This window comes from Pistacia vera, unplaced genomic scaffold (assembly GCF_008641045.1).
Source record: "Pistacia vera cultivar Batoury unplaced genomic scaffold, PisVer_v2 Contig347, whole genome shotgun sequence".
Lineage (NCBI taxonomy): Eukaryota > Viridiplantae > Streptophyta > Magnoliopsida > Sapindales > Anacardiaceae > Pistacia > Pistacia vera.
In genome coordinates, this window is record NW_022196165.1 from 1,562,093 (window position 1) to 1,634,181 (window position 72,089).

Sequence of the window (72,089 nt, forward strand, 5' to 3'; positions counted from 1 at the left end):
TAGTGACGTGAAGTCAATTTAAATAAGGAAAATGATAGAGTTATCAAAAATACACACCAAATTCGTGCACCGAATGACGTGACAAAATCCTGACCGTCAGTTAATATTAACTTATAATGAATCAATAGTCAGGATTGCGCCATGTCATTCAGTGTACGAATTCGATGCACATCCTTCGGTAACTGTAGCATTACTCTTTAAATAAATGGTAAATTTTATTCACCCCCATTTTTGGTTGATTAAGTAATTTTTTTTCTTCCTAAAATGATCTTGCTTTACATTATTTTCCAAGTTAATTGCTTTTATCTTCCAGAAAAATAAAGGAAAAGTGTGTGCCGCTCCTCAATCATTCACAAGTACAGTCAGATTGTGAATCTTGATAAGAATTGAAGAAAATTTAGGTAAATTGAAGAGCAGATTTGTTGGTTCAATAACAGTGTAAAACAGTTACTGTTTCTCAACTCACTTTACTCTTTTATAAGTGAAAGAGAAAGAGTGAGTTGAGGTTTACAATCACGTTTAAACTGAAACAGGTGTAGTTAAAACTACACCGTTTCTGTACAATTTCACACAGGCACGTACACATGGCTGTTCCCAAAATACTTGAAATTTGACTCTTCTCATAGGCACCTACACATGGCTAATGAGCATTGTTTCTATTTTTTTCAAATATCGGCACCCACATGGCCAAAGACCATTGTTTTCCATTTTTCAAAAATTGTGGCACTCAACAGAGGTTCTAGTTCCAAAATGGTTTGCCAAAAAAAGTTCAAGGGGTTCCTAGATTATAAAAAATAATAATAATAATAATAATAATAAACTAGCTCCTTCATTCTCTTTTTGTCCTTAAGTCTATCATTTTATAAAACTTGATTCAATTTCTTTTAAGAACATTTTGGCATGTCTTTAGCTTTGTTCAATCATTCAATAGAATCCTTTGTTGTTGGTCAGGTTATTATGAGGAGAATTAATGAACTATACTGTAAGTGTGAAGACCAAAACGGTGCCGTGTCATTTAACCAACACGTTGTCGTTTCAAGCATGAATCTGGACCATCAGTTTTGAGAAGATCCAACGGCTGTGCTAAGTCCATCTTGGTCAACGATATATAAGTGAACTTTCTCTCTTTAGTAGTAAGGCTGAAGTTTTCGATTGAAACAGGTTTAGGTTTTTGCTCTGCTAGGGTTAACCATTTGTTCTAAAATCTTGGGTCTGTGTAACTGGTTGAGTGATTGATTTGTCATTCTGTTAGAGGGGTTTGTCTCTCGGTTGGCTGGGATTACAAGTGTATAGTTTCCAGGGCTATTAGTTACCAGATAGGGTGATTTCGGGTTTGATTGAATGTTTCAATCTTGCGTCTATAATCTGTAAAATACTTTTCTAATAGTGCAGTGGGCTTCGACGTTTCCGGAGCTCAACGTGGACGTAGCCTTCCCAATCTTGGAAAGGTGAACCACGGTAAAATTGTGGTGTTGTTGATCTCCTGTGGTTGTGTCTTATTTGGTTATAATCAGTGGTTTGTGAGTATGTTATTCTAACAATGGTATTAGAGCGGTTTGCCTTAGAGCCTAGAGCGAGTCTTGAGATCCGTTTTTGAGAAAATTAATTTATAGGGTTTCACAGAAATTAGGGGTTTTAAAAATTTTCAAGTCCTAGGGTTCTAAGGAGTCTTTAGTATTTCTCCAAACTAGTAATAACCTAGAATCAACAATGATTTCTGACTATGAGCACTACTAGTTCCACCCGCATGGAAATTGCACAGTACAACGGAAAAATTGACTTTAGTTCTTCGAAGAAGAAAATGAAGGCCCTACTTTCGCACAATAAAGTAGGGATTGCACTAGAAAATGATGCTGAAAAGTGGTCAGCAGACAAGTTAAAAAGAAAGGCAGAAATAGACGAGAAGGCATACAACTTGATTGTGATGAACCTGGCAGACAATGTGCTGAGGAAAGTGGACGGATTGGAGGCGCCAATCGCACTCTGGGGTAAACTCGAAACTCTGTATGCTTTACAATCTGCACCAAATCTTGCTTTTTTGAAGGGTGCACTTTTTTCATATAGAATGGACAGTAGTAAATCAATAGAGGATAATATTGATGAATTCTTGAAAATGACCATAGTCCTAAAGGGTACTGACCAAGAATTAGGTGAAACAAGTTTAGCAATGATCCTGCTAAACTCCCTGACCGAAGACTATCAAGTTGTTAAGAACGCTTTACAGTATTCTGGCACGGTCCCTAGTGTAGATCTCATAGTATCAGGACTAAAAGCTAGGGAATTGGAATTAAAGGTTCAGAAAAGAAGTGGCAACAATCTGTTTGTAAAAGGTAAAACTGATATAGGTAGTTTCTCTAATGGCATGCCAAGAAACAATTGGTCTAAGGCTAAAAAGAAAGGAAAAGGGGCTAACAAGAAAGGAGAGACTAGAAAATGCTTTCACTGTAATAGGCCTGGTCATCTAAAAAAGAATTGCTATGATTGGATTAGGAAACAAAAATCAATGAACACTGAAAGCAATGTTGCTTGTACTGATAAAAACATAACTGACCCAGAAGTTCTAACTGTGTCTAGAACAGATCAGACTCATGACTGGGTATTAGACTCTGGATGCTCCTTCCATATGAGCCCTAATAGAGAGTGGTTTCAGGATTTTAGGGGTGGTGAATATGAATCTGTCTATATGGGTAACAATAACACTTGCAGAGTGTTAGGATTAGGTAACATTACCCTAAGACTAGATGATGGAAAAATCATTGTGTTATCAAGGGTTAGGTACATTCCTGAACTTAAGAGGAACCTAATATCCTTAGGTACCCTAGATGAGTCAGGATGTAGCTATAAGGCTGAAAGGGGTTGTATAAATGTGTCTAAGAATAACCACATTGTTCTAAAGGGGTTGAAGAAGAATTGGCTATACATNAAAATTTTAATTAAAAAGGGTAAAATTGAAATAGGATATTAATGTAAATTTGTTTTAAAGTAGGGGTATTTTTGTCCAAAATTTTTATTAATAAGGGATAAAATTGTAACAAAAAAAGATAACCCTGGTAATCTTAGAAAACCTAAGAAAATGGAGGTAATCAGATTACCTCTTATATTACCAATAGTAAACACTATTGGTATTTGAAGATTACTAGTATCTTATATTACTTGACAACCAAACGTGGTAATCAAGTAATATAAGATGACATTACCCTAGTAATGCCACTTAACCCCGAACCAAACTGCCCCCTAAGGGTTTAGAATCCCACTAAAACCCTTATACACCTACTTTTTATTTAGGTTTTATCCTAATTCACTTAAAAATCCTGCATCTAAGGTGAATTAGGGCTCTCACTCCTACAAAGGCAAGTAAGTCAAGGTCTTTCTATTTACTATAACTTTATATTATGGACTAAGAGTTCTACTAGGATTTGAAGATCCTATTACCTGTAAAACCCCTCCCTAGTCGGGTATTTCCTAAGTATCCCTTGGCTATTGAGAATCTAGAAAATGCACGCCTAGGAAAGAAGTTTATTTTAAAATCCTATTTAAAGAATAAACTTGTAGTTTAAAAAAATATATATGTATATTTATATTTATTAATTTAATTTCTAAAATAAAATAAGTTCATTGTATAAATATAGTTTACTTTCTTGGAGTAAATTATGAAATCCATAGTAATACTTACTAGAACATACACACTTTTACAAAATTTACTAGCAATTTGATTTCCTTTATTAATACAACATATTTACTTCATTATAGAATATGGACATATTTACTACATTATGAAATATGATCATAATTACTACACTAAATATTAGCAAAACCATTCAATAGTCATCATTAAAACATCCCTTCATGCTCATAGCGTCCCTCGAAATCCTCTCCCAGCTTCATGCCTTAATCCTTACCTGCAAAACGTTTTAAAACATTTTGTGGGGTGAGCGCTAATCGCTCAGTAAGGAATATGACCATTTATAAACTATTAAGATTCATTATATAAGTATATTACTTAGGACCTTACCTACCTACAAAACATGACCTTCATTCTTTGACATAGCAAGTTCATAAAACATATCATACACTTTGGACTTTTCTCATAAACATAAGTCATAATATAACCATACATACTATAATGTAGAACATATATGACTTATGAAATATTCATGTACTTGTCATGCTTATTTCTTTTGTCTTTATACTTGATGGTTTCATTAGTCTTTGTTATCCGATCGGATTCATTTGAACCATTACCTTGTTCTTGGTCGTCACCTCAAAGGACTCATGGTTTCCATAAGAATTCCATTCCTCTGATCTTGGTTTATACCTCAAGAGACTCATGGAATTCATTCTTTAACATTTCATAAATTTTTCATAAGACAACTAAATAAGCTATATGCATTACCATTATGAATGCAAACATATGGACTAACATATTCCATGCTCAATCATACTATATTCTCCTACTAAACTTCTTAACTTAATTCATTCAATTTCTCATACAATACAAAGAATTTCAGTAGTAAGATTATTCAGGGGTTTATTAGAATTAGAAACAAATGGGAATTTCCATTAAGAAGGTGGATGCCATACAGTTCGTTACTTTCAAGAATTTTTCCATTATCTTCTAATTCGAATTTATTTTTGGCTAAAACATAAAAGTTTTAGGTCTGTTTCTCAACTTTTTAACACTTCAAGAATCAACTCAATCGGACTTCTATAACTTCAGTTATGACTGATTCAGTGAAGCATGTACAGTATAAGTCTCAAAAAGCCAAATCCGAATTCTATTCATTTTAACCATGTCACCTTCATTTGCACATTCATATCATTTGCCATATCATTCTTAGTATAAAAGGCCATAAAAACCTCCCTTTTTACAGAACCAAAAAGTGCCAAAACATCGTCCAACTACAAATCTCTTAATTGGCATAATCATCCTCCACATGCACACATACACCAATCAACACACCCATTTAAACAATCCATAACCAAAACATAGCATCACACTCATATTAACATAAATAAATGTAAGTTTCATAAACCCTAGGTGTTATCAATTGTAGTCATAAGGGAGATTTTTTTCCTTACTTTAGTATTCAAAGCACAAAGACACTCCTCCTTAGCTCCAAAGGTTCACCCTTTCTACCTTATACACATAATCACTTATGAATTTCTCTTTTACCTAAAAGATCAGAACAACCAGGGTTTTAAAACTCATCTTAAACTCTGAAATTGAAGTTCTTTAAGTGTGGATGGTGATCTCCTTTGAAAATTTGAGAATAAAATGCTTGGATTAGTGGCTTTTATGGTGGATTTGAGAGATGAAGAAGAAGATGATATGTTTGGGGTGAACAAGGCCGACTCCTCTCTCTTTAAACCTTGTAAATATTTATTCCATTGTTTCTCTAATGTGATTGGTCAATAAAAGTTAGATATAAGGGTCATTTGGCATAAATTTTTCATATAAGGGCGTTTTGGTCATTTCTACCACAACATAAAGATTAGCACTCATTTAATTCCATTTGACTTCTTTAAAACACTTAACAATTAAGAAATCCCATTAGGTAAATGACTAACTTACCCTTGGTGCACTTTTATGGATACTTATTACATATGGCTTTGTATGAAAAGACCATTATACCCTTGGTTACCGTTTATGCCATTTAAATATCAATCAACTTTATGACCATTCTACCCTTATTTCTCTTCAATGACATCACCCCTTACACTTTACAATGGCCACATCTCGAAATACATGTAAATTGACCATTTTACCCTTCCATTAAAAAAAAAGAAAATTACTTGAAAGGTAAATTTCATACCTTAGGGCATTTGAATAATAACGCGGGGTTTACATTACCACTATATAAAGAGAGGTCTTGCCTCCCATTAAGAATCCATTATTTAATATCATCTACTTATAATTAAGGTTCGTGCTCTTGAGAACTGGCACCTTCACCGTAGCTCTATTCTCCTATGAGACTTTGGTAAACCTTTCCTTCCCCTAGCTTTCACTAAATAGGTTCATTCAGTCTTACTGACTTGAGCGTCAGAGTGCCTATGACAGACACTACACTGGTGTTTTACTTAAGCTTTGCACTTGTTTTCTTTATGTTTAGGTTCAACGGATTGTCAGTGACCTCAATCTCACAAGATCATACCTCATTCCGTAACCATAGATTTTACTGTCTACAAAAATGAATTGTAGAAATAAATTAAAATATTTGCAAAAAAGGTTTTAGGTTATAATCCTTATAATGAATATAAAATAATTAAATGATTAAAAGTCGTTTTAACAAATTTTTGATATTTTTAATCTAATAACAATTTTGAATATTCATATGGAGAATGTAATAGATGCTCTCAAAGTTTCTAAATTTATTATTCGGATGACAACTTTCATATTTTTAAAGTCAATGATGAAAATGTATCTATGATATCGTATTGCGTTATCTAATGGATCCTCAAAATTTTTAAAAAAAAAAAAAAAAATTATCATAGATAATCGTTTGTCTTAACTCTGTTATATTGTGGTTAAGTTTACAGAACATTTCTTTTTTTAAATAAAAACAAAGTTACCATTTGACCCTAATACTTTCTTATAAGACTTAAGTTACCTTTTCTCTCATCTTCCACTAATGACAACCTAATAGATTCAGCGCAAAGGTGTATCCATGATAAAGTTTTCAAACTTAAAGAACCTATTTTAAAAAAAGAGCGAAAGTTGTCATCTGAATGATAAATTTGAAAACTTAAGGATAGATAATATTCTTTCAATATTCATATCAAGCACATTTTGAAATATTAAAAATATTAAAGGCATTTACTAATTAGAAAAAAAATAACTTTTTTTTTTTTTTTTTTTTTTTTACTAGTATAGAAATTTCTTTTAAAATTCTATCAAGTTTCAAAACTTCCTATTACTTTACCTTTCATGCTTTTCAATAAATTTGTTTATATATGCCAGGCATTTCCTGGATCTCCGTCCAGCAAATTTTGTATTCTTTGAGCTATGTTAGAAGTATTTATGAATATCAATCTAATAAATTAATTGGAGTAGTTGAGAGTCATATGGGGGTTTGTAATGTAATATAGGTTTTTATAGGGTCTAAAGATGTCAAAGGCAGTAAAATTTCCTTGTAGAACTCTGGTTTTACCAAATTTAATTTGAGGATAAACTAAAGCAAGATGAGATAACTAATTAGTTCTTTTATCTATGCAATCTGATTAGATAAGGAGTGAAACTAGAGGTAAAAAGAAAAATTAAGAAAAAAAAGTTAAAGACTTAAACAGAAATCAGATATAGCAATAGCCATATACACATAAAAAATAATCTGATTGTGCAAACCTGTTAGACGAAAGCAGCCTCAGAACTTGTGAGCCAGAAGGCAAAAACGTCAGAAAAAGTTGACAATAAAATATTGTTTCAAACAAAACAGAATAGTCAAATAATGGCAGCTTAAAGACATTTTTAAAGAGCAATCAACATCATTTCAAAGCCCAGAAAACCAAACACCAGCCAAATTAACATTGCAGTAACCTTCATCTGACACATATCATTAACTAGTTGTCCAATTCTTGAATAGATTAGAGAACCACAGATTACAGGGCCTGGATATAAATTGCTGAAGGCAACATAAAGTAAGCATTATCCACGAAGCATTGAGCTACTTTACAAAATACCATATACAAAGTTCAGATAAGATTTGTATTGAACTCAAATATAATTATTAGGTCTTAACCTATGTGATATTTTGAGTAAAAACAGAGGGAAAACCGAAAGAAAATTCTGGAAAATACTTGTATTTTATTAAAGTTGAGTAAGTGTACAATGATGAACTCTTTTATAGAGTTTTAAGTTAAGAGTAACAGTGAATATAGCAGTAGATAAACGGCCACAAACAACCACTTTACTAACATCCCCTCTTAAACCAAGCTTGGAATTCTTGACAACTTCTCATTTTACTTAACATCCCCTCTTAAACTAAACCATCTACTCTGCAAAAATCTGCTCATTAACTTGATTAAGTACCATTTTACTCTCAGTCAAGACAGATTATGAGGGAGCAGAATACCAGCACAACAGTACTAAACAAGCACTTCAGTCCAATTACCAAGCAGGCATTTCAGTCAAGGCAGAGTATAAGAGAGCAGAACACCAGCATAACAGCACCAAGTACTTCAGTTAAGACAAATCAGCAGAGATCAAAAAACAAATCAGTTGACCATACCTCAGATGCAAGAAAATCTCAGCACCAAAACTGAAAATTTCTTCTGTAAAACTTCTCAGCAATAGAACACAGCAGTACCAAGACTGAAAATCTCAGCATCAAAACTGAAATTTTCTTCTGTTAAACTTCTCAGCAGTAGAACCCAGCAGTACCAAAGCTGAAAATCTCAGCACCAAAACTGAAAATTTCTTCTGTAAAACTTCTCAGCAATAGAACACAGCAGTACCAACTGAAGTACACTTTCTGTAAGACTCTCAGCATGAAGAAAAAAAGAAAAAGAAGAGTACTAAAACTGACTATAATCCAGCACCACTTTCTGTAAAATTCTCAGCATTAAAACACAGCAGTACCAAGACTGACTGTAATTCAGCACCAATACTGAAGATTAAACTCATCAGAACCTATTGATCAGCTATAACTCTGGAAGTCTGGATTGAATGCTGATCCCTTAATGTTTCAAACCTTGCTGGTGGGAGGGCTTTAGTAAAAATGTCAGCTTTTTGGTGTTCACCAGGCACATATTGAACTTTCAACTTATTGGATGAAATTTGTTCTCTTACATAATGAGCATTTAGCTCAATGTGTTTCTTGCATGAAAAAAAGGATTGGAGGCAAGAGAGCCTACACTTTGATTGTCACACCAGATAATGGGAATGGCTGCAAGAGATAATCCAATTTCAGAGAATAAGGATTGAAACCATGCAATTTCAGTAGACTTGCTCTGCTTCAGTGGAGGAAAGAGCTATTACTTTCTGTTTTACGGAGCTCTACTGAACCAGATTTGGACCTAGGAAGAGACAACATCCACTGGTGGATCTTCGGTCCTGAATGTTGCTGGCCCAATCAGCATCCGTAAAGCCCTCTAGAGTCAGTCTTTGTGCTTTAGTGAACTATATGCCATGAGTTAGAGTACCTTTAATGTACCTCAGAAGTCTTTTGCATGCCTGCTAATGGAGGTGAGTGGGAGCTTTCAAAAACTGGCTTAGTTTGTTGACTGAATAGGAGATATCAGGTCTTGATAGTGTTAAGCACTATAGAGCTCCAATTGTACTCCTATACAAGGCTGGCTTATCAAATGCTTCACTATCTTCAAATGAAAGTTTGGCACCTACTGCCATGGGAGTGGAGAAAGGTTTAGAGTTCATCATTCATGTTTTTACTAAGAGATCCTTTGCATATTTCTCTTGACTCATATGCAATCCTAGGTCAGTTCGGAGCACCTGAAAACCCAAAAAATATTTTAGAGAGCCAAGAGTTTTGAGTGCAGACTGTTTGTTTAGTTTGTGAACTACATCCATTACCATTTCACCAGTACTTCCAGTAAGAAGAATATCATCTACATACACCACAATGTAGATAACTTGCTCTTGTTTTCGATAGATGAAGAGGCTTGAATCTGCAATAGAGTTAACAAATCCCCAACCTAGTAATGCAGTTTTTAGCTTCTCAAACCAGGCCCTAGGGGCTTGTCTCAAACCATATAGAGCCTGTGAGCTTAAACTTTTATGTAGAGTGACAACTTAACAAAATAATAAAACCAAATGTTTCAAGTTCAAATCCTCACATTTCAAGTGGATAAGAAAAAAATGAGTATCAAAGTCGAAATTTAAAAGTTCGAAATTTCATGTGAAAGATCTGTCGGAGTAAGATGCCTTGATTTTGCTGTGGAGGGTTTCTTACCGAAGCAACAAGCTACTACACTGAATTTGCACATTCTGCAAATTGCTATTGACAATTACAAGCAACTGCTAGATTTCACCTACAGTTGTATTTGATATCCTTTTGCAGACCTAAGTAGAGTCTGTTCATCAAGAATATTTTTTCTTTATCATGCCATTAATGCCTCCATGTCAAGGATTTCTTAAATATTAAAAATTGTGGTGACGTGGCTCCTGATTTGCCACGGGGGAAGTCAGCATAAGTGTCCAAGTCAAACTTCATTATGCGACNATGTTAAACGTCAGCATGGAATCTTCAACGAAGTCTCGGTAGCTTTCATCTACTTTTTCCTCTCACTCTCACCCAGAATATATAATTATATATTTGTATCCCTAATATCTATGTTTCTTTATTGACTCAGACTAATCTGTTTGTCATTTACTTTTCCTCTGTCACCAATAATATATATTTATTTATTTTGCTGCTTTTTTTTTTTTTTGTTCTTTTTTCTTTCTAAAAAGAAGCGTTTGTAGGCCAAGGTATTTTAATATTAACAGCCTCACGTTCTGCAAAAGGAGCCGACCATGAGCACTATCGTTTTTTAGCTTATCTTATTGTTTATTTGATATAAAATTTATGTATATATTTTTTAAAAAAAAGAAATACAAAAGTCTTATAAAAATTATATGGGCTAAAAATCGTCTTGAATTTTATTAGACAAACAGGTAAACATCTATTATGTTTGCCCTAGGTCGTGACCCAATTCTTATTAGGCATACGTCAAAGTTCATATCATAGGCCAGATTTGTGGCCTAAACTCAACCTCTCTCCAGATTGGGTATCATCATTAGCCCACCTATGGCTAGGCGTTTTGACCCATGATATCCTCTTAAGTGTTTAAAATCCCACTAAGACCCTTATATACCTACTTCCTATTTAGGTTTTATTCTAATTCATTTAAGATCCTGTATCTAGATGAATTAGAGCTCTCACTTCTACAAAGGCAAGTAAGTCAGGACCTTTCTATTTACTATAACTTTTTATTATTGACTTAGAGTTCTATTAAGATTCGAAGATCTTATGACCACTATATAAAGAGAGGTCTTGCCTCTAATTAAGGATCCATTTTTCACTATCATCTACTTATAATCAAAGTTCTTGTTCTTGAGAACTAGCACCTTCACCATAGCTCTATTCTCCGATTAGACTTTGGTGAACCCTTCCTTCCTCTAGCCCTCACTAAATAGTCTCATTCAGTCTTACCAACTTAAGCCTCAGAGTGCCTACGATAGGAACCACACCGGTGTTTTACTTAAGTTTCGCACTTGTTTTCTTTATATGTAGGTTCAACGGATAGTCAGTGGCCTCAACCTCACAAGATCATACCTCATTCTGTAACCATAGATTTTACTGTCTACAAAAATGAATGGTAGAAATAAATTAAAATATTTTCGAAAAAGGTTTTAGGTTATAATCCTTATAATGAATATAAAATAACTAAATGATTAAAAGTCGTTTTAACAAATGTTCGCTATTTTTAATCTAATAACAATTTTGAATATTCATATGGAGAATGTCATAGATGCTCTCAAAGTTTCTAAATTTATCATTCGGATAACAACTTTCACATTTTTAAAGTCAGTGATGAAAAATGTATCGCTAATATTGTACTGCGTTATCTAATGGATCCTCAAAATTGAAAAAAAAGAAAAGAAAAATTATCATAGATACTCATTCGTCTTAATTCTGTTATATTGTTATATTGTGGTTAGGTTTACAAAACTTTTTTTTCTTAAATAAAAACTAAGTTATCATTTAACCCTAATACTTTCTTATAAGACTCAAGTTACCTTTTCTCTCATCTTCTACTAACGACAACATAATAGATTTAGGGCAAAGGTGTATCCATGATAAAGTTTTCAAACTTGAAGAACCTATTTGATAAAAAGTGTGAAAGTTGTCATCTGAATGATAAATTTGAAAACTTAAGGATATATAATATTCTTTCAATATTCATATCAAACACATTTTTAAATATTAAAAATATTAAAGGCATTGATTAATTAGAAAAAAAAAAAACTTTTTTTTACTTGTATTTAAAATTCTATCAAGTTTCAAAACTTCCTATTACTTTACCTTTCATGCTTTTCAATAAATTTGTTTATATATGCCAGGCATTTCCTGGATCTCCGTCCAGCAAATTTTGTATTCTTTGAGCTATGTTAGAAGTATTTATGAATATCAATCTAATAAATTAATTGGAGTAGTTGAGAGTCATATGGGGGTTTGTAATGTAATATAGGTTTTTATAGGGTCTAAAGATGTCAAAGGCAGTAAAATTTCCTTGTAGAACTCTGGTTTTACCAAATTTAATTTGAGGATAAACTAAAGCAAGNCGACTCAGAAGCACATCCCAAGTCTACTTCAGCGAGGGGAATGGAGTACCTCTCTGTATCACCTCTACTCCGGCCCAAAGAATGCTGGTCCTCAGGTTTGACTCTGCTAGCACTACTTGCCAGTCCCTCTATTCCAATGGGATGGCTAACACTTTCTGGGTCGCTACGTCCAAGCCGTCTCCGCTTTGCCCAGCCCGATTGAACTCAAGCTCTACAAACAAAAAACACAATCAAGATTTAGTAATCAAAAGTACAAAAGAAACAACTAAGTTCTCACTGGTAGCTCGCCAGTCGATCGGAATCTCGCCCTGACCCCTATCTCCAAAAACAGCCTGACCTCTCAGGTAGAAGTATCGGTTCTTCCAATTCTTATCACTAGATCGTAAGTCCGTTACCAAGTGAGACCGATCATGCCTTAAGTTTAATAAATATCGACCCTTCTTTTTATCGTTCTCCTTCAAGAAGTATGAATACAGTAGCTCGTGCAGCCCGAACCTCCTTTGGTTCCGAACACAGAGGTCTTCCAAAGCCATCAGCAATCTCCAAGCATTCGGCATAAGCTGAGATGGGGCAATCACGAAGTGGTTCAATACTTTCCACACGAGGCGAGGGACGGGTAGCCTCAACCCATCATGAAACCATTTCTTGTAAACACTAATCCAGCCCTTTGCCTCCCAGTCGACCTGCTCGAACGACCGTGGCGTCCGGATATCAACCGAATTCAGAATGTGATACAAGGTTCGGATGCACCACACATCACTATCCTTCAGTACAGGCGGATAATCCCTGGTCAGAATCCCACTACCCTGTTGGCTCGGCTCTTCCTCAGAGCTACTACCAGAAGAAGATAGACTATCGGCCCCTTCGGAGTCTTCCCCACTTCCCCCATGCCTGCCCGAGCCACTCGGACCAACTTTACTTGTACCTAGGACAGCTACACTAACTCCAGTCGGTACCCCAATCGAAACGCCCTCTTCGGGCATCATCATTATGGTGGGGGCAGGCTCATAATCATCCCCAGTGTTCACCACAATTTCACTCGAGCTAGCCGATTCAGTACTTGACATAGTGGCCCAATCACCGAACCTGAGCGATCGACTCGGTTCTACCTTCAGAATTCCAAAAAACTAAGTCAAAGGACCACTCGTCCTGGGCAACCGATCGAATGAAGGTACTACACCTAGCCGTCGCTCGCCTCCCAGCACCGGTCAACCTACTCGATAACTAGTCAACTCCTAAACCTCGGTCGACCCTCTCTATCGATCGACAAGCGCAATCAAAACTTTGAAACTCCAAAGTATCAAAGTGTCTGCTCGCCCCCCAACACCGGTCGATCGATCACCATCCACTACCTGCCAACTCTTCTAAAGCCCAAGATCCGGTCGACCCCTACAGCCGACTGAACTTTCCAACCGTCTCCACTCGTTTGCCCTATGCGACCGACTAGTGTTCAGCCCTCAACCCTATTTAGTTTACTCATCCTTGCTCACCAATTCACCAGCTTAAAACACCTACACTGTCGAAACACCCACTCGGTCTGGACGACCGATGATCTTCCTAGTCAACTTCGAATGCCCCTTACCACTCAGTCGGATGGACCGAAGGACTCACCTACCAATTTAACTACAATCTAACCTGCCATTCGATCCGGTCAGGTCGACCTACCGAGCCAAATCGAGGCGCGTTTAAATGGTTTTGTCTTCTCAATTCCGTCCAAAACGCCCAAACAAAACACCAAAAATCCAGCCAACTTGCCAAAAATTTACCAAAAATCCAAAAATTCACGCCTATCCTAGAAAATCAGAACTCCAACACTTCTAAACTTCAAAACAAATCAAAACCATTCAAATTTTCATAAACTTCATCCTATTTTGCGAAACTTCAACAAACAACCAAACAAAAGAAAGACGTCATGAAAGAAGAGGTTTACCGTGAGAAAGCTGCCTCCCCCCGGCAAAATCCACTGCTATTGAAGAGAAACTGGAACGAAGATGGAGAAAAAAAAAAAAAAAAAAAAAAACAAAGTCTACCTTAGTTTTTCTGCAGAAGGAGCGAAAAAAGTATGAATGGGAGACGAACAATCTGCCCATTTGTTTTTAAAAGGCAAGTCTGACATACTAGGACACGTGGCGGCTTACGATTGGATGGGAGTCAGTGTGTCCTTTCGTTTTCCCGCCTCGAAAACCAGAAGCATATAACCACCGTACACGTGGTAGGGATCCAGGCAACCTGGGAAACCGCAGCAAAAGCCATTCCCGTCGTCCTGCCTTCCTGGTCGAGCCACCACGCAGCTGGCAGAATGGGCCCAAGTGGCCCCATGATTCACAAACCTGTGCGAACCTCCCGACTGGTTGACCAGTTTGGAACGATCTGGCCCAAGCTCTCTGTAGGTTAAAAAGGTCGAAGGCTTCGCCCATTCGTCCCCCCAAAACAGCCGAACGAACAGTCAAAGATGAACTTCCCACATTTCTCCCAATCCATCGCCCAATCCTCCCGACCGACTCAACCCTAGACTTCCAAAGGCATTCAACATGTCTTGCGCTTCGCCGGATAGGATGGTTGGGCGGATCGGTCGATCAGCTTGGAACAGCCCGACACAAGCCCTTTTCGGAAGAACCGAGGCAGGAAACCTCGATCATTCGCCCTTCCGTGGAGGACGAATGAAAAGCTGATCGAGGTCCACTATCTCGTCCGATCACCCGTGTACTTTGACCGAGCGAGCCCCAATCTCAATCTTTAATCCAGTCAACCCGGCATGACGAGCGAACATTCCGACTATAATATTATAGCTCACCTCTCTAGTCGGCCGAACATACCGAACGATCTCATAAGTCCCGGGCCTGGTTCCCTTTTCCCTTCTGCCCGTCGCACCGATCAAACACACTATGCAACGACGACACACTCTGGGTCAGTAATGAATGTCGAACGATGTCCAACCAAGATTCATCTGCAACAGTGATCGTCCATACCGACGATCGTTCACCCACGAAGGAAGACCAAGCTTTCCTCGAGCGCTACCTACTCTCCGACTTAAGAAACTCTTAACTCAGAGAGTGGGGGACAAACTGTTAGGGCCAAAAATCATCCTTGGCCCAAATAGGAAAACAGGACCACCAACGAAGAGAGGGTCAGGCCCAGTCCTAGAGGCCCAAGCCAAATTAATCCCATTTGATACGAGATAAGGTCGGCCCCAAAGCATCTGGGCACGGGCCTCCCAATTCTAGCTCACTTCATGGGCCTATAAGAGAGCTCAAAGCCCACGACCCCCACTAATCATTTTCCTGTTCCTGTTCAATCTCCTATTTGAAGTCACTTTCCTGTTCCTGGTCAATTTCCTACTTAAAGTGACTTTCCTGTTCAGATCACCTGGCTATTCGGACGCAGGTAAGACAGCTCACCACCGCCCTAACTTTTCTAGGGTTTGCATCAGAGTTACACTCGGACTCCTACTCCTTCTAAGATTGGGAGACCAAGCAGTCACTATATAAACAGAAGCCAGCCCTCTCACCGAGGGGCAAATATTACACCTTCACACCCGAAGTTCTTATTGGAGAGCTTTATATCACTGCCGTAGTCACAGTCTCCGACTAGACTTCCAGTAACCCCTCTACTCCCTAGCCCTCACTATATTAACCTCTTTCACCCTTGCTGACTTGAGCGTCGAAGTGCCTACGGCAAACACCACCCCGGTGTTTTCTGTCGCTTCACGCGTGTTTCTCTAAGTGTGCAGGTACAACAGATTACTAGTGGCCTCAACCTCACAAGATCAATCCTTCCTTCCGTACCAGTACATTTTTATGTCTACACTAATTATTGGTCATAGATCAGTAATTCGATGAACTTGAGAGAGAAGTTGAAATAAAATTATCTCTTATGTCATCTCATCACTTTCTAAATCATTGTTGCAATGAGTTGATAACTAAACTTGTGTTATAAATTTAAGCCAAATATTTAAATTACCACAATATAATCCATTAAAAAACTTTATTTGGTCTATAAAATAATATTTTTGTCATCAAATTAGAAAGTGATCATTAGTGAAGTGAAGTCAATTTAAATAAATGATAAATTTTATTCACCTCCATTTTTGGTCAATTAAGTAATTTTCTTTTCTTAAAATGATCTAGCTTTATATTATTTTCCAAGTTAACTGCTTTCCATCTTCCAGAAAAATCATGGAAAGGTGTGTGCTGCTCCCTCAGTCATTCACAAGTAACAATCGGATAAGTCAAACCCGTGGTTTGTTCCAAAAATATTTGAAATTCGATTCTCCTCATACACACCTACAGGTGGCTAACGAGTATTGTTTCTCTTTTTTTTTCAAATATTGGCACCCATATGGCTAAAGTCTATTGTTTTTTCAAAGATTATAGGTTCGACAGAGATTCTAGTTTCAAATTCAGGTTTGCGAAAAAAGTTCCAGGGGTTTCTAGATTACTCAAAAGAAAAAAAATTAATTAAATTAAATAAATAACAAACTAGCGCCCTCATTCTCCTTTTTTCCTTAAGTCTATCGTTTTAGCATGTCTTTAGCTTTGTTCAATCATTCAATAGAATCCTTTGTTGTTGGTCAGGTTTTTATGAGTAGAATTAATGAACTATACATTTAACCTGTAAAATTTTAGTTTAAAGACAAGATTTACACTAATCTCAAAAAGTTCTCTTCTAGATTTTGCATTTTGGAACTAATGAAGAACCGTGTGATAATAGGATTAGGCTTTATGTCTCCACCATCAAACTGATTGATATAAGCATTCAAATCATTCTCTTACCAACTTTAGAAAAGGGGTTTAATTTGTGTTTACTTGTTAAAGAAAGCCATCCTAATACAAATCTATAAACTAAGTTATCATAATTGAGTCTTTCCATCAATTTTTAAAGAAAGCCATCCTAATATAAAACATTTCTAGTTTTCTACTTTATCTTTTTTCCCAGAAGATGTCTTGGCTTGTTTCTTTTTTTACTAGACTTAAAATTGCTTCCCCAACAAGCAACGAATAAACCATTCGCATTTGGTGTGATTCTGTTACACAGATTCATTAATTCACACACAAGAAATTCCTCAATAAGGGTTCACATTTTTGACACATAATTTTGAGGCAACAAATAATGATCAAATAATACACCCTCCCCTTACACCCAAAAGTTTTCAAATTAAAAGAGTGACGTCCCCAAGACTATTCAAGAAAATTTAACTTATTTTGTGAAATTCCTAAAATACCCTTCTATATTGCCCCTGAAAAAATCGAAAATTCTTGATGTACTCCTACTTTTTTAAAATCCGAATCTTCATTCCTAACGGTAATTTTGTACTATGAGAAAAAATTTCAATCATATTTCATATGAAAGAATCTGAATTTGTTTTCTTTTCTAATGAAGAATAGTCGGTAGGAATGCAATCAAAAGAGATGGAGAAATTTGATCTCCTCAAATAAAGTTCATCTTAATGAATGAAAATCATACAAATCATACAATTGAGTTTTTCTATTAATCTCTAAACATTTCAACTTTATCTTCTTTCCTAGAAGATGCCTTGCCTTTTCTACTTTAATCTTTGTTTTCCCGGAAGAATAGCCAGTGAACATTGGATGTAATTGAGACACTGATTATATAATTACTTCTACCTGAATTCCTAAAATTTTAAAAACTCTAAATCATAAGGGTTAGGTGAGAGCAACTTAAATCTTTTACTCAAACTATTCACACAAATTCATTCATTGATTTATCTATGTGGGTTTGAAAAAATGGGTCGAACTGAGTTAAATTAGATACTAAAAATTGAGAATTTTTTTTTTTTAAAAAAGATCAATCAAAACAACAAACTAAATCAAGAATTGATTGAATGCAAATGCAATGACAGTGAAATGGGTTTTAAATTCTGGGCCTTCACTTGGGCTTTTGATCAAAGTCAAGGGTGTAAAGAAATAGAACAGTGCCTCCGCCCTATTTCCTTGCCGTTTCATTGCATCTCCCACTACTAAAGGGGAAGGCCATGCCATTGGACTAATAATACTACACGGAAACTAATAATTTCGCCCAAGGTTTGGGTAAAGTAACACTTCAGTCGTATAGAAATTTTTAGTAATATTTTGGTAGGGCTTGCTAATGACAAGGAATAAATTGTTACTAACAAAGACCAAAACGTTATTAAAAAATTATTTAAGATAGAAAATACTTAACTCAAACCTTAGACACGAAATTATTACTATCCCTAATATTGGTATGAGGAAAAATTGTAATATTTAGAAAAACTCAGAGAGCGAATTGTATTCAATAAAACCCCAAGGTCTAATGAACCCTAAAATTGAATTTGACTTTTCACTATCACCCAATATTTGCATTAGATTTTCCACATTTCAACTCTTGTTTTTTTCCTGGAAGATCCAATCAGTGTTTTAAAAACTAGCCCAACGTAGCCGGTTGAACTAGTTCAACCGGGACCAGAGGCCTTCACTAAGTCAGGTTACAAATTTTCCTATTAATTAAAAACCCTAAAAATTAGGACACTAATCCGTGAATAATTAAAAGCTAGAATGTTAGGGTTTTTTAAGAGGAATGGATAGTGAGTGCAATGGTGGTGATGGCGATGATTTTCGGTGAGTGAATCGACTAGAAATCGCATAACTATGTCGCTAGAAGAAACCCATTGTTATCGGCGATTGGGAAGGTGAACGGGGGAGTGATGAGATGAGTTTTGGTCAGAAGGTGAGGGGAGTGTTTTTGTGGTGATGGAGAGTGTTGTCATCACCAAAAATAGGCTCTATTTGCCAATGCCGATGGTGGTGTTTGGGGTATTTTTGCAAGATTTTAATCCTATATGGACTTACAGAATTTTTAAAGGTATTTTTGTTAGATTTCAAACTTTGGACATTGATTTGACCTACTGGTCAAATTAGTTAAACCGATTGACCCAAGACCCAGCCACTTTGTCGAGTTTCATCTTAGGTTGGGTTTTAAAACACTAGATGGAATGTCTTTCCTTTCTCTTTCTTTTCTCTTTCTTTGTCTCCAATGATGGTCTCAAACAGGTTTAAGCTAATGGGCCAATGGACTCTTTTTGTCTGATGGACCAACTTCAATAACTAATGGGTTAATGGGCTCTTATTATTTGATATACCAATTTTAACTTTCCGTTGAACAGTGTTATTTAAACTTCTACTTAAACTCTTTCTATATTTTAGTTTTAATTTTTTTCAAAAATGAAAATGGATATAAGAATAAATTTAATTAAGATTCAATCATTTGAAAGGTTTTGGAGGGCTCAAATAATACCACTTTTTTTTATTCTAATAAATGTTGAGTTTCATTATATATGAAAATAAAAATAGAAATTCAAAATGAGTTTTAAGTTCTAATTTTATATTCAAAGGGGTTTAAAAAATAGATTAATTTTTTTATTATTATTATTATCTACACATAATCATTTAACAAGAGCGATTGGTTCAAGTTGTAAACAAATTTATGTTCTTTTCAGATCATAAGATATTCATTCTCCCACTAATCACAATGACTGGATCTTTATTGACTTCTATGGTTAACTCCAGAAAAAGGATGTCTTCTTACTTGAAGAACTTGAAGACCTACTAAGTAATAAAATAGTTAAAGAAAAAGTAAAACAATACTAAGTAATAAAGATAGAAATGACAAACAAAGAGTGGAGATTTTATTATCCCAAATACTTAAAATAGTTATATTGCAAATACAAATGAAAAGTTCAACTGATAAACAAGCTAACTTAATTCTTAAACACGCACAAACCCAGAAGACTTATACGTCACACTCAAACACTAAGAGTGATGTTATTTGGGTAAAAATCTCAAAGCCGCTTCAAAATCCTCTAATTTGATCGTAAGCAATTCATCACTCTCTACACAATCATCAGTAATCCTAAAATCCAAATTCTCCTTGCCATTATTTAGCATTATATCCACTAAACCTCCATTCATTTTCATACGTTGCACTTTTGTTGTCTCTTTCTCTATTAGCTCTGCAATGGCATTTTCACTACAAGAAGAATGTAATTTGAACCCATATAACAAGTTATCCTCCGCTTGATTACTCATCTTGATATGGAGAAGATTAGCTAATTCTTCACAGCTCAAATCTTTAAACTTAAAAATGTTAGTAACCCTTCTGCTGAAACCTTCATTAGAAGATATTACACGTTGCATTGGTTCATTGTACCCAGCAAATATGACTAAAACATTTCCACTGTCCATACAAGACATGATCTCTTCTAAGGCTTCTAACCCAAAGTCACGGCCACATCTCTCCCAAGGGATTAGTCGATAAGCTTCATCCACAAAAAGAATACCTCCCTCGGCTTGTTTGATCTGTGCATGAATTTTTATTTTATTTTTGTTAAAATAAACCATACAACATAAAATATGTTTCTAAGATATTATGCATTTTGAAATATAAAAGGTAAAAGAGATGATATATGATCCATCGAATGACTATTAAAGAGTTTAGCCACATTTGTATATTAATTACCAGGAATTCATCAAACATGTGATATGAAAAGCAAAGCAGTGTACCTTTTCCCTAGTCTTTGGTCCAGTCTGGCCAATATATTCACCAACTAAATCTGTCCTTTGAACTTCTTTTACAATAGGGGTACGCAAAATTCCCGCACTATGGAGTAGTCTTCCAAGGGTTCGAGCCACCATTGTCTTACCTAATATCCAATATGAACAAAAGAAAAATTTAATTGATTTGGTATTTAAGAAAACAATATATTATGTTAGGAGTAATATTAATTTGGATAACTTTTTTTTTTTTTTTTTGAAAATTATTAAGATAGTACACAAGTTCTATTTAAAACAAACAGAAAGGGCAAATCCATTTAAAGAATGTTAGATTTAACTCAAGGAAAGCTAAAGTGAGCAGCAATTTTACCTGTTCCAGGATTTCCTAGGAATGCCATGTGAGGAAGTCTTCTGGTGCCAACTTTCGGCAATGGCGGAGGCAGTGCAAGCCCAGGGTGAGGCAGTGCCCTCCCTGGTATTTTAAAATGAACGAGGAACAATACAAACTATTGCCTTAGGCCATTAATACTTTATAAAATTACTAATTACCCCCAAAATAGTTAATCCCGAAAACAAGTTAAATGAAAATTTACCGAATCCAATATTTAAACCTATAAAAAAAATTAAATGAAATGTTAGATTATATTTAAGTCCACCATATACAAATTTAGTTGCCCAATAAAATAATCAATCCAAAAAATAAACTAAATAAGATTTTAGATTATATATTAAATAAAAAACATTTATACAAACTTCATAAATTAAGGCTTTGATATAGGACAAATTCTTCATTAATTTATGAATCCTATTCTACTTAGTTTCTTTAATTTACTAGAAAATAATGATTTTTTTATATGTTTCCTTATGCTAGTATCATCTCTTTTATTTGCTTCACCATATATTAGAAAAATTATAATTGTATTAAGCAAAATTTTTTAATTATCATAATAAAAAAATTTAAAATATATATTTTTTAAATTTTGGCCCTCTTACTTAAAATCCTAGTTCTACCACTGAATTTCAGTTTAAGGGCCCTGTGCCTCTCATGCAAAAGAATGCCCTTTGCCCATTTTATTTGGATTATAGAGTCTAATGATATTTTGTTTTAATTTGGATGAGAGTGTAATAGTTTTTATAAACAATAGTCCCTCAAATCTAAAAGTCCAGATGCACCGGTACCCTCAAGGAAAGATAAAGTAAGCAACAATTTTACCTGTTCCCGGATTTCCTGGAAATGCCATAGGAGGAAGTTTTCCGCTGCCAACATTCATCTTTGACAAAGGTTTCGCCAGTGGAGGCCTACCGTGGGGAAGCACCCTTCCTGGGATTTAAACCCCAATAAAAAAAGCTATAAATTATTACTCTTAGACCCTCAATACTCTATAAAATTATTAATTACCACCAAAATAATTAAACCAAAGAACATGCTAAATGAAAATTTTACCAAATCCAGTTTTTAAGCCTAAAAACAAATTAAATGATATGTTAGATAATAATTAAATCCATCATATAGAAATTTAACTACCCAATCCAAAAGAATGCCCTTTGCCCATTTAGTTTTGATTATATAGTTTATGGATATTTGTTTCAATTTGAATGATGGACTCTATAAGTTTTTATAAACAATAGTACCCTCAAGGAAAGATCTATCAAATTAAGCAGCAATGATTTTTACCTGTTCCAGGATATCCTTGAAATGGGATGTGAGGAGGTCTTTCAGTGCCAACTATCAGTCCAAGGGCCTTGCGCCTCTCATCCACAAGAAAGCTCTTTGCCCATTTCCGAAGTTGCATCTTGAGTTCATCCAGACCCACGATATATGATAGCTCTTTATCAAGGGCATCCATCGTTTCTTTTTCCTTGCTGCATGCTTCAAGTGCCTTTTTTTTTCGTTGCTCTTCTTGATGAGAGAGAAGTACATCACGCAACTTCCCACTTTCTTGGATTTTTGAAAGATGATCTAGAACAGTCATGCCCTCCTGCATTTTGAGTTACTTAAATTACTGATATATATATATATATATTATTTTAGAATATATATCAAAATCCATACATCATCTTTAGCATTATAATCAGCATTATTCTCGAGCAAAGTCTTGACAATTGAACAGTCTTCAGTTCGAATTGAGTGCAAAACCGAAAGTTTTAGTGGTGTTGCTCCATACTGCATGTAAAAAAGGGAAATAAATTGAATAAAAATATATCACTATCACATTATTCGGGAAAAGTTGTTCAGAATTAAAAAACACCTCAGTTTCAGCTTCAACAAGAGCACCATGACCAAGAAGTAATCGTGCAGCTTCACTGCACCCATGCTTGGCTGCTAAATGCAATGCGGTTTCTCCACACTGCAAAACTCAACAGATCAATATATAACACATGGTTTTTCAAGTAAGATAAGTTTTTTTAGTTTTCCTCTCTTTGCTAAAGCAGTCATATTTTTAAGCATATCTTTTGGCTTTATAGTGCTTAGATTTCTCTCCGGAAAATTAATGAAATATAAAACAGATGAATTTCACTTACAATATTTTCAGCTTCAACATGAGCACCATGAGCAAGAAGTAACCGTGCAGCTTCATTGCATCCATTCTTGGCTGCTAAATGCAATGGAGTTTCTCCACACTGCAAAACTCAACAGATCAATATATATAACACATGGTTTTTCAAGGAAGATGGTTTCTCTCTCTCTCTCTCTTTTTTTTTTTTTTTTTTTTTTTCTTAGCAGTCATTACTAGCATATTTTTTGGCTTTATAGTGATTAGGGCTCCGTTTATTTCACTCTTCCAAATGTTATTCTTGATTTTTCCAATAAAGTTAAACAGTAAAATTAGCTTATTCTCAAAATATTATTCTATATTATTTAATTTTTTTTAAATCCCCTAAATTTGTTAATTTAACTAAACACCCTTAAATTTTTTTTAAAAAATTACAAAAACACCCAAGCAATCCACATTTACCAGATTCTGGCCACCACTGTCGGAAGCTAACCAGAATCTAGTGTAATGGTGCACTACCGGCTGAATTTGGCCGATAATGCGCTGATCTAACCTTTTCTAGCCAGATCCACTAGAAAAAGCCAGATCTACTGCCAAAGATCTAGCCGTCAACGACCAGATCTTTGACCGTAAACAGTCATCAACAACGGCTAAGATATGGTTGTCGTTGACCATCAACGACGGTCGTATCTTTGGCCGTCGTTGACGACCAAATACGGCCAGATCTGGCCGTCAATGGCCAGATCTAGTAGTAGATTTGGCCTTTTCCGGTAAGATCTACCGTGGATTTGACAGGAAAAAGCCATATCGGCGTACGACCAGGCAAGATCCAGCTGGTCATAAGCCGATACGCGACTCTGGCCACCCTCTGGCAGTGGTGGTCGGTTGTCCGTATTTAATGGGTGGATGATGGGTGTTTTTGTTGACTTTTAATATTTTATTATAGGGGTATTTAGTAAATAAATAAACATATAGAGTATTTTTGTTAATTTTCAAATTCTACATCATAATATCCGTCCAATTTAACTTTTTTCAAAATATTATTCTAAAAAGTGTTAAAGTAATGAACCAAACAGGCCCTAGATTTCTCTCCGGAAAATTAATAAAACATAAAACAAATAAATTTCACTTACCATATTTTTCGCTTCCAAGTCAACTTTGTCATCTCCTTTCCATTCAAGCAGAAATTTCACTATTTCTGTCTTGTTGTTACCAGCAGAAAGATGAAGGGGTGTCTCCAACATCTGCAGTTAAACCAAAATGAATACATAAAATGGAAGATATACACACTCAGATTAGTTGTACTTAAATTAATTAATTTACAAAGAAACTTAATTTTTGTTTTGCTTCTTAATTTGTCCAAAACCCTTTAAAGAACCAGCTGATAAAATCTAATTCTTTCAAGTGTATATATGTATTAATACTAAAAGAAAAAAAAAAAAAATCTTACAATTGCATTTCTTTCGTTGAGAAGAGATGGATTCTCCTGAAGTAGCTTATGAAACCCATCAACATCCCCCGACTGAGCAGAGTCATGAATGGTAATACGTTTCTTAGATCTTGATGATTGTTTACCCTGATCCTGACCATTCTCCATGTCTATTTTGTAAAACTAGCTTAAGGTTTGCGAACAAAACTGAAAAACAGAGAGAAATGTGTTTGATTTTCTTTACTTGATGACTGAATTCGTAAAGCTACAGTAAACAATAACTTTACTGTTTTATACAAAGACAAAGACGAAGAGTAAAGTAGTAAAGTGCACTGTACAACTGACTTTACTGAAATCAAAAACGACACCGTCTTGTAGAATTATTGCTCCTCCTGCTACTTGAATTTTTTTCATTTTCGTCCTTTGACCAACATATTTGTCTTCTCTCTCGTGAAGATTAAGGAGATTAAAGAGAGATTTGGAATGTTCACTGAATTAATGAAACAAAGTTTCGTTTTTCCCTTTTTATAAGCATTTATGCTCAGTTATTTTGCTTTATTAATGACATAACATGTTAAACGTCAGCATGGAATCTTCAATGATGTCTCGTTAGCTTTCATTTACTTTTTCCTCTCACTCTCACCAAGAATATATAATTATATATTTGTATCCCTAATGTCTATAGGCGCGTTTAGTTTATTATTTTGGATAGGATTTTGAGAATAATATTAGATAATTGGATAGGGGAGTATTACAAGGTAAAATTTAAAAATTTATGAAAAAACCCCTATGTTTGCTAATTTAATTAAACACCCTAATGTATAAAATGACAAAAACACTCCCACTACCTGCAGTGCCAGATTCCGACCACCACCGCTGAAATCTAGCCAGAAAATCGCGTTACGACACAGACCAGTCGGATCTGTGTCGTAACGCGTCATTATGACCTTTTCCGGTCAGATCTATAACGAATCTAGCCAGAAAATGTCAGATCCATGGCCTGTCGTGGCCGCGACAGTCGGAAAAGGCCAAAACGACGGCCATCTTTGGCCATAACGACGACCAAAGATATGGCCGTCGTTAACAGTCAATTTCTAATCAAGAATATTAAGAGACACAGGAGAGCTCTGTATGAACATAAGAAAAATTATTTATATCCAATCAATTGATTCAATATCCTTAGGTAATAAAAAATGATCAAATAATTTAGCCTCTCCTTACACCCAAAAGTTTTCAAATTAAAACAGTGACCTCCCCAAGTTTGTTCAAGAAAATTTACCCATTATTGAGAAATTCCTGACATGCCCTTTTCTAGATTGCCCCCCAACAAATTGAAATTTCTTGATGTAGTCCTCCATTTTCTTTAAAATCCAAATCTCCATTCCTGACGGTAATTTTACACTATAGGGAAAAAATTCCAATCAAAATTTCTTGCATAAGAACTGAAATTTTTTCTTTCCTAGTGTAAAAGTACTGTCAGCAGGAATGCAGTCAAAAGAGATGGAGAAATTTGATCTCTTCTAATAAGTTAATCTTCATTAATGAAAGTCTCAATCATTTTCTGACATAAGGCTTCATAACGATGGCTAGTAAAATTGTCATGGGGTCCTCAACTCTGAAACTAAGAAAAAGACGATACTTTAGTCTAGCAATAGTGGAAGAAGACAAAGAAGACATTAACTTTCCACAAATGACAGTCAGTTCACATGGGCAAAAACATAGGGAGCTAAACCAAGACATCATCATATAATTGAGTATTTGCATCAATCTCTAAGCATTTCAACTTTATCTCTTTTCCTAGAAGATGCATTGCCTCTTTCTTTTCTTTTTTTTTTGCTTTTTTCGACTAGACATATAATTGCATCCGCAACTAGGAACTCATAAACCATTCACATTTGGTGTGCTTGTGTTACACTGATTTATTAATTCACACACAAGAGACTCCTCATCAAGGGTTTACATTACAATTTCGAGAAATTCATAATATATCCTTCTACATTGCCCACTATTTGCTCTGTTACCAAATTCAGATGGGTCTCAACACTTTCATACTGAAACATGCAACCAGAAAATTCGAAACTGGGTTTTCACAAGAAGTTAATTAACTAAGTGGAAGTGGGTTTCGGAAATTGGTGAAATTAGGGATTCAAAATTAACCGACAATAAAATTAGGGAAAAGCAGATTTACATACCAAGTCCTCAGGCTCTTTCTCACTAGTGTGATAAACCCCACATTTGGTGCGAATCAACGGTGTCTCCACCCCCATTTCCAGCGCTTTTCATTGTCTCTTTGTGTACTAAGAGACACGGGAATTTTTATAGTAGATATGCATTTTCTAGAAAAGTTACGATACAATTTTTAAACCTTAGATTATTTTTTTTTTTTTAAATGTGCTAATAGTAAAAATTGTATTAAATTTCACTATCCAAAATATTTTAATATAATAGATTAACATAATTTGCGTAATATAAATAAATAAACAACAAAGCTACGGACACCGAATATTTTGCACCGAAAATTTGTACCGGCCTATGTGTACCCCTGACTCACACCACGCCTGATTTTTCTATAATTATTTTTCTAGTAAATATGGACAGTCGTTCACTCACATGGACTCCCGTCCATATTATATGGACGAGCGTCCCCCTTTAAAGGACGCCGGTCCATAAGTAAAATACGATAAAAAAATTTTATAAACATTAGGGACGATCGTCCATCCATTATGGACGGTCGTCTATTACTTTTGGACGGGCGCCCACAAATAATAGACGCCCGTCCTTGACCCAAAAATGAAAATTAAAAAAAAAAAACTTTCTGGACGCCCATCCACCAATTGTGGATGGTCGTCCCTTACGTTTGGACGGGGCGTCCGTAAGAAATAGACGCCCGTCCATTATTTTGGTTTTACAAATCAAAAAAGAAAATCTTTGGACGGCCGTCCTTTCGCTGTGGACGGGCGTCCGTAAGTAATGGACGTCTGTCCATTCTTTTGTTGTTTCAAATTAAAATGAAAACTATGGACGGCTGTCCACAAATTGTGGACGGTCGTCTGTAAGTAATGGACGCCCGTCCATTCTTTTGCTTTTAAAAAATAAAAATAAAATAATGGACGGACGTCCATAGATAGTGGACGGTTGTCCGTAAGAGTTGGACGGTCGTCCATAAGAGTTGGACGGCCGTCCCTTAAGTAAAGGACGGCCGTCCCACCCTGTAAAGGATGGCCGTCCCACCCTTATGGACGCCCGTCCACTACTGTAATAAAAAAAAAAAAAAAAAGTCACGTATTAGGTTAAAAATTTTGGGGAAGTTTCAAAAATTAAAACACACAGCCAGCCATTACCATCTTCTTCGTCTTCCATCTGCGTCTTCTTCGTCTTCGTGCTCTTGTTCTTCTGGATTCCTGTTCGGCGCTTGTTCTTCGTCTTCCTCATCTGCCATTGGTAATTAAACACTTTCCTTTTTCAATTTTTTTTTTTTTTTTTTTTGGTTGGATGAATGTGTTGAATGGAGTTGAGTTGATGAAATGAAATCCAGTCAATTTGGTGGGACTGGTTTGTGTGATTGATAAATAGAAGTGTTCTGCCATTGATAAAGAGAAATGTAGTTTATTTTACGTGCTGGTTTTTGTGAACTACCGTGAAAGGAAAATTGATTTTAGGCATATTTTAGGTGCAGCAGTAGGTAATTTGATTGATATCAAGAATCATAGTCTTAAACCCTTGTTTGCTCGAGAAAGATTCTCCTCTCAAGCTATTTCGAAATGAACTGTTATTTCAATTTTTTGGTGGGTTTTTTCTTTCATTTGGGTTTTCTGATATGAACTGTTATGCCTAACTTTGATTAACTTTATGCTCATTCTTGCTTGTTTCTTCATGTCTTGGTGTCTGTCCTTGTCTATGAGGTTAAAAATAGTTTTAAAAGTTTAAAGTTGATGCCTTTTGAGTTTGCTTTTGGTATCTGCATCGATTGGTGTCTGTCCTTGCTCTATGAGGTTACAAATAGTTTTAAAAGTTTAAAGTTGATGCCTTTTGGGTTTGCTTTTGGTATCTGCATCGACTACTGTAACTTTGGTTTATCTGCCTCTCTTCAGTGCTTTCATTTTTGTAGCAATGCAATGTTTTGTAACATTTACAAGCCATATTTTATTTGCAATTGCATGTAACATCTCAGGTTTTAAGTGTTACAGTTTAGCTTTCTGGCTAAGGTGTTTGTGTTCTTGCTATCTTCGAAATATAATTTGTTTTAGAGATTTTGTTCTTCCGAATTTTTGATATGTTCACTTGTTCAGGATATTAGCTTTTATTTTAGAAACTTGAGATATTAATAATGTTGAATGCAATTTTATTTTATTTTTTTGGTGGTATGAAGTGAACATTTTTATACATTAAGAGTAGATTGTTGGTTGCAATTTTGTTCATGAGGAACAGTCTTTTTTCTTCTTCTCTTCCCGTCTTAACCTTCACATTAGCTGTTTGTCTGTAGGAGCCCACCAATACTCTTAGCTTCTAGGCTTTTGCACAGCCATCATTTAACCAAAGTATGTCTAACGTTTTTTTTGGGTTCAATCGTGTTGCTTAATTTAATCAATTTATTTTTTTTGGAATTTCTTTTGCTTTTCTCTTTTTGTAATTTGATTTTTGGTGATTGGTTGGTTTAGGTTATTGGAATTAAGGACTGGTAACTGCTATTACAAATTCACCTGAATATACTTTCTTGACTTCATTTTTGCTTTCATTTCCGTAAGGTTTAGTTAGAATTGATATGGGGCTGTCTAAAAGTTAAATTCTCTTCTATGTTTCAAAGATCTGTTGGGCGGTTGGCTCCCCTACTTACATCCATGGTGTTTTTCAGTTCAAATTAGTATTTTCGATAAAGTTTGATGAATTGTGTTATAATTTAAAAAGGCTTAGAGAAGAACATAAATGTGTCTTTGATTGTTTGAAAAACGAATGAGACTTTATATGTTTATGAAAAGTTCCGAACAAGCCGATATTTGTATGGTTTAGGTTTGGCAGATTATGATGACGACTTTTTATGTATACAGGTTTTAGAAGAAAGCGAAAATGGTGAGGGAAAAAAATACAACAATTCCTCATGAAGGCACGTCGTCATCTGCAATTCAATTTGAGACTTGCGACATAAAAAACAATGCGAGGACGTGTCGAAAAGAGATATTTGCCTGGAAGAGTTTGGATTTAGGATTTCTAACAAGTTATGTTTAGGTGATGAAATCAACTGGATTAATATTTGAAATGGACAGTTTGGTCAGTATGAGATATGATGGATATAAGCATTTGATATATGAGTTTTTTGGTAGTTTGGAAGTTGTGGAGACAGATAGTGATGAGTTTTCGGCGTATACACTGTTTTTTAAATTAAATAATTAGAACTTGTAGTCAGACCAAAGATTTAGCAACCTGGATGGGATTTGATTTTAAAGGTTTGGAAAACGTATCTAGAACCTGGGATTCCAAACAAGCTTGGATTGATGTTTCCGGGATAGGGATTTACCATCCACATAGGTGTAAATCTACAAAGTTAAGGAATCCTGCTATGAGAGTATTCATAGATACCTGACTTTCACATTTAATGGTAGGAAAGAGACAAGGAAATGTGACGGTAATGATTAATGTTCATGGAAGCAACAGTAGCAAGGAGGCAAGTTAATTCAGCGAAGTTATTGATTAAGAAGTTGGTGAGAGATTCAAGCAGACAAATGAGAAATATATTGGGGATGTTGTTACGTTAATATGTGAGAAGTTGAATATTGAGATCACCTCTGATGATGCAACAAATAAGATTAAGTTTTCTACAAATAATGTGTTGGGGGATGTGGACATTGAATAAAATGGGTTTGATTAAAAAGAATAGGCAGGACAATGGATTCTGATTAGGGATGAAATGGAGGGAGATGCAACGGTTCAGGAAGGTGTCAGTGTTTCAGAAGGGGGTTAGAAGGATAAGTGTATGTGCGCAAAAGAAGAAGAACAGAGTACTGAACCTGAATCATTGAGAATGTAGAAGATATGCCTTCTCATACTTTAGAGGAAATAGAAAGCGGATTTGAGTGGATGGAAAAGTTTCAAGAGGAGCGTTTTTCACGTATTGAGAGGCAAATGCAAGAACAACATGATCAATTGCAAAGTGATTTTAAACATCTGCATCAAGAATAGAAGAAACAATTGACATCATTAGGGAACGCATGCAGAGATTTCAGATGATGAGAGAACTCTCAACAGCCTCCTCCTCCTCCAGTCAAACTCCACCCCCTGCACCATGATTCTGGGGACACACTATGATGTTAATTATAATTATGTGTACTTCAAATAGTTAGCTTTATGTACGAAGATTATTTTTGCCTTTTGTTATAGTGATTGATTTCAGCGGATGTTCTTAATAAAAATTGTCTTTTGTTTAAAAATAGATATATTTTTGTTTATACATATGTGAACTACTCTATGATCATATGTATATGTAATACATCCAAATTCCATGTACAACCAGAGTTGCAATGTGACGATAATTATACTGAAAACATTCATAATAAGTTACATTAATGTTCATACATGAATTCACTATCCTACACAACCAATGACGAAAATACTAAAATAAAACACGAATAAGCATACAACTCAACTGCATTCAGTAGAATTAACCAAAACATAAAAAATTTCTACCAAATACAATTCTATAGCTCAACCTGGCAACAACATCAAACACTTCCAATGAGACATGTTATCATTTACAAACTCTGTCTAGTATGAAAATTACTTTGTCCTGCGATATTCGAACCGGACCAATGGACATCTGTCATATTTAACAACCACAATTTAGCACACGTAAGAAAACTAAGGCAATTACAATTATACAAAATAAATAACACATACCTGGGTAGTAAAACAATATTCGACAACACTTGAGTTTCCGCATCGGCCACGAAAGTACATGAAAGAAACTGTTCCTTTTGTCGCCATACCGATGATCCTTTTCCTAAAAAGTATCATAAAACATTATAATCAAGTCGTATTATTCTAAACTTCAAATAAGTAAGTAATGTTTCAAAAAAAATACTCAAATAATGTATAACTCATACCATCTTTGTTTTTGTAATTTTTCTTTTTAACCTACGTACAATTTCTTCAATCTTCGATTGCTTTCTTTTACATAGAGGATGACCTTATCTACGAGCTGCCTGTGACTAATAATTAGATTATTCCCCTCTTTCGGAGACTGTTCCATCTTGGCTAGTCAAACCGGTTGTAGAAGAGATGTTCATTTTTGTACCAAGCTCTCTCTCACTTTCCTTTTGCTCCAATTGTTCCTCATGTCAATCATAAATTGTCATCATCTTATAATCTTCCTCATTGTTGATGTCAATCCGCTAATGTCAACATTAAATTAGACAACTTATTAAAACGTTGTCCTTCAATGTTGGGCTCCACCTATTATAACTGACCTTAATTTTCGTATGACATCTATTCACATTCATCCCTAAAAACCTATATCAATCAGACCCTAAATAAAACCTACTCTAACAAACTTTACTTGGAAAATAACAGAACAGAACAACCATATAGTGGCAGGTTACAACAGTAGTACAGAACAACCAACATCATTTAACTACCCAAAAAACCAAACATCACCAAATTAAACATTAAAAAGCGGTAGCCTTCATGCCACATATATAATTAAATTGTATTCCGGAAACGTAATCCAATAGCTGGAAGAAAATCTAAGAGAAATTACAAAATGGCAGCCATCGGACTGTAACAACTCCATTGAGTATTATGAAATTAAATAAAACATGCAAGGAACTTACTGGTTTCGAAATATGGGTAGAATTTTCAGTGATATAGGCATTAAAATTAACAGTTTTACTGCTTGAAATCAAGAATAGTGAATGGGTTTTATATACCAAGTCTTTTGTCTGGTCTTTCTCACTAATCAAGAATATTAAGAGACACAGGAGAGCTCCGTATGAAATAAGAAAAATTATTATATCCAATCATTGATTCAATATCTTAGGTAATAAAAAAGATCAAATAGTTTAGCCTCTCCTTACACCCAAAAGTTTTCAAATTAAAACAGTGACCTCCCCAAGTCTGTTCAAGAAAATTAACCATTATGGAAATTCCTAACATACACTTTTCTAGATTGCCCCCCAACAAATTGAAATTTCTGATGTAGTCCTCCATTTTCTTAAATCCAAATCTCCATTCTGACGGTAATTTACACTATAGGAAAAAAAAAAATTCTTTTCCGGTGTAAAGTACTGTCGGCAGGGACTGCAGGCAAAAGAGATGGAGAAATTCGATCTCTTCTAATAAGTTAATCTTCATTAATGAAAGTCTCAATCATTTTCTGACATAAGGCTTCATAACGATGGCTAGTAAAATTGTCATGGGGTCCTCAACTCTGAAACTAAGAAAAAGACGATACTTTAGCAGTAGTGGAAGAAGACAAAGAAGCCATTAACTTTCCACAAGTGACAGACAGTTCACATGGGCAAAAACATAGGGAGCTAAACCAAGACATCATCATATAATTGAGTATTTGCATCAATCTCTAAGCATTTCAACTTTATCTCTTTTCCTAGAAGATGCATTGCCTCTTTCTTTTCTTTTTTTTTTGCTTTTTTCGACTAGACATATAATTGCATCCGCAACTAGGAACTCATAAACCATTCACATTTGGTGTGATTGTGTTACACTGATTCATCAATTCACACACAAGAGACTCCTCATCAAGGGTTCACATTACAATTTCGAGAAATTCATAATATATCCTTCTACATTGCCCACTATTTGCTCTGTTACCAAACTCAGATGGGGCTCAACACTTTCATTCTGAAACATGCAAACAAAAAATTCGAAACTGGGTTTTCACAAGAAGTGAATTAACTAAGTGGAAGTGGGTTTCAGAAATTGATGAAATTAGGGATTCAAAATTAACCGACAATGAAATTAGGGAAAATGAGATTTACATACCAAGTCCTCAGGCTCTTTCTGACTAGTGTGATAAACCCTACATTTGGTGCGAATCAACGGTGTCTTCACCCCCATTTCCAACGCTTTTCATTGTCTCTGTCTACTAAGAGACACGGGAATTTTTATAGTAGATATACATTTTCTAAAAAAGTTATGATACAATTTTTAAGCCTTAGATTAATGTTTTTTTTTTCTAAAATGTGCTAATTGTAAAAACTGTATTAAATTTCACCATCCAAAATATTTTAATCTAATAGATTAACATAATTTGCGTAATATAAATAAATAAATGGTGCCCTTAAACATGACCTGTATGTTAACTTAAATCGAATATTTAAGCTCTAGTAATCTAATCCATTAAAAACCCCATTCGTCCATACAAGAATATTTTGGTTGCTTTTAGAATTGGACTTGTCTAAACGGTTAACCACACCTACCCTAATTTTTGGTTGATTAAGATGATTATCTTTGAAATTATCTTGCTTTTATCATGTTCTCTTCACAGGAAAGTAATGGGAAAGTGTATGCCAACTAGCTCTCTCGTTCACTAGTGAGAGATTAGCTGGATGAATTAGGCCTATGGTTTGAGCCCATGTTTTAACAAGACAATCAAGGGCTAAACTAAAACATAAGATAATTGAGTGATTGACTTCCTGATAATGTTTTTAATCACATTGTTTTGTTATGGAAATGCAGATATATTCTTGTTGATGCTCTGGGTTGTGCAATGTCAAATAAAACATTATTATTCTGATAATTGATTCACTTTTTTACTTGACTTTAGAAACGAACCCTGTGTAATTAATGTGCCATGAACCCTAAAATCGAATTTTACGTTTCACTGTCACTTACTATTTGCATTAAATTTTCTACTCTTCTGCTCTTGTTTTTTTCCTGGAAGATGCTAATGCCTTTCATCCCCCTCTCTTTTATCTTTCATTCTTTCTCTCCAGTGATGGTCTTAAACGGGTTTAAGCTAATGGGCCAATGGGCTCTCACTATCTGATGGCAACTTCAATAACTAATGGGCCAATGAGCTCTCATTATTTGATTTACCAACTTTAATTTTCCGTTAAACCGTGTTTTTTAAACTCCTATTTAAACTCTTTTTAAATTTAAATTTTAGTTTTAATTTTTTTAAATATAAAAATGCATATAAGAATAAACTTAATTAAGATTCAATTATTTAAAAGAGTTTTGGAGGGCTCCAATAATACCACGCTTTTTTATTTTAATACATATTGAGTTTCATTATTAAAAATTCAAATTGAGTTTTAATTTCTAATTTTATATTCAAAGGGGTTTAAAAAATAGATTAACTTTTTTTTTATTATTATTATTATTTTCTACACACAATCATTTAACAAGAGCTATTGGCTCAATTTGTAAACAAATTTATGTTCTTTTCATATCATAGGGCATTCATTCTTCTACCAATCACAATGACTAAATCTTTATTAACTTCCATGGTTACTTACAAAATAAGGATCTCTTCTCACTTGAAGAACTTGAAGGCCTGCATAGAGTCTGCTCGTCAAAAATATTTTTTTCCATATTCATGCCATAACCGTTAATGCCTCCAACATCAAGGATTTCTTATATATTAAGAAAAAAAAAAAAAAAAGTTAAAATAGCCAAAGAAAAAGTAAAATAGTACTAGACCAAAAAAGAGTTGAGATTTTTATCATCCCTAATACATAAAATTGTTACTGCAAATAAAAATTAAAAGTTCAACGCATAAACCCAAAAAACTTATACATCACATTCAAACGCTAATAGTGATGCTATTTGGGTAACAATCTCAAAGCTGCTTCAAAATCCTCTAATTTGATCGTAAACAATTCATCACTCTCTACACAATCATCAGTTATCCTAAAATCCAAATTCCCCTTAGCATTATTTAGCATTATATCCACTAGACCTCCATTCATTTTCCTACGCTGCACTTCTGTTGTCTCTTTCTGTATTAGCTCTGCAATGGCATTTTCACTACAAGAAGAATGTAATTTGAACCCATATAACAAGTCATCCTCTGCTTGATTACTCATCTTGATATGGAGAAGATTAGCTAATTCTTCACAGCTCAAATCTTTAAACTTAAAAATGTTGGTAGCCCTTCTGCTAAAACCTTCATTAGAAGATATTACACGTTGCATTGGTTCATTGTAGCCAGCAAATATGACTAAAACTTTTCCACTTTCCATACAAGACATGATCTCTTCTAAGGCCTCTAACCCAAAGTCACGATCACATCTCTGCCCCGGGATTAGTCGATATGCTTCATCCACAAAAAGAATACCTCCCTCAGCTTCTTTGATCTGTTTATGAAATTATTTTTCTGGTTAAAATAAAATTTGTTTCTAAGATATTATGCATTTTGAAATATAAAAGGTAAAAGAGTGGATACAGGATCCATTAAATGACTATAAAAGAATTGTGTCACATCAGTTTGAAGAATTGCGTCACATAAGTTTTTATATAAGAATTTGTATATTTAGTTTGTACATTTAACATGAATTAGTCAAACACATGACATGAAAAACAAAGTGATGTACCTTTTCCCTGGTCTTTGGTCCAGTGTGACCAATATGTTCACCAACTAAATCTGCCCTTTGAACTTCTTTTACATTAGAGGTATGCAAAATTCCCACGCTATGGAGAAGTCTTCCAAGGATTCGAGCCACCATTGTCTTACCTAATATTAAAAATAAACAAATAAATAAATTGATATTTAAGAAAACAAAATATTATGTTAGGAGTAATATTAATTTGCATACACTTTTTTGTAGAAAATAATTGAGAAAGTACACAAGTTCTATTTAAAACAAACAAAAAGGACAAATCCATTTAAAGAATGTTAGACTTAACTCGAGGAAAGCTGAAGTGAGCATCAATTTTACCTGTTCCAGGATTTCCTAGAAATATCATGTGAGGAAGTCTTCTGGTGCCAACTTTCAGCAATGGCGGAGGCAGTGCAAGCCCAGGGTGAGCCACTGCCCTCCCTGGTATTTAAAAAAGAACAAGGAAAAATACAAACTATTACCTTAGGCCCTTAATACTTTATAAAATTACTAATTACCCTCAAAATAGTTAATCCCAAAAACAAGTTAAATGAAAATTTACCTAATCCAATATTTAAGCCTATAAAAAAAAATTAAATGAAATGTTAGATTGCATTTAAGTCCACCATATACAAATTTAGTTGCCCAATATAATAATTAATCCAAAAAAAAAAACTAAATAAAATTTTATATTATAAATAAGTAAAACAAATTTTATACAAACTTCATAAATTAAGGCTTTGATATAAAACAAATTCTTCATTCATTTATGAATCCTATTCAATTCAGTTTCTTTAATTTAATTTACCTTGAGAAAATAATGATTTTGTTTTTATAAGTTTCCTTATGTTAGTATCATTTCTTTTATTTGTTTCGCCATATATTAGAAAAATTATAATTGTATTGAACAAAAAGAATTTTAGTTTATCATTATGAAAAAATTTAAAATATATTATTTTTTGAATTTTGTCCCTCTCACTCAAAATCCTAGTTCTACAACTGAATTTCAGTCTATGGGCCCTGTGCCTCTCATTCAAAAGAAAGCCCTTTGCCTATTTTATTTGGATTATAGAGTCTAATGATATTTTGTTGTAATTTGGAAGATAAGAGTCTAATAGTTTTTATAAACAATAGTCCCTCAAATTTAAAAGTCTAGATGCACCGGTTCCCTCAAGGAAAGATAAAGTAAGCAATAATTTTACCTGTCCCCGGATTTCCTGGAACTTCCATGTTAGGAACTTTTCCAGTGCTTGCATTCATCATTGGTGAAGTCAATGGAGGCCTAGGGTGGGGTAGCATCCTTCCTGGGGTTTAAGGCCAAAAATAAATAAAATAAAATAAAATCACTATAAATTATTACTCCCAATCCCTCGATACTATATAAAATTATTAACTACCCAATCCAAAAGAATGCCCTTTGCAGCAATAATTTTTACCTGTTCCAGGATTTCCTGGAGATGCCATGTGAGGAAGTTTCCCAGTGCCAACATTCATCGTTGGCAAAGCCAATGGAGGCCTAGGGTGGGGTAGCACCCTTCCTGGGATTTAAAAAAAAAAAAAAATAGGTGCTCAAATCTAAAACTCTAGATGCACCAGTACCCTCAAGGAAAGATCTATAAATTAAGCAGCAATATTTTTTACCTGTTCCAGGATTTCCTTTGTGACAGTATGTGAGGAGGTCTTTGAGTGCCAACTTTCAGTCCAAGGGCCTTGCGCCTCTCATCCACAAGAAAGCTCTTTGCCCATTTCCGAAGTTGCATCTTGAGTTCATCCAGACCCACAATATTTGATAGCTCTTTATCAAGGGCATCCATCTTTTCTTTTTCCTTGCTGCATGCTTCAAGTACCTTTTTCTTTTGTTGCTCTTCTTGATGAGAGAGAAATACATCACGCAGCTTCCCACTTTCTGGGATTTTTGAAAGATGATCTAGAACGGTCATGCCCTTCTGCATTCAAAGTTACTCATATTTAGCAATAAATATATATTTATATATTATTTTAGAATATAAATTAAAATCCATACATCATCTTTAACATTATAATCAGCATTATTCTCGAGCAATGTCTTGACAATTGAACAGTCTTCAGTTCGAACTGCGTGCAAAACCGCAAGCTTTAGTGGTGTCGCTCCATACTGCATGTAAAAATGGGAAATAAATTGAATGAAAATATATCACTATCACATTTTCAGGGAAAGTGGTACAATTAAAAAACACCTCAGTTAAATCATCCTCAGAAGCACCATGAGCAAGAAGTAATCGTGCAGCTTCATTGCACCCATTCTNCCAGGATATCCTTGAAATGGGATGTGAGGAGGTCTTTCAGTGCCAACTATCAGTCCAAGGGCCTTGCGCCTCTCATCCACAAGAAAGCTCTTTGCCCATTTCCGAAGTTGCGTCTTGAGTTCATCCAGACCCACAATATTTGATAGCTCTTTATCAAGGGCATCCATCGTTTCTTTTTCCTTGCTGCATGCTTCAAGTACCTTTTTCTTTCGTTGCTCTTCTTGATGAGAGAGAAATACATCATGCAACTTTCCACTTTCTTGGATTTTTGAAAGATGATCTAGAACAGTCATGCCCTCCTGAATTCAAAGTTACTTAAATTACTGATAGTTAGCAACAAATATATCTATTTTTTATTTTATAATATATATTAAAATCCATACATCATCTTTCGCATTATAATCAGCATTATTCTCGAGCAATGTCTTGACAATTGAACAGTCTTCAGTTCGAATTGAGTGCAAAACCGAAAGTTTTAGCGGTGTCGCTCCATACTGCATGTAAAAAAGGGAAATAAATTGAATAAAAGTATATCACTATCACATTATTCAGGAAAAGTTGTTCAGAATTAAAAAAACACCTCAGTTTCAGCTTCAGCAAGAGCACCATGACCAAGAAGTAATCGTGCAGCTTCACTGCACCCATGCTTGGCCGCTAAATGCAATGGAGTTTCTCCACACTGCAAAACTCAACAGATCAATACATAACACATGTTTTTTTTCCTTCTCTTTTTTCCAAAGCAGTTATATTTTTACAAGCATATTTTTTTGGCTTTGTACTGCTTAGATTTCTCTCCGGAAAATTAATGAAATATGAAACAGATAAATTTCACTTACAATATTTTCAGCTTCAACAAGAGCACCATGAGCAACAAGTAATCGTGCAGCTTCATTGCACCCATTCTTGGCTGCTAAATGCAATGGAGTTTCTCCACACTGCAAAACTCAACAGATCAATATATATAACACATGGTTTTTCAGGGAAGATGGATTTTTTTTTCTCTCTCTCTTTTTTCTACGCAGTCATTACTAGCATCTATTTTGGCTTTATAGTGCTTAGATTTCTCTCCAGAAAATTAATAAAACATAAAACAGATAAATTTAACTTACCATAGTTTTCGCTTCCAAGTCAATTTTATCATCTCCTTTCCATTCAAGCAGAAATTTCAGTATTTCTGTCTTGTTGTTACCAGCAGAAAGATGAAGGGGTGTCTCCAACATCTGCAGTTAAACCAAAATGAATACATAAAATGGAAGATATACACACTCAAATTGGTTGTACTTAAATTAATTAATTTACAAAGAAACTTAATTTCTGTTTCCTTCTTAATTTGTCTAAAACCCTTTAAAGAACCAACTGATAAAATCTAATTCTTTCAAGTGATATGTATGCATTAATACTAAAAGAAAAAAAAATCTTACAATTGCATTTCTTTCGTTGAGAAGAGATGGATTCTCCTGAAGTAGCTTCTGAAACCCATCAACATCCCCCGACTGAACATAGTCATGAATGGTTATACGTTTCTTAGATCTTGATGATTGTTTATCCTGATCCTGACCATTCTCCATGTCTATTTGTCTTCTCTCTTAAAGATTAAGGAGATTAAAGAGAACAAAATAAAACAAAGAGAGATTTGGAATGTTCACTGAATTAATGAAACAAAGTTTCTGTTTTTCCCTTCTTATAAGCATCCATACTCGGTTATTTTGCTTTATTAATGACATAACATATTAAACGTCAGCATGGAATCTTCAATGATGTCTCGTTAGCTTTCATTTACTTTTTCCTCTCACTCTCGCCCAGAATATATAATTATATATTTGTATCCCTAATATCTAATATGTTTCTTTACTGACTTAGACTAATCTGTTTGTCATTTACTTTTTCCTCCGTCACCAATGATATATATTTATTTATTTTGCTGCTTTTTTTTTTCTTTTTTCTTTCTAAAAAGAAGCGTTTGTAGGCCAAGGTATTATAATATTGACAGCCCCACGTTCTGCAAAAGGAGCCGACCATGAGCACTGTCGTTTTTTTAGCTTATCTTACGGTTTATTTGATATAAAATTTACGCATATATATATATTTTTAAAAGAAATACAAAAGTCTTATAAAAATTATATGGCCCAAAAATTATCTTGGATTTCATGAGACCCAAACAGGTTACATCTATTATGTATGCCCAAGGTCGTGATTCAATTCCTGTTGTGCTACGTCAAAGTTCATGTCATGGGCCAGATTTATGGCCTAAACTCAACCTCTCTCCAGATTTGGGTATCATCATTAGCTCACTTACGGCCAGGCGCTTTGACCCATGATATCCTCTAAGGGTTAAAAATCACACTAAAACCCTTATACACCTACTTTCTATTTGGGTTTTATCTTAACTCATTTAGATCTTGTATATGAGGTGAATTAGAGCTCTCACCCCTACAAAGGTAAGAAAGTCAAGACCTTTCTATTTACTATAACTTTATATTATGGACTTAGAGTTCTACTAAAATTCAAAGATCCTGTGACTATTATATAAAAAGAGGTCTTGCCTCTCATTAAAGATCTATTATTCAATATCATCTACTTATAATCAAAGTTCTTACTCTTGAGAACTAGCACCTTCACTGTAGCTCTATTCTCCAATTAGACTTTGGTAAACCCTTTCTTTCCCTATCCCTCACTAAATAACCTCATTCAGTCTTATTAACTTGAGCCCCAAAGTGCCTACGACAGACACTATATCGGTGTTTTACTTAAGTTTCGCACTTGTTTTCTTTATGTGTAGGTTCAACGGATTGTCAGCCTCAATCTCAAAAGATCATACCTCATTCCATAACCATAAATTTTATTGTCTACAAAAATGAATGGTAGAAATAAATTAAAATATTTTTGAAAAAGGTTTCAGTTATAATCCTTATAATAAATATAAAATAATTAAATGATTAAAAGTCATTTAAACAAATTTTCGCTATTTTTAATCTAATAACAATTTTGAATATTCATATGGAGAATGTCATAGATGCTCTCAAAGTTTCTAAATTTATCATTCGGATAACAACTTTCACATTTTTAAAGTCAATGATAAAAAATTTATCGCTGATATTATATTGCGTTATCTAATGGATCCTCAAAATTAAAAAAAAAAAAAAAAAAAATCATGAATACTCTTTGTCTTAACTCTGTTATATTGTTATATTGTGGTTAGGTTTACAAAACATTTTTTTCTTAAATAAAAACGAAGTTACCATTTAACCCTAATACTCTCTTATAAGACTTAAGTTACCTTTTCTCTCATCTTCCACTAATGACAACCTAATAGATTTAGTGCAAAGGTGTATCCATGATAAAGTTTTCAAACTTAAAGAACCTATTTAAAAAAAAAGAGGAAAGTTATCAAACACATTTTTAAATATTAAAAATATTAAAGGCATTGATTAATTAGAAAAAAATAACTTTTTTTTTTTACTAGTATAGCAATTTCTTTTAAAATTCTATCAAGTTTCAAAACTTCCTATCACTTTACCTTTCATGCTTCTCAATAAATTTGTTTATATATGCCAGGCATTTCCTGGATCTCTGTCCAGCAAATTTTGTATTCTTTGAGCTATGTTAGAAGTATTTATGAATATCAATCTAATAAATTAATTGGAGTAGTTCAGAGTTATATGGGGGGTTTGTAGGGCAGTATAGGTTTTTATAGGGTCCAAAGTGTCAAAGGCAGTAAAATTTCGTTGTAGAAATCTGGTTTTACCAAATTTAATTTGAGGATAAACTAAAGCAAGATGAGATAACTAATTAGTTCTTTTATCTATGCAATCTGATTAGATAAGGAGTGAAGCTAGAGGTAAAAAGAAAAATTAAGAAAAAAAAGTTAAAGACTTAAACAGAAATCAGATATAGCAATAGCCATATACACATAAAAAATAATCTGATTGTGCAAACCTGTTAGACGAAAGCAGCCTCAGAACTTGTGAGCCAGAAGGCAAAAACGTCAGAAAAAGTTGACAATAAAATATTGTTTCAAACAAAACAGAATAGTCAAATAATGGCAGCTTAAAGACATTTTTAAAGAGCAATCAACATCATTTCAAAGCCCAGAAAACCAAACACCAGCCAAATTAACATTGCAGTAACCTTCATCTTACACATATCATTAACTAGTTGTCCAATTCTTGAATAGATTAGAGAACCACAGATTACAGGGCCTGGATATAAATTGCTGAAGGCAACATAAAGTAAGCATTATCCACGAAGCATTGAGCTACTTTACAAAATACCATATACAAAGTTCAGATAAGATTTGTATTGAACTCAAATATAATTATTAGGTCTTAACCTATGTGATATTTTGAGTAAAAACAGAGGGAAAACCGAAAGAAAATTCTGGAAAATACTTGTATTTTATTAAAGTTGAGTAAGTGTACAATGATGAACTCTTTTATAGAGTTTTAAGTTAAGAGTAACAGTGATTATAGCAGTAGATAAACGGCCACAAACAACCACTTTACTAACATCCCCTCTTAAACCAAGCTTGGAATTCTTTGACAACTTCTCATTTTACTTAACATGCCCTCTTAAACTAAACCATCTACTCTGCAAAAATCTGCTCATTAACTTGATTAAGTACCATTTTACTCTCAGTCAAGACAGATTATGAGGGAGCAGAATACCAGCACAACAGTACTAAACAAGCACTTCAGTCCAATTACCAAGCAGGCATTTCAGTCAAGGCAGAGTATAAGAGAGCAGAACACCAGCATAACAGCACCAAGTACTTCAGTTAAGACAAATCAGCAGAGATCAAAAAACAAATCAGTTGACCATACCTCAGATGCAAGAAAATCTCAGCACCAAAACTGAAAATTTCTTCTGTAAAACTTCTCAGCAATAGAACACAGCAGTACCAAGACTGAAAATCTCAGCACCAAAACTGAAAATTTCTTAGGTAAAACTTCTCAGCAATACAACACAGCAGTACCAACTGAAGTACCACTTTCTGTAAGACTCTCAGCATGAAAAAAAAAAAAGTACCAAAACTGACTATAATTCAGCACCAGTTTCTGTAAAATTCTCATCATTAAAACACAGCAGTACCAAGACTGACTGTAATTCAACACCAATAGTGAAGATTAAACTCATCAGAACCTATTGATCAGCTATAACTCTAGAAGTCTGGAATGTAAGCTGATCCCTTAATGTTTCAAACCTTGCTGCTGAGAGGGCTTTAGTAAAAATGTCAGCTTTTTGGTGTTCACCAGGCACATATTGAACTTTCAACTTATTGGCTGAAATTTGTTCTCTTACATAATGAGCATCTAGCTCAATGTGTTTCTTGCAAGAAAAACAGGATTGGAGGCAAAAGAGCCTGCACTTTGATTGTCACACCAGATAATGGGAATGGCAGCAAGAGATAATCCAATTTCAGAGAACAATGATTGAAACCATGCAATTTCAGTAGAACCCTGAGCAAGGGCCCTATATTCTGCTTCAGTGGAGGAAAGAACTATCACTTTCTGTTTTCGGGGGCTCTACTGAACCAGATTTGGAACTAAGAAGTGACAACATCCACTGGTGGACCTTCAGTCCTGAATATTGCTGGCCCAATCAGCATCCGTAAAGCACTCTAGAGTCAGTCTTTGTGCTTTAGTGAACTGTATGCCTTGAGTTGGAGTACCTTTAATGTACCTAAGAAGTTACTCTAGAGTCAGTCTTTGTGCTTTAGTGAACTGTATGCCATGAGTTGGATTACCTTTAATGTACCTAAGAAGTCTTTTGCATGCCTGCCAATGGAGGTGAGTGGGAGCTTTCAAAAACTGGCTTAGTTTGTTGATTGAGTAGGAGATATCAGGTCTTGATAGTGTTAAGCACTATGGGGCTCCAATTGTACTCCTATACAGGGCTGGCTTATCAAATGCTTCACTATCTTCAAATGAAAGTTTGACACCTACTGCCATGGGAGTGGAACAAGGTTTAGAGTTCATCATTCTTGTTTTTACTAAGAGATCCTTTGCATATGTCTCCTGACTCATGTGCAATCCTAGGTCAGTTCAGAGCACCTCAAAACCCAAAAAATATTTTAGAGAGCCAAGAGTTTTGAGTGCAAACTGTTTGTTTAGTTTGTGAACTACATCCATTACCGTTTCACCATTACTTCCAGTAAGAAGAATATCATCTACATACACCACAATGTAGATAACTTGCTCCTCTTTTCGATAGAGGAAGAGGCTTGAATCTGCAATAAAGTTAACAAATCCCCAACCTAGTAATGCGGTTTTTAGCTCCTCAAACCAGGCCGTAGGGGCTTAGTTTCAAACCATATAGAACCTATTAGCTTAAACTTTTAGGAACTTTTAGGTAGAATGACAACTTAACAAAATAATAAAACCAAATGTTACAAGTTCAAATCCTCACATTTCAATTGGATAAGAAAAAAATGAGTATCAAGTTCAAAATTTAAAAGTTCGAAATTTCATGTGAAAGGTCTGTCGGAGTAAAATGCCTTGATTTTACTATGGAGGGTTTCCTACCGAAGCAACAAGCTGCTACACTGAATTTGCACATTCTGCAAATTGCTATTGACAATTACAAGCAACTGCTAGATTTCACCTACAGTTGTATTTGATATCCTTTTGAAGACCTACATAGAGTCTGCTCATCAAGAATATTTTTTCTTTATCACGCCATTAATGCCTCCAACGTCAGGGATTTCTTATATATATATATGATAGTTAAAGTAAAACAGTACTAGACAAAGAAAGAGTAGAAATTTTATCATCCAAATACTTAAAATAGTTATTGCGAATACAAATTAAAAGTTCAACTGATAAACAGGCTGACTAAACATTCAAACGCGCACAAAGCAAGAAGACTTATACGTTTACACTCAAACGCTAAGAGTGATGCTATTTGGGTAAAAATCTCAAAGCTGCTTCAAAATCCTCTAATTTGATGGTAAGCAATTCATCACTCTCTACACAATCATCAGTAATCCTAAAATCCAAATTCTCCTTACCATTATTTAGCATTATATCCACTAAACCTCCATTCATTTTCATACGTTGCACTTTTGTTGTCTCTTTCTGTATTAGCTCTGCAATGGCATTTTCACTACAAGAAGAATGTAATTTGAACCCATATAACAAGTTATCCTCCGCTTGATTACTCATCTTGATATGGAGAAGATTACCTAATTCTTCACAGCTCAAATCTTTAAACTTAAAAATGTTAGTAACCCTTCTGCTGAAACCTTCATTAGAAGATATTACACGTTGCATTGGTTCATTGTAGCCAGCAAATATGACTAAAACTTTTCCACTGTCCATACACGACATGATCTCTTCTAAGGCTTCTAACCCGAAGTCACGGCCACATCTCTCCCAAGGGATTAGTCGATAAGCTTCATCCACAAAGAGAATACCTCCCTCGGCTTGTTTGATCTGTGCATGAATTTTTTTTTTTTTTTTTTTTGGTTAAAATAAGCCATACAACATAAAATATGTTTCTAAGATATTATGCATTTTGAAATATAAAAGGTAAAAGAGATGATATATGATCCATCGAATGACTATAAAAGAGTTTAGCCACATTTGTATATTAATTACCAGGAATTCATCAAACATGTGATATGAAAAGCAAAGCAGTGTACCTTTTCCCTAGTCTTTGGTCCAGTCTTACCAATATATTCACCAACTAAATCTGTCCTTTGAACTTCTTTTACAATAGGGGTACGCAAAATTCCCGCACTATGGAGTAGTCTTCCAAGGGTTCGAGCCACCATTGTCTTACCTAATATCCACCTTAAAAATACTAATAAATAATTTGGTATTTGGAAAGCAAAATATTATGTTAGGAGTAATATTAATTTGCATACGCTTTTTTTAGAAAATTTGAGAATACACAAGTTCTATTCAAAACGAGCAGAAAGGACAAATCCATTTAAAATGTTAGATTTAACTCAGGAAAGCTAAAGTAAGCAGCAATTTTACCTGTTCCAGGATTTCCTAAAATGCCATGTGAGGAAGTCTTCGTGCCAACTTTCAGCAATGGCGGAGGCAGTCCAAGCCCAGGGTGAGGCAGTGCCCTCCCTGGTTTCAAAATGAACAAGGAACAATACAAGTTCATCCCAAAAACAAGTTAAATGAAAATTTACCTAATCCAATATTAAGCCTGTAAAAAATTAATGAAATGTTAGATATTTAAGTCCACTATCAAATTTAGTTGCCCAATATAATATTAATCCAAAATAACTATAAAAAAATTTTAGATTATAAATAAAAAATTTACAAACTTCATAAATTAAGGCTTTGATATAGGACAAATTCTTCATTACGTTATGAATCCTATTCTGCTTAGTTTCTTTAATTTAATTTAATTAAGAAATAAATTTTTTTTTTTAATAAGTTTTCTTATGTTGGTATCATTTCTTTATTTGCTTCACCATGTATTAAAAAATTATAATTGTATTGAACAAAAAAAATTTTATTTAGATCATTATCAAAAAATTTAAAATATATTATTTTTGAATTTTGTCTTCTTACTTAAAATCCTAGTTGTACCACTGAATTTGAGTCTAAGGGTCCTGTGCCTCTCATTCAAAAGAATGCTCTTTGCCCATTTTATTTGGATTATAGAGTCTATAGATATTTTGTTTTAATTTTAATGATAGAGTTTTTATAAACAATAGTCCCTCAAATCTAAAAATCTAGATGCACCGGCGCCCTCAAGGAAAGATAAAGTAAGCAAAAATTTTACCTGTTATAGGATTTCCTGGAAATGCCATGTGAGGAAGTTTACCAGTGCCAAAATTCATATTTGGCGAAGCCAATGGAGGCCTAGGATAGGGTAGCACCATTCCTGGGATTTAAAACCAACCAAAAAAAAAAAAATCGTTATATTAGAACCTCAATACTTTATAAAATTATTAATTACCCCTAAAATAAATAAACCCAAAAACATGCTAAATGAAAATTTTACTAAATCCAATTTTTAATCCTAAAAACAAATTAAATGAAATGTTAGATTATGCTTAAACCCATCATCTAGAAATTTATATACCCAATCCCCCTTTCCGATTTAATATGGATTATAAAGTCTATGGATATATTTTTTTTTTTAATAAATGTTTTTAAACTCGACTCGAGACTTGACCTGGTTAAGGAGTCTCGGTTGGGAGGTCCAACCGGTCCAACCAATGGGTCGGATCGATGATGTCAGCCTAAAACCCTAGTATTAATACTACATTTACAAAGAAATTTTACAAAGATCTCCATACAAAATGATGTGGCAAAAAATGAATGAAATAGTGAATTTAATGAGTTTGACTTTTTGTTTCACTCTTTCATTCATATTTTACCACCTCATTTTGTATAGAAATCTTTGTAAGATTTCTTTATAACTATAATATTATTGTAAAATTTAGTAGACATACCTCTGAGATATTCATTAGTCCCTGTAGGTATAAAATCTTGTAAACACACCCCTACATATTTCCAATTAATAACTTCCCCAATTCAATGCACTCAAATTCAAGAACACATACCGTCCTCTTCTTCATCGTCAAAATCGTCGTCAAACTCATCGTCAAAATCATCCTCATCCATCATATCGTCTTCGTCTTTGTCTCTTTGGTGAGGCATGGCTGATAATTTGGGTGAGTTAAGAGTGAGTAGAGTTAATAAGGGTTTGGTTTGAATTGTTTGATTGAAGATTTGTGTAAAATAAAGAAGAAAGAAAAAAAAATAAAATACCCTAGGTTTGGTTGTGTTGTGGATGATGGTTGACCATCGGTGGGTGTGCTTGGCCGTAGATGGTAGGGGTTTTGTCGTGGATGTGAAGGTGATGTCGATGGTGGTGTCATGTGAGTACAACGATGTTGGAATCAACTCAAAGATGGTAGGAATTTTGGTAACCCGATTTAGCCACTAGGCCGGTTGAACCTGTGGTTCAACATTGTTTCGTCGGTTCAGCCGCATGTCAAGCTAGTCTAATGGCTGAAACCTGATTTATGGTGTCCTCGGACCGAAGAAGGGACCGATCGGACTGGCCGATCTGGTCCAGGTTTCAAAACACTGGTTTTAATTTGAATGATGGACTTTATAAGTTTTTATAAACAATAGTCCCTCATATCAAAAACTCTAGATGCGTCGGTGCCCTAAAGGAAAGGTCTAAAGATTAAGCAGCAATAATTTTTACCTGTTACAGGATTTCCTTGAAACGGTATGCGAGGAGGTCTTTCAGTTCCGACTATCAGTCCAAGGGCCTTGCGCCTCTCATCCACAAGAAAGCTCTTTGCCCATTTCCTAAGTTGCATCTTGAGTTCATCCAGACCCACAATATTTGATAGCTCTTTATCAAGGGCATCCATCTTTTCTTTTTCCTTGCTGCATGCTTCAAGTACCTTTTTCTTTCGTTGCTCTTCTTGATGAGAGAGAAATACATCACTCAACTTTCCACTTTCTTGGATTTTTGAAAGATGATCTAGAACAGTCATGCCCTCCTGCAATAAAAGTTACTTAAATTACTGATATTTAGCAATAAATATATATTTATTTATTATTTTAGAATATATATTAAAATCCATACATCATCTGTAGCATTATAATCAGCATTATTCTCGAGCAATGTCTTGACAATTGAACAGTCTTTAGTTCGAACTGAGTGCAAAACCGAAAGTTTTAATGGTGTCACTCCATACTGCATGTGAAAATGGAAAATAAATTGAATAAAAATATATCACTATCACATTTTTCAGGAAAAGTTTCACAATTAAAAAACACCTCAGTTTGAGCATCAACAAGAGCACCATGAGCAAGAAGTAATCGTGCAGTTTCATTGCACCCATTCTTGGCAGCTAAATGCAATGGAGTTTCTCCACACTGCAAAAATCAACACATCAATATATAACACATGGTTTCTCAAGTAACCTGGTTTTTCTTTTTCTCTTTTTTCTAGGCAGTCATATTTTTACTAGCATATTTTTTGGCTTTACAGTGCTTAGATTTCTCTCCGGAAAATTAATAAAATATAAAACAGATAAATTTCACTTACCATATTTTTCGCTTCCAAGTCAACTTTATCATCTCCTTTCCATTCAAGCAGAAATTTCACTATTTTTGTCTTGTTGTTACCAGCAGAAAGATGAAGGGGTGTCTCCAACATCTGCACTCAAACCAAAGTGAATACATAAATTGGAAGATAAACACACTCAGCTTTTGCAAAGAAACTTAATTTTTGTTTCCCTTTTAATTTGTCGAAAACCCTGTAAAGAACCAAGTGACAAAATCTAATTCTTTCAAGTGGATATATGTTCATTAATAAAAAAAATAATACCAAAAGAAAAAAATAATCTTACAATTGCATTTCTTTTGTTGATAAGAGATGGATCCTTTTGAAGTACCTTCTGAAACCCATTAATATCTCCCGATTGAGCACGGTCATGAATGGTTATATGTTTCCTAGATCTTGATGATTGTTTACCCTGACAATTTCCCATGTCTATTTGTCTTCTCTCTTGAAGATTAAGGAGATCAAAGAGAGACTTGGAATGTTCACTGAACTAATGAAATAAAGTTTCTTTTCTTCCCTTTTTACAAGCATCTATATGCTCATTTATTTTGCTTTACTAATGACATAACATGTTAAACGTCAGCATGGAATCTTCAATGGAGTCTCTTTAGCTTTCATTTATTCTTTCCTCTCACTCTCGCCAATAATATATTGTTTCTTTATTGGGAGAACGACATGTTCCCACCCAAGGTTTGGCGAATGACCTTTTCCACCCATTAAGTTTCAAAATGACACTTTCTTATCCTTTGTTAGGTTCTGTTATATTTTTCGTTAATATTTTATTGAAAAGACGAAAATACCCTTAAATATTTTACTTTATAAATTTTTTATTATTTTTTAATTAGCCAAAATGTCAAATATTAAAAATTCAAAAAAGAAAAAATAGTTAACCTCACTTTAAAAGTTATGAATAATGTTATAAAATTGTTTAAAGTTAAATAATCTTAATATTTATTTATAATGTTATCAATATCACATCACTATTATTTATAATATTTTTCATTTTTACTAATTAACATAAAAAAATCAATATTCCTAATTAATTAAATAAATAAAGAAAAAAATATATCTTTATACTTGGACTAATAAATAATCGAATAAAGACTTTGAATTAACTAATTTTAATTTATAATAAACTAATTAAGAAATAAATTATTTAAAGATATTTTGTTTTTTCGGTTAAATATTAACTGAAAACACTAACAAAACCTAACAAATGATAGAAAAGTGTTGATGGGTGGAAAAGTGTCATTTCATCAAACTTGGGTGGGAAAATGTTGATCTCCCTTCTTTATTCACTTAAACTAATGTGTTTTGTCATTTACTTTGCCCTTCACGCTCACCAATAATACATATTTATTTATTTTGCTGCTTTTGCTTTTTCTCTTTCTAAAACGGAGCGCTGGCATGCCACAGCCGACCTTGAGCACCATAATTTTTTATGGTTATTCACTTATTTGATATAGAATTTATGTACATTTTTTTAAACAAGAAATACAAAAATCTTATGAAAATGTGTGGTAAAAATAAACTAAGACATTTTCGAAAAAGGTTTTAGGATATAACCCTTAAAATGAATATAAAATAATAAAATAATTGAAAATCGTTTTCACAAAATTTTCCACTAATTTTAGTTTGAAAATAATTTTTGAATATTTATATGGAGAATGTCATAGACTACTCTCAAAGTTTTTGAATTTATCATTCCGGTGACAACTTTTACATTTTTAATCAAATGAACTCTATTGCGTTATCTAATGGATCACCAAAGTTAAGATTTTTTTTTTTTTATCATAGATACCCATTTGTCTTAATTCTATTATATTGTCGTCAGGTTTACAAAGATATTTTTATTTTATTTTATATAAAAAAAAGTCACCATTTAATCTATGCAATATTCTTAGTAGATAAGAAGTGAAGCTAGAGGTAAAAAGACAAATTAATAAAATAAAAAGTTAGGACGTGAAATTTAATAAGTCAAAACTTTCTTAAAGGTTCATGACCCAAGGCATCCTCCCACACCCACTCACCCAAATTGGAAGCTTCCTGATGAGCAAATAAAGTAAAATAATTACTATAATAATGTGCACTTGGTAAAAAAACAAAGTTTTAGGGTATATATATATATTTTTTATGTATTTTATGTTTTCGTTTTTTTTTTTAAATATTGAAACGCATTGAAAAAGGTGAAAATAAATGTGTGTTTAGTATGTTTGTCTAAAAATAGTATTTGAAAATGCAAAAATGAAAATACATTCACTATATTTATCTGAAAATACAAAAAATGAAATGAAAAATACAAAATTTATCACTTCTAAAACTGATAAAACCCTTTTAAATTACCACTTATTTTGTTTTGTCTTAAAGAGTTTGTTTAAAATTTGTAATTATTAATTTTTGTTTACAATATTGTGTTAAAAATCTTAATTTGATTAGAAAAATTCTTGTTTAGTAACAAATAAAATATGGAAAGAGAAATGAACTAATAATTTTTTAATCTAATACCCCAATGAAGGGTAAAAGTTGGCAATTAATCTTTTAATCTTTTAATTTATTGTTGTTTCATTGTAATGATAATAGGGGTAAAAAAAAAGATATTTAAGGGCGTTTCTGTCTTTTGACATGATTTCAACACATTTTAGTAACAAATTTTAATTTCATGGAGGTAAATTTCACTATTCTAAAAATTCTGGATTAAAAGTGTCACTCACCTCTCTCTCATTAAATATATATAGTTGGTTGGATGTATTAGACTAATGAGTTTATCACGATCTAGCTCGATCTAATATATTATATTTAATTTATTAAATGTTAAACTATTGAGTTTAGTATAATCACGTAATATGTTCAGAGAAAAACCCTCGTCATTTCATCATCTTTCTTGTTTCTTAATTGCACAGCTTTGGCTTATGCTTAAGAGTGGCGATTTTATTAAGCAGTTTTTCTCACATTGATGAAATCTTGTTTCAGTCATTGGAGATGTGAGAAGGAGAGGCCTCATGATGGGGGTAAAATTAGTAACTGACAGGAACGAAGCTGCAGTCTTGTTTAAGAAACTCTGAGGTATAATTAACTCTCCTCTTAAGAGAAGAACTCTTAATCTCTCAATTTTTCTGAACTTCATTCCGAGTAGGATCAACTGTTTGTGATAATCAATTAAGCAAACACACCACAAGAAACAAAAGCAGCCTCAGAAGGCAAAAGCATCAGGAAAACCCCAGAATAAATCTGAAGTGTTTCAAATAGAAGAGAACAACCAAATAATATCAGTTTCACCACGTTTAAGTACAACAGATAAAGCATCCGACAGTAACGATCACGTAGCTATAGCATTCATCTAACATATCTAATTAAACTGTATTCTGCCATAATAACCAGATTCCAAGGAAGAAAATCCAGAAAATAATTACAAAATGACAGCCATCCGAATGTATGTGTCCATGCCCCAAGTTACCAGCCAAATCATTTGCGCACGTGCCAGAGTCAAGCCAAGCCTGAAAGCAAACTGAATAGCATGAAAAAGGGCCACCTCAATAAGTCTGGAATAAAGAACTGCAGAGCATAGGGCATGAATATAAATTGCTGAAAGCCAGCGCGCTTAGTAGCTTCAGGGGGCAACATAAAGTAAGCCTTATCCAGAAACCATTAAAAACTATAATCCAGGACACTACCACAACTATAATTTCAAAGATTTGGCATATCCTGAAATAAGAAACCCTAGAAATGGAGTACATTTCCTCTGGAGGGTTTCCTCTGTGCTGAATTTGCACAAGCATCAGCCATCATTCTACCATTGGAGGGACATAAGGACATAACAGGGAATCTATCAACTTGTTCCAACGTACTATAATAAGCTCATGGGTTTGGACTTACATCACCTTTTCTGTAAGAAGATTTCAACCTACAAGTTTCACTCAGTGCAAATCCTATGAAATGTACTGTAAAATACAATAAAAATTTACATCAATAATATAAATAAAAACACAGTCCTATGTTATTTCTACATGTGAATAAATAATGCAAGATCATTTTCCATGCATTATGACTTGAGTTCATTGTATAATCATTTAAAAAAAATAAAAAGTCATAATCATGTGAGATTTATTAATTATGCCTCCCAATTCTGTTCTTAATTATTAATAACAATTGGACGATTTACATGGGTTATAAACCAATCTAAAAATATAGGACATGTTTAATGCTTTACCTATAAATCATATTAGAGCCCACATCGAAATAATTTAGGAATAAACATAAGCAATTATTAAAGGATAATTTTTAAAAGGTTTAACATGTCAAAAATTAAAAAAGACTTTTTTTGGTGGCAGTATGAGGAAAATTGATAGATTAAAAAACAAGATGACACCTAGTCAAGGGAACATAATGAATCTTACTTCTAATTCTATTTACCAAACATGAATTAAAACTAAAAATGCATGGCAAAGAGTAATACATAGCTGCAGATAACTAGGTTTAATAGAGTAAGAGAAGTATCCAACACTACTAAAAAGAGTTGAATAGAAGATTTAACAAGTAATGATTTCATAAAATAAATAAATTAAATTCAATGTTTGAGTCCGCTTACCTAATTGCAGAAGAAAGAATGCATAACTATGAGAATGATTCTCACTAGTTATCAGCATACACGTTAAGGCATAAAAAGTCCATATAAAACAAGGCTTGAGAAAATATATATGTAATAAGGTTTCTTCTATTTTTTTTTTATTTTTTTTTTGACATTTAATTTGATGCAACTTACTAGGGGATTGCCACTTGTTGCTTGTATAATTCTGAATGTGGGGAACATCTATCAAACGTTTCACTTAATCTCTTGTAATCATCTATTTTTCTATGTCTCGGGCAGAAACCAAGACAGCAGCTCAAACAGCCATCAACAGAGCAATTCATAGCATTCAATCTCTGGTCTCTGTCCACTCTTGCATCTCTTCTCAAATCATTATCTTTGGCGTACAACAACTTGACTCCGCACTTTTTCATCTCACGGAATTGTATGTCTTTCCTCCTTGGATGCACAACAAAAAACTGAACGTACCCCTCACTATTCAAACTGAGTGTAAACAATTCAAAGGACATGATACTGTAATCACTATTCAAATTGAGTAATTGACTTTATATTCCACTATTTGATTGCTATTTTCATTTTTTTTTCCTACAAGTTGCCTTGCCTTCTTCTGTTTTAATGTTTTCATTTTTGTTTGTATCAACAAAACATGGCCGGCCTAAAACTTTAAATACTCTCAATCATAATTCGTAAGGGTTAGGTGAGAGTCACTTAAATATTTTACTTAAACTATTCATACAATTGATCCTTATCATTAACTGATCTTCTTTAAAGATTCAATTTGCCACTCCCTCCTCCACCCACCTTGCATCCATGTTCCAGCCCATCACAATTCATATTGTCTCTATCATCTGGCGGTTACTTGATCTTTCTTCGAAAATTCAATTTGCCATAATCCTATTATTTTATTTTATAATATGATTAGTTGGCTAATCATATTCTTATGAATATTGGACAGATTCATAAAGAGAATTCACACAGCAAAAACATTACTAGTTGATTGAAATATTCAAATCCCATCACAATATGAAATAAATCCGAAAATCTATTCATCATTTTTTAAGACAAAACAGAGTTTATTTAACATCTGCTAATAATTGACCGGCCAGTCAGGATTTGAAAAACTCTAAAACTATTATGATCCTTATCATCTGCTTGACTTCAAGTGTGATTTTTACCTAAAAGTATTGATCCCTAGTACAGTTCCTCCCTAGCAATTGATTTTACGAGGCCTATTCATGCAACTACCATATTCATTCACTGATTTATCTATGTGGATTTCAAAAAATGGGTCGGATTCAGTTAAATTATTTACTAAAAACTAAGAATTAGACAGTGCGGATTCAACATCAACAACAAAAAATCAATAAAAAACAACAAATTAAATAAAGAATTAATCGACCAAAGGCAATAACAGTAAATAATGGGGTTTTACATACCAAGTCTTCTCCTTCACTCTGGCTCTTTCTCACAGATTGCGCATGTGAAGAATTAGGATTTGATAATGCGATCAACAACAACACAAATTTGGCGCGAAACAACAGTGTCTAAACCCCATTTCCCGCGCTCTTCAATGCTTTCTCTCTAGCTCCTAAACGACACACGAGAGCAGTTCGATTAGAGTAAAACTTGAGATTCCACCTCGCAGATTCTAACGAAGAGAAGCTTTAAGCAGCAGGAGTTTATCGCATGACCATGTCACGTGCGCATCACGTGTTATGATGTGTTAAATAACATTTTAGTCACCCAGTTTTGGTGAAAGTTTAATAAGTCCTAAGGTTCTAAGAAGTGATACTTTTGTTTAATAAATTATAATAACAAAAAATATGGTCACACAAAAAGAGGTGATCACACAGAACAAAAACGAACTGATCTATTCAACTAGACATGAGAAAGGAATTTACAAACAAGTAGGGACTAATTGAAATAATTTTTCAGAACCCACTTTGATACCAATTGTAAGTTTTAAAGGGGTTATCAAGTGATTAAAACTTATGTTAAATGGATTACTTGTTCAATTTAATGCAAATGGGTTGAGAATAACTGAATTAAAACATACGTAAAAATAAATAAAGAACACACTCATTTTTACATGGTTCGGCATCAAGCCTACATCTATGAGATCACGTCCAGAGGAAGCAATCGTCAGAGGAAGCAATCGTAAAACCCCCCTCCAGTTAGGTATCCTCTTAATATCCCTCAATGAGAATCCTGAGGATACATATCTAAAGAATGAGTTGTATTTAGAAAAACTATGCAAGAATAATAATAATGTCCAAAACATTACTATAAGATGTACCGCAGGATCAAAATTTGTACCTTCAAAAATAAAAACTTGAATTCATTTGGGCATCAATCAATCAAAACATATTAATGCCATTTTCATTTATATGGTGGAAGCTTTAAAAAGGTGTTTTGTCATTTACATTGTTTACATCAAGATAAAACGTCAGGATGATAATAAATTATCTCCCCTCATGTAACGCCCCATTTGAGATACATAGCCATTGTTTATGTTATAGGTTTACTGAATTGCCCTAAATGAGGTTATATCTTATTCATGTTGTTTGGTTGGCCCTTGGTTGAGTTTATGTTTTGGGTTTGGTTGAGTGTTTACCCTGGAATTGATCAAGACTTAGTGGATTTTGGAGTTGCAATCTTCGCCGAGGCGAAGAATAGTCTTCGCCGAGGCGACGTTGGCTTTGTGTATGGCGGTGTCGGTTCTGTAATTCTTCGCCGGGGCGATAGATAATCCTTCGCCGCGGCGAAGGGCCGGTTGAGTTTTTGTTTGAGTTTCTAGAGAATTCTTTCCTAAAGGCAAAATAACCATTCTACCCCTAATTAGCAGGAAAAGTGGGGAGTAAAATGCAAGGAAATTTCATAGAGAATAGGTTAGTGTGGGGGTGTGAGTGTAATGAATCAAAGGATAAAGGTGGAATTTTCAAGAAAGAGTAAGGGTAGAATGGGAAAGAGTGTATATTATATGAGCTAATAAGAGTTTAGTTCTCTAAACCCCTTCATTTCACCCATTTCCACCGCCTCTTCATCTCCCATTTTCTCTCAATTCCTCACTCAATTTTCCATGGGATTTTTGAGAGTTTTGAGTTGGGATTTGACAAAGAATTGATCCTAAGCNTAAATCCGAATTTTCATATTAACTATGCCACATCAATTCCTATTGACATTAACCAATAGGTTAACTTATGGATCAAATAAACCTCCCCTTAATAGTCTTTAACATCTTAAAGGAAGTGTAAAATCTCATTCCCATAATCATCCATTATTGCTATAACATTGTAAGCTAATGCAAACAACACATCAACACTTCTAATAGCAACCATTCAACACCATGTGGCCTCCAATACTACAATTTTTGCCACAATCAGTATCCACACTTCATTTTCTTCAATCAAACATAACAACTCATAAAACATAAAGAGCAATAACTTCATGTATAATGAATTCAAGGCAATAAGTAGAATAAATGAGTTCAACTACACTTGCCATCAACTAATTCTATGCCTTAAAGCCTTAATTTAAGGTTTCATAAAAATCCACAAACCCTAGCATAAACCCTAAAGTCATGGGAGGTTCTTCCTTACCTTTTTAAAGACTTCCTCCAACAAATCCTTTGCCTTTGACTTCTTTTACACCTTAATCCTACATATATAACATTATACCTCAACATCTACCTCAAATTTTCAAATCAAATCAAAACTAAAGTTTTTAATCCTTACCTTAAACCTTTCAAATTGAAGATCCAAGGGTCCTATCTTGTTCTCCTTGAAAAATTAAGCAAAACTCCTTTAAAACTTAGATAAAGAAAGCTTATTTCATGGAAGATTTGAGAGAAAATGGAAAAAAAATGTTGAAGAAATGCTCTTTCTCTTAGCTTGAACGAAATTTCATCTCATTTATAGGAAAATATTTCATTTATTTTCCGAAATTATGCTATTGGCCCAATTATTTTAGTTGTATAACTCATAAGTCTTTAATTCTTCATATAAGAGCATTTTGGTCATTTCACACTAGACATAATTATTACTTAATTAATACCATTAAATGCAATGAAGCCTACTCATCCATGACTTTTTCAATGCTTATCCATAGGCAAAATGACCACTTCGCCCCTAATGCCTTTCTATGGATAATTGATTTATACCGTTCCAAAAGAATCGACTATTTTACCCTTAGTTAGATTTTATGCTTTTTAACATAAAATTAACATCTAAAGGACTATTTTGAGTTAGGAACATACCTTTGACATCTTGGATATTAAGCAATTCACAATGAAATACTTATGAGTTCAAATACAAAGCAAGATAACCACAATAGTAAAATACTCCATGTTTTCTACACAGCGATTCAATCTTCTTTGGTTGAACTTCAAGCCATCACAGCAAGCTTCACGTGCATAGCCATCGTCATGTTGAAGAAAAGTTCCTCTTAGAGTTCAACAATGAAGACAAGACAGTAGCTTATACTCAAGCTCTTCTCACAAGGGAAAGACAACAATCTAAGATCTCACACAAGGATAAGTGATAAAGGTAATTCAAAGCCTACCAAAGCATAGAAGAAATCTTAACAAAAACAAGAACCTCAGATAATATTCAAAGAGGCAGAACAATGTAATATGGTTTCTTATCAAACAATATAAAACTGGAGAATATAAAGGATCAACACGTTAAAGGATAGGGGACACAAAAGTTAAACTTTAACTTTTATGTCTTTCTTTTTGCACAAGACATTTTGGGACCATAGACAAGAGAAATATTTATTTTTTTATTCAGCAAATAAACAGGAGACAAGTGTAAAGAATAAGTCAGAGAATCAATCAAGGAATAATTCTGTCCAGAAGATAAACAAATACGTGAGGTGTGATTTGAAGAAAAATATATGTTGTACACTCATAGGCAAAGGTGCTCACACTTGTGAAGGTGATTACCTTTAGAAGTGTATGCACAATGGATCATAAGATGAAAAAAGCACTAACATATATATGTGTGTGTGTGTTCTTATGTAAATTTTATGAGAATTAAGCTTAAATACCACTAGACTCATTTGCAAAACATCATTTCAGTCTAATAATAATGAATCCAATGCTATATGATCATGCGGTGGTGGGCAGAAAATGGCCTCCATTTGCTTGCAGCAGCAGTTGGCCCAAATCTGAGTTCACAGTGACGCTTCCCGCTACTATCAATGCTGTGTGTATATTAGTATATATATAGCATGAACTGTACTAAGTTGACCTGCCCTTACTGCAGGTACGTTTACCGCGGTCAGTGCAACATGTTCTTATTTTTGTTGCTTAAAAGAGATGTAATAGATGAATAATAAAATATTCTTAATAATTTATGAATATAATGTATCATTATTAAAAGTTATCATAAAAATATAATATGTAGTTTATTTAATGTAAATAGCTAAATTATTGAATAACATTAAATCTGATTTGAATGATATAATTTATTTATTTATTAGTTATAATTAAAATTAAAATATATTATTAGTTAATAATAGTAATATTAAAACATAAGAGCATATATATAATTAAAAATTTTATTTAAATTAGTTATTATTATGAAATGTGAATATTGAGTATCATATGAAAAGAAAGAAAGAGAGAGATAGACTTACTGCTTCTTCAGGTAGAATCCAAAAATTTGCATTTCTCTGAATATTGAGTACAGCATCTATCAAATCTGGGAGTCCATGTAATTTTAGTTTGAAACAATTGATGAAGCTAATCCTCTCGAACAGTGCCCACATACTTAGGCATCAACTTGGTAAACCTGATAATGCTTCAAGTGAGGTACTGAGGTGCAACCCTATGCCTCTATTTTCAGTAACTGCTATGGAAGCTCCGGTAAGGATTTAAGCTTTTCGCAATTGCTTAAATCAAGCCTAAACAAGCAAGAGAGGTCTTTGATGCTCACTGTAGGCTCTCAAAATTGTTTCGGGCCAGATATAAAATATGCAGTGGGCGTATTCGGCCAAGATCGTTGGGTAACACTTCGATACAACAGTCAGTCAGATCTAGTTTCCACAAGCAGTAGCTCGTGAAAGGATACACTAGGAAACTCAGCACCTCCAGATTCCTACATCCGGAGAAAGATAAAATTGAAAGGTTTTTCGAACATGTTATAGATGATGGTAATTCTCTTATAGGAATTCCCTCGACTTCAAGTATCTCCAATGCTTTTAAATTTCCCAAGCTTTTAGGCAATCTGTCAAGTTTTGAACAATCCGAACAAGAGAGAGATTGAAGTGATTTCAACTCACAAATATTATCCGGTAGACTTTCAAGCCTTGAACAGTTTTTAAAACTCAATGTTTCTAGTCTAAATAAGTGCCCTAATGATGTCAATTCTTTGATTGCAGTTCCATCTAAATACAACCATTTTAGTGTACGAGGGATATATGGAACCGTTTTGAGATTTGAACAATTGGAAAGAACAACTTTTTCAAGAAATTTCAACTGACAAATACTGTTTGGGAGACTCTTAACTTTGAACAACTTTCAAGATCCAATTGTTTTAGTCTATAAAGATGCTTTAACGATGACAATTCTCTTATTGCAGTTCCATCTACATAAAACAATTCTATTGCACTAGGGATATATGGAACTGTTTTGAGATTTGAACAATTGGAGAGAATAACTTCTCGAAGAGATTTCAAATCGCAAGTACTCTCTGGTAGACTCACTAGCCTTGAACAATCCTTAAGATTCAATATTTCTAATCTGGAAAAATCCTTTAATGGCGGCAATTCTTTTATTGCAATTCCATATACATATAACTCTTCTACTGTACAAGTGATATATGAAACTGTTTTCAGATTTGAGCAATTAGAGAGAATAAGTTTTCGAAGAGATTTCCAATGACTGGTGATTGATAGCCTGTTCAAGATTTTGCATTCTCGTAGATTCAGGAGAACAAGCTTATTAAGATTATGGATAGATGAGAAACTATTATGCAAATTTGTACAACCTTCCAGAATCAAGCTCTCAAGATTTTGGATAAGTGAGAGATCTGACATTCTGCATAGATGTTTGAAGTAACTGAGGTCAATATGTTTCAAATTAACAAGATTATGCTTCTGTAACAAAAAATAAAATTAAAAGAACATAAATAACATACAAATATTTATAATTTAAAGACAAAATGAAAAATAAAAGTTAACATATACCTGGTCACCATTCCAAAGTTATTTCAACTTTGCTGGAACGCATGTAGAGTACAACAAGGTTCTTTGGATTAAAATTTGGTGGCAATGAATTGGCAGAATATCCATGCCAGCAAAGGTACCATAGCTCAGAGAAATCAGATTTAAGGACTTCGAAACCATGTACCTTTTTATCATGCCCGCAGCCATATACTTCCAAGAATCTTAGTTTATGCATCTTCTTGAAAGCTTTAGGATTTAAATGTAGTTGTCATACTTCAGACATATCCAAGCGCATGCCTCGAATAGCTCTGGTCCCCTAATAATCAATAGTAGATTGATGATGAGTTATTATTACATAGCTTAATTACATTAACTATCAAGTAATTAACACTCATATAATATTTTATTTTTCAACTTTCTTTTAAAAAATGTAATATATAAGACATCTCATGCTCCAATGAGTTGAGTTAAATATTCCCAATGATAAATGGAACTGAATATTCTACAAGCTAATATTTCATAACATCTTGTTGACCATACAAAGGGTGAAGACTGCAATTCTGAAAAACATAAAGGATCACACAGTAATTTGTCAACAAGCTGTCGTTTTAAGTAGATTATTTACAGATATCAGTTGAACATTGTTTTGAGCTCACACGAGCTACTTTACTAATTCTAAGCTACTTTACTGATTCTCTCTTTCATATTTCAGATAGATCTTGATTGTATTCATTCTTAACACAGTCGATACAAATCAGTTGTCAATTCGCTTTTGCTTCCTTTAAATCTTCACATGGTATCAAAGCCACTGACTCGCATCGATGGCTGAGCATTCTGGTCTTGATAGTTCTGCAAAGAACGTGAATAAACTTCACAATTTGTCTGAGCTTAATTCGTCCATTGTTCCTTCAAGTCTTCAAGTAATAAATCCGAAGCTAACGAGGGACAACTACCATGATAACTATCGATTCTGGCATTCGCAAGTTCTATTCACAGTTGGAGCTCATGGATTGGAAGAACATTTGACAGGTTTGATCCCCTGTCCTAAGCCTTTACTTACTTCACCAATTGATATTTCAACTGAATTGGGAATAATTAGTTCTAAAGAAACCCTAGCTAAAGAAAAAATAAATCCTGAATATGTTGCCTGGAAATGCATTGATAAATTTCTTGTTACCTGGTTACTTGCATCAATATCCGAGTGTATGTTTAGTTGTGTATCTAATTGTCAACTCTCTACCGATGTTTGGTTCACACTTAAAAAAGAATTCTTGTTAGATTTTGAAGCTAGGGCACTGCACCTAAAAAGCTTACTTCAAAATACCAAAAAGGCAACCTTAGTGTTAGTGACTGCATCAAGAAAATGAAAGGGATATCTAGTAGACAAGTTGTTTCTGATGAAGATGTTCTTCAATATGTTCTGGATGGGTTAGGTCCTGGATTTGATGTTGCTGTAGTCAATTTAACCTTTAGACTTGAGTCTAGGTTTGATTCTGCAAGCATTCAAGAAGCATAGTATCTTCTGCAGAACTATGAGTTAAGATTGGAGAAATTCAATTCTATTGATTTTCCAACAAGTTCAATACATATAGCTATAGTGAGTAATTCCAGTAATCCTCCCTTTAAACTTGCTCATTCAAGTACTGTTAATACTTCACTTAGCTCTACTGGAAATCCAACTCCTCTCACATAGTTTACATTTTCCCTAAGCACTTTATCTAATCTTTCTTACACACAACATTTTCCTCTAGCAGCTACCATTCCCACTGAACAAATTGATCTACATTATGTTCAACCTTCCCAGACCTACTATAATCCTTTAGTACTTATCTATAGACCTGTTGTCTTTCACAATACTAAAAAAGGTAGTGGGAGGAGTAATGGCAGAGGAAGGCCAATATGCCAAGTCTGCAGCAAGATAGGTCATACTGCGGTGCAATGTTACCACATGTATAACTCCAATTATAATGGGACCTCACCTCAATATAATCCTTCCCCACAACAAATAGGTGCTAGATCGTATCTCACCTTTGGTTCTTAAGCTCTTATCATTTTTGGACACAGTTATCTCAACAGTCCCAATACTAGCATCCTGCCACAACAATCTGTTCAGTCTTCCCATTCGCATGAAGGATCACAATACCAAGGACATTTTACTAAAATTTCTCATCAACCACAACCCTTAACAAATTCACAACAAGGATTCCAAGTACCCAACAAACAACAACAAACACCTAACCAAGCCTACCTAGCCTCTCATCAGAACATACCTGTCAGCTCCCATTCATTAACCTTCATTCCTGGTGGTGCCTCTATCTCATCAGATCTTGCCTAGTATATGGATTCTGGTGCTACCGACCATGTCACTGCAGATCTTAGTCAATTGAATGTGAGCATAAATTATGGTGGAATTGAACAATGACAAGTAGGCCGTGGTGAGTTTCTTGATATATCCCATGTTGGCTTTGCTTCTTTACCTAGCTTTCTACAAAATAAATGCCTATATCTAAAAAATGTTTTGTGTGTACCAAGAATTACAAAAAACTTGCTTAGTATATCCAAATTTACTAAAGACAATAATGTTGTGGTTGAATTTAACTCTGACTGTTGCATTGTTAAGGACAAGGTTTCCAAAGCAATTTTACTACAGGAGAACTTAATACTGGGCTATATCAATTGAGACTTCCATTTGTTAGTTCTCAGGACACTTTAGCTCGGTCTTTTGTTCCTCTTAATGCACAAAGTTTTGTTTCTATCGCAAGCTCCAAACCTCAAAATCAAAATTGTTTTCCTAGTGTTATTGACATTGATTCCCATAAGTCTATATCTACCTTAAGAGATAAGATCCCACATAAGAGTCTTAGTGAGCTACAAACTAGTGTTAGTCCATCAAATTGCACAAAAGTTGTTGTTAGTATTGATAATAAGTCCACAGAGCCAGTTCTGGATAGTTGTAATGTTCCTTCAATAAATAAAAACATCTCTATTCCTGATTACTCTTTCTCTATAATGTTTCTAATTTGAGCAATATGATTGATCATATCAATGAGACTCCTATTGTTGATCATGTTAGTGATATTGATGGTATTTATCTTGATGATAATAGTCATGCTATTGATAATACTCATAATAGAACTACTAGTCATGATGTTTCTGTTAATTTTGATGTTGGTATTAATTTTATTATTGATGGCATTTATCCTAATGATAACAGTAATGTTGTTGATGATACTCATAATAAAACTACTGGTCATGATGTTTTTGTTGATTTTGATCCTACTAGTATTAATTTTGTTGCTGATCACCATGCTGTTGATGTTGTTCATAATTACTCTACTAATAATAATGCTTGCAATGCTGCTGAAATTGATTCTAGTACTATTAGCAATACTGATGATAATTTGGTTCCTCAATGTCATATGTATCTGCCCAATAGTTCACCTTTAGTCCTTCAAGCTACTTGTCACAAACAAAGCATTTCATCACTATGACATAAAAGATTAGGGCATCCACATTTAGAAGTTTTTTAGAAAATCATGTTGCAAATTAATCACAGCTCTTCAAAGCATATTCCTTCCATTTCTTTTTATGATGCATGCCAACTTAGCAAAATGCACAAAAACAGTTTTCCTATCTCTCATTCTAAAGCCACTGCTCCTCTTGAATTAGTTCACAGTGACATTTGGGGTCCTTCTCCAGTGGCATCCATTGAAGGCTTTAAATACTATGTGCATTTTCTCGACGATTTTAGCAAGTTTACATGGCTTTTTCCTGTATGAACCAAAGTTGAAGTGCATTATGTTTTTGTTAAATCTCATCATTTAGCTAAGAGACAGTTTACCCATAAACTTAAGTGTCTATAGTCTGATCAAGGGAGTAAATATAGGGGTTTAATTCCTTACCTAACCAAATCTGGCATTCAGTTTAAGCACTCTTGTGCTTATGTCCATCAACAAAATACACGAAGTGAGAGAAAACACAGGCATATAGTTGAAATTGGTCTCACCCTACTTGCACATGCCTCCATGCCTATGATTTTTTGGTTGCTTGCATTTGATACAATAGTGTTTTTAATCAATAGGATGTAATATGCTATTCTTGATTTTCAATGTCCTTATCAATTGTTGATTTGTAGATTACCTCTTTATTCATCTTTAAAGGTTTTAGGATGTGCATGTTTTTCTTACCTAAGAGATTACAATAGGCACAAACTTAGTTTTCATTCTTCTAAGTGTGTATTTGTAGGATATAGTCTAGTTCATAAAGGCTATAGGTGTTTAAGTCCTGAGGGCAAAATTTTTATTACAACGAATGCCACTTTTAATGAAAATGAATTTCCTTTTGTACACAATTTTCTTCACTCTCAAGTTCCACCTTTTTCACAGTCAACTAACATCTCTTCTAGTCTTAGCTTCCTTTTTTGTCAATACCATCATCAATGTCTCCTGTTGATTTAGTTCCTCAATCATTAATAGCTCCCAACAATAAAGTATCTCTAGTAGTATCATGTTCTGCATCCATTCCTACTTCAACAATTGGTGCACAAAATTCCTCCTCAACATCACCTTCCCATCAATCCAACCCTGTCTCAAACACCACTCCACCTTCAGAAAGTTGTTCCTTACCATCATCAATTTTACCTCACCAATCACATGTACCAGTTACTGAATCTCATCCAACACCTACCACATTACACCCTTTAACCATTCAAAATCAACCTACTACATCACAACCTCACATATTACAAAATCATAAGTCTTCACACTTCCAGGAACCTCATTCCTGTCCTCTCGTTGTAGACTTAACACCATCTCAATTGGTCATTTCATCCACTGATAAACTTACTACATCACACCCTCTCACCACTTAAAATCAACCTACTACGTCTCAATCTCACCAATTACAAAATCAAGAGCCTTCTCACTGTCCTCTTGTAATTGATTTGACTCCATCACAATTTCTTACTCCGTTAACTAGTTTGCCTACTGCATTAAACCTTTTTGAAACAGATCATTCAACATTAGCAAGCTTTCCTCTACCTATAAACACAAATCCTATGTTAATTAGAGCAAAAATCAGTCTTCAACACAAAATAGCCCTCATCATATCTGGTCAAGAACCTGTCCTACCAGAACCTGATTCAGTTGTTGAAGCCTTGGTCAGTAGTGAATGGAGAGAAGCCATGCAACTTGAGTATGATGCATTAGTAAATAACAACACTTGGTCCCTTGTTCCTAAGATGAATGATATGCAGAATGTTGGTAATAAATTGGTCTTCAGGACAAAGTTTCATGTTGATGGGTCCCTACAAAAATACAAAGCAAGGTTGGTTGCCAAGGGGTTTCAGCAAACCCCTGGCTTGGATTTTTTTTTTTTTTAAACTTTTAGCCCTATTATTAAGCCTTCAACCATTAGAATTATACTAACTCTTGCTATGACCAATGTTGGGACATCCAACAAGTGGATGTCAATAATGCCTTCCTAAATGGCACTCTTAATGAAACAGTCTATATGAGGTAGCCTGAAGGATTTGAAAATCCTTAATGTCCTACTCATGTTTGCAAGTTGAATAAAGCCCTTTATAGCCTTAAATAGGCTCTAAAAGCCTGGTTTGACAAACTGAAGTTTGCTCTTCTAGATAGAGGTTTTAAAAACTCTATATCAGACTCTAACCTATTCATTCTCAAAAATGGTTCCTACATAATCTATGTCCTTGTATACATTGATGATATATTGATTATTAGATCCAATGTCTCATCCATACATCAGCTTGTTCAAGATCTCAATGATCAGTTGGCCTTAAAAACTCTTAGGTCTATTAAGTATTTTCTTAGTTTGGAAGCCATAAGGACTTCTACTGGCATTCATTTAAAGCAAACAAAATACATCATTGATTTGCTATCCAAAACTAAGATGATGGATGCTCATGCATGTTTCACACCCATGGTTGTTGGCACAAAACTTTCTTCCACTGACAGTGAGTTGTTCAAAGATCCCAGCCTGTATAGAAGCACTATTGGAGCTCTTCAATACTTAACTTTAACCAGACCCGACATCAGCTTTACTATTAACAAGTTGAGTCAGTTTCTACAAGCACCAACATAGCTCCAATGGCAAGCTTGTAAGAGAGTTTTAAGCTATATCAAAGGCACACAGTATCATGGGTTACAATTCATACCAGCTGCATCTCTGAATGTTGAATGCTATGCTGATGCAGACTGGGGTAGCAGTTTAGATGATCGACAATCCACAAGTGCGTATTATGTTTATCTAGGACTTAATCTTATCTATGGAGTTCATGAAAACAGGGGGTTGTTGCCTTTTCTTCAACAGAGGCTGAATATAGAGTCTTAGCATGCATAGCCACTAAAATAGATTAGTTACAAAACATGTTTTCTGAGTTAGGTTTGATTCTGAACATTGCTCCAGTAGTTTAGTGCAATAATGTTAGTGCTGGTGCCCTTGCTGCAAATCCTGTTTTTCATTCCAAGACCAAGCACATTGAGATTGATATTCATTACATCAAGGATTAGGTTTTAGTTAAAAAGATCATGGTTCAATATGTTCCATCTCAACTACAAATTGCTAATGTTCTTACCAAAGTTTTATCAGCAACTCAATTCCTTGAATTGAAGCAAAAATTGACTTTTATAGCCATGCCTGATTTTGGAAAAAGAGAGGAAGTAAAGTGTTGTACTAAAGACTCTATGTGCTTATCAGAAGCTGATGCAGAAGCTAAAATATCAAGCTAATTCAGAAAAATTGTTAAAAACAATTCAGCTAGTCAACTGCAATTCCAAAGATGAAAATAAAAATGTAGTTTAGAAAGTTTTAACTGAAGCAACAGATTTAGCTAAAGCTGGAATAGAGTTAAGTTAATTGAAGTAGTCGTTCAGCTAAGAAAAAAATGCAATTCAGAAGCTCTTGATTGAAGCAAAAGTTCAGCTAAGGAAAATGCAGTCCAGAAACCATTAATTGAAGCAGCAGTTCAGCTAAGAAAAATGTAGTTTAGAAGCTATTAATTGAAGTAGCAATTCAATTAAGAAAAATGCAGTTCAGAAGCTCTTGATTGAAGCAAAAGTTCATCTTAGAAAAATGCAGTAGCAGTTCAGCTAAGAAAAATGCAGTTGATGGTCTGTATTGTGTGTGTCAATTTCACCATGAGTTGAGGTGTTGTTTTGATGTTCAAAATTGTGTGTGTTAATTTCATCATTAGTAGTATGTTCTGTGGTGTTGATTTAAAAGTCAGCTGCTGACAAGAAGAAACAGAGTTCTAACCCTTAGCTATCAAAAACATAGCCAGGGAAATGCAATTTGGTTTGAGGGGAAGTGTTGACCTTCAACCATATGAGGAGTAGTTCATTTTGAGGGGAAGTGTTGACTTTCAACCATATCAGGAGCAATTCAATTTGAGGGGAAATGTTGACCATACAAACTACAAAGGGTGAAGACTGCAATTCTGAAAAACATAAAGGATCACACAACAATTTGTCAGCAAGCTGTCGTTTTAAGTAGATTATTTACAGATATCAGTTGAACATTGTTTTGAGCTCACACGAGCTACTTTACTAATTCTAAGCTACTTTACTGATTCTCTCTTTCATATTTAAGATAGATCTTGATTGTACTGATTCTTAACACAGTCAATACAAATCAGTTGTCAATTTCGTTTTTGCTTCCTTTAAATTCTCATATAAAACAAAGAAATCAAAAACTAATGTCTTTGGCTCTCACCACATTATTTGTCAATACTGAATGATATCCTTACGATCCCAAAGCCAACTACGTTTGCCAAGATCATTAGTTGATTGCTGACAAACAATATCTCTGCCCATTCCTTGAAGTAAATCATGCATTGATATGGTGTTGGATGATGTAGTTATGAGAGACCTTTCAATCAGAACATTTATATCAATATGTGTCCACAGCCATCCAAAATTATTTCTATAAGATCTCTATTATACCCTTTAAAGAAACAAGCAATATCCAAAAATACATGCTGCTCTTCAATATTTGGCCCATCACAGCTTACTTTTAATGCCTTTTGGATTTTCATATCAAGAATTCTAGTTAATCTGTTTATATAGCTTTCCCATTCTTCCTTTGTCCTCTCAAATAGAGAGGAACCTAAAACTTTAAGAGCAAGTGGAACACCTTTAGCATATGACAACACCCTTTTAGATAGTTGCATAAAATCTTCTGTGGGAAGGTTTTGTCTAAAGGTGTATTGACTAAACAATTGGAAAGCTACATCATCCGATAATATTTTCGTCTCATATATGTAATCCACTTCACAATTTTTTAATACTTGTTTATCCCTTGTCATTATCATGAATCGACTTCCTAAACCAAAATGCTCAAAATGTCCAATCAAAGATTCTATTTGCTTTAAATATGTCACATCATCAAAAACAATGAGAACTTTCTTATGGGCAAGCCTTCTTTTGGTGAAGGTGGATCCTATATTAGCATGTTTATTCTCTAAAATTGCACAAATAAGTTCTTGGTGCAAGTCAACTAGTCCCTTGCTTTTCTCTGATTCTCTAATATTTTTAACAAAGTAAGAGCTTTCAAAATGTCTAGAGATTTTATTGAATACAACATTAGCAAAAGGGGTCTTACCTATTCCACCAATACCCCAAATTCCTATCTTGCGAACACCAGCAAACCCAATGCATAATAGCCATTCAATATACTAAATTCTGAAATCTACTTCAACTAGGTTCTTGTTTTCAATCAAAGAGTGTCCTCATTCAATCTCTGCAAAATATCTTCGACAACTTTCTGTACAAGCGTAGACTCAGACCTACCAAATATGAAAAAAAAAAAAATACTCAAATTAGATAAATCAAAAAGAAAAAGAGGTACATTTTCCATCCTTGTTTATGTGACCAATGGAAAAAAAATTGGATATCAAATAGAGTTTGAACCTTTGCACATCCTTAACAATATAATAATTAATTTGACATATGTCATATCTCAATGCAAACCAATGTTCTGAAAACCGAATCGGGAGCCGACCCGGCCAAATGGCCGGTTCCCGGTTTGAATGGTTTGACCGGTCCGACCGGTGACGTCAGCATGTTGGTTGAAGCTGCATATCTACAATCAGCACCCCTGGTTTTGGAAACTATCAACATTCTACCCTGCGTTAATGTTTGTTAATGCGTCCTGACATTTGAGTATTTGGCACTAGTTCAGACATTACAATGAGTAAACTGCCCATAGTTTTTGTATTATTAAAATAATAACTAAACAAAATCAATAAATATATTCTTTAAAAGACCATTAATTCCAAATCAACAACTGCTAGCAAAATTAATGAAAATATTTAATTAATAAAAAATATTAATTAATAATTAATCACAAATCATTCAAAATAACGCCACCCATCTTCACTATCCTTCGTCTTGTCTCTTCCATGGAAAAGCTTCTACTGAAAAATCTTCATCTCTACCACTTTCCTTACAATAGTTGGATATTTTCCATAAAACCAAATAACAACCCACAATTAATAATCGTAATCAAATCACAAACCCACAGCATAGAATAACAAAAGAACGATACAACCCTTCCTAACATCAGAGGTTGAAGCTGGCAGACGGCAGCTACGACCGGTGGCATATGGCAGCTCGTAGATGGCGGCAGATGGCGGCAGACGGCAGCAGATGTGAAGGTTGAAGCTGAAATCTGAGCTGAAATGACTTATTCGACAGATCAGCAATGGAGATGGTGATGATTGAAGAGTTCACGTTGAAGACTAGAAGACTGGAAGTTGAAGAATGAAGCGCTGAAGCAGAGTAGAGCAGACTGCAGACCGAAGACTTGAAGACTGAAGAGTGAAGACGTGAGGCGTTGAAGCTTAGCTGAAAGCTTGAAGGAGATCCGACTTCTGAGATCTCGAATGGAGGACATGAAGAGGAGGACTAGACTGGAGAGTGGAGGAGATTGTGAATGGCAGTAGCAAACGGCAAACCAGATGAAAAAGTGAAAAGTTGAAGAAGGGAGACGGCTCTGTATAAGTGTATCTGTAGCTCAAAAGCAAATTAAAAATGTGTTTCTTAATAAAAATTTTGAGGGTTTGGTTTGAGTTTGACAGTTTGACTTTTATGTGTGCGCATGTGATTGTTTTGAATTTTTAAATTTTATTTATTTATTTCATGTGTTAAACCGGAAATGTGTGGACCGGAAATTTGTTAAATAACGGTTGGACCGTCGGTTTGCTACAGTACGACGGTCCAACCGCGGTTTGAAACGGCTTAATGGCAAATCCCGGTTATTTGCTCTCTTCAAACCGGAAATGCTAGCGGGTGGCGGTCCGACCGGTTCGACTGCCTGGTCCGGTCCGGGTTTCAGAACCTTGATGCAAACAACACTAATAAAGTTATTATGCTACTCAATGATATCTCTCAACTGATAAATTTCTACCCAAATTCAAATTCAAATTGATNTTTCCTGCGCTTTTCTGGATATGCAGAGCTCTGCAATTAGAGAAATAAAAAAGAATAATCGATAAGAGAGCAACCGCCAATGCAATGAGCCTATCAAAAAGGATTAATTAGATAACACCCCTTAGGTTCGAAAAATTAACACCACACCCCCCCTTTGGCTGCCCCGGTGCCCCCAACTCTGAAGCGTAGTAGAGGCCAGTGAGGCCACAAACCTTGTTTCACCGTCTTCCCCCATGGTGATTATGTAATTAATCCTTAAAATAGA

At 34.2% G+C, this 72,089-nt stretch overlaps 3 protein-coding genes and 1 long non-coding RNA gene across 5 annotated transcripts; all 4 read right to left on the reverse strand.

Moving 5' to 3' along the window:
• Positions 1–19,914: 19,914 nt before the first annotated feature.
• On the reverse strand, positions 19,915–25,004 carry LOC116139071. Its single transcript, XM_031424745.1, has 10 exons — positions 24,751–25,004; positions 24,434–24,544; positions 23,329–23,427; positions 23,055–23,153; positions 22,859–22,969; positions 22,481–22,784; positions 22,019–22,126; positions 21,176–21,277; positions 20,815–20,954; positions 19,915–20,610 (listed from the first exon to the last, which is right to left on the reverse strand). Exons 1-10 carry the CDS (start codon positions 24,895–24,897, stop codon positions 20,077–20,079), a joined length of 1,755 nt encoding a protein of 584 aa, XP_031280605.1. The 5' UTR covers positions 24,898–25,004; the 3' UTR covers positions 19,915–20,076.
• A 10,338-nt stretch (positions 25,005–35,342) lies between these two features.
• Positions 35,343–40,225, reverse strand: LOC116139074 (ribulose bisphosphate carboxylase/oxygenase activase, chloroplastic-like). The gene is made up of 9 exons (XM_031424748.1): positions 39,985–40,225; positions 39,673–39,783; positions 39,400–39,498; positions 39,144–39,242; positions 38,947–39,057; positions 38,587–38,862; positions 36,618–36,645; positions 36,273–36,412; positions 35,343–36,035 (listed from the first exon to the last, which is right to left on the reverse strand). Exons 1-9 carry the CDS (start codon positions 40,129–40,131, stop codon positions 35,502–35,504), a joined length of 1,545 nt encoding a protein of 514 aa, XP_031280608.1. The 5' UTR covers positions 40,132–40,225; the 3' UTR covers positions 35,343–35,501.
• Positions 38,205–38,549, reverse strand: LOC116139075. Its single transcript, XR_004129385.1, has 3 exons — positions 38,493–38,549; positions 38,302–38,412; positions 38,205–38,224 (listed from the first exon to the last, which is right to left on the reverse strand). It is a non-coding gene; the product is annotated as an uncharacterized LOC116139075 (long non-coding RNA).
• Positions 40,226–45,323: 5,098 nt separating the features above from the next.
• Positions 45,324–50,095, reverse strand: LOC116139073 (caskin-2-like). Of its 2 annotated transcripts, XM_031424746.1 has the most exons (10): positions 49,908–50,095; positions 49,604–49,714; positions 49,333–49,431; positions 49,139–49,249; positions 48,749–49,052; positions 48,096–48,194; positions 47,309–47,410; positions 46,543–46,641; positions 46,203–46,342; positions 45,324–45,993 (listed from the first exon to the last, which is right to left on the reverse strand). In XM_031424746.1, the coding sequence occupies exons 1-10, from the start codon at positions 50,046–50,048 to the stop codon at positions 45,460–45,462; spliced, it is 1,740 nt and encodes a 579-aa protein (XP_031280606.1). In that variant the 5' UTR covers positions 50,049–50,095; the 3' UTR covers positions 45,324–45,459. The 2 variants fall into 2 exon arrangements, with proteins under 2 accessions (XP_031280606.1, XP_031280607.1); XM_031424747.1 differs by lacking the exon at positions 48,096–48,194.
• Between the last annotated feature and the right edge of the window lie 21,994 nt (positions 50,096–72,089).

Excerpts from the sequence above, each read along its gene's own strand:
- LOC116139071 (XM_031424745.1), bottom strand. The coding sequence starts at position 24,897 with ATGGAGAATGGTCAGGATCAGGGTAAACAATCATCAAGATCTAAGAAA. Across the intron at positions 22,970-23,054 it reads TTGTTGAAGCTGAAACTGAG|TATGGAGCAACACCACTAAA; the intron begins GTGTTTTTTAAT and ends TTTTACATGCAG. Across the intron at positions 20,611-20,814 it reads GACCAAAGACTAGGGAAAAG|ATCAAACAAGCCGAGGGAGG; the intron begins GTACACTGCTTT and ends ATTCATGCACAG.
- LOC116139073 (XM_031424746.1), bottom strand. The coding sequence starts at position 50,048 with ATGGGAAATTGTCAGGGTAAACAATCATCAAGATCTAGGAAACATATA. Across the intron at positions 49,250-49,332 it reads TTGTTGATGCTCAAACTGAG|TATGGAGTGACACCATTAAA; the intron begins GTGTTTTTTAAT and ends TTTCACATGCAG. Across the intron at positions 47,411-48,095 it reads TGACGATGAAGAAGAGGACG|GAATGGTGCTACCCTATCCT; the intron begins GTATGTGTTCTT and ends TTTAAATCCCAG.
- LOC116139074 (XM_031424748.1), bottom strand. The coding sequence starts at position 40,131 with ATGGAGAATGGTCAGGATCAGGATAAACAATCATCAAGATCTAAGAAA. Across the intron at positions 39,499-39,672 it reads ACTTGGAAGCGAAAACTATG|TGTGGAGAAACTCCATTGCA; the intron begins GTAAGTTAAATT and ends TGAGTTTTGCAG. Across the intron at positions 39,058-39,143 it reads TTGCTGAAGCTGAAACTGAG|TATGGAGCGACACCGCTAAA; the intron begins GTGTTTTTTTAA and ends TTTTACATGCAG.